General features: G+C 40.2%; 2 protein-coding genes across 3 annotated transcripts in view; both read left to right on the forward strand.

Moving 5' to 3' along the window:
* The first annotated feature begins 18,147 nt into the window (after nt 1-18,147).
* LOC311088958 (NACHT, LRR and PYD domains-containing protein 1 homolog) lies at nt 18,148-46,881 on the forward strand. The gene is made up of 15 exons (XM_084123355.1): nt 18,148-18,184; nt 18,566-18,703; nt 18,806-18,851; nt 19,188-19,252; nt 20,973-21,071; nt 31,158-31,229; nt 35,575-35,823; nt 37,537-37,581; nt 37,676-39,353; nt 39,474-39,557; nt 39,676-39,747; nt 40,144-40,404; nt 45,365-45,451; nt 45,821-45,940; nt 46,133-46,881. The coding sequence occupies exons 6-15, from the start codon at nt 31,211-31,213 to the stop codon at nt 46,173-46,175; spliced, it is 2,658 nt and encodes an 885-aa protein (XP_083979481.1). The 5' UTR covers nt 18,148-18,184; nt 18,566-18,703; nt 18,806-18,851; nt 19,188-19,252; nt 20,973-21,071; nt 31,158-31,210; the 3' UTR covers nt 46,176-46,881.
* A 22,604-nt stretch (nt 46,882-69,485) lies between these two features.
* LOC311088955 (NACHT, LRR and PYD domains-containing protein 1 homolog) overlaps nt 69,486-72,089 on the forward strand; it is a 13,032-nt gene continuing 10,428 nt past the window's right edge. Inside the window, exons 1-4 of one of the 2 annotated variants that reach the window (XM_084123351.1) lie at nt 69,486-69,646; nt 69,817-70,001; nt 71,220-71,291; nt 71,466-71,714. In XM_084123351.1, coding sequence (XP_083979477.1) covers nt 71,273-71,291; nt 71,466-71,714 — 268 coding nt within the window. In that variant the 5' untranslated portion in view covers nt 69,486-69,646; nt 69,817-70,001; nt 71,220-71,272. The remainder of the gene's footprint in view (nt 69,647-69,816; nt 70,002-71,219; nt 71,292-71,465; nt 71,715-72,089) is intronic. The other variant, XM_084123350.1, reaches the window with a different exon arrangement.

Raw genomic sequence — 72,089 nt, forward strand, 5'->3', positions numbered from 1 at the left:
GGACAACACCACTCTTCAGGCGACGAACGACGCAGCCACCACTGTAATCATCCGGAGCGAAGTGCCGGCTGCAGACATAGGTGCTATCTGTTTTTACATTAAAACTATGCCCTTCCTCTCTTCAGATCGCCTGTATCCATTTGGGTTTTAGGTTTGGATCCACAGGAAAAGAATGAAATGAAAGGTAGGGCTGTTTTTGGTTGGAAGACGAACAGCCTGGAACACAACAGAAACTGCGACTCTTCGACTCTGCCATTTTTCGTATCTGCCGCTATGATAACAGGAAGTTCTAATACACTTCATTGACGTATTTCCGTTTGAAAAATGCGGAAGTGCGTAAAAGGTCTATTGCGCTCGTTCCTGTTGCGTGTCCTTAAACTGGTAACTGACAACTGGCAACTTGCGTGTGCGTCGAGTCTGAGCCAGAGTTGCCAACTATTTTCAAAGGATAGTAGCCCCAAAAGTCGCTAAATGTTGCTAGATGACGTCATATGTCTTTAGCATATTCATGACGTCATCTAATTTGTTTTCTCTCCAAATTCATGCTCACACAATGTATTTTAATATAATATAATATAGTCGATTGTCCAGTGTTGGGTGTTACTGTAATAATATTACTTTTTTCAGTAACTGGTAGTGTAAGGCATTACTCGTCTGAAAATGGTAATATTATTACAGTTTTCCCGAGCTAGTAACTTGCGTTACATTTGCCAGTAGCACCTTCATCACACACAAGGCACACAACACAGAGAACAGAAGGGAAGGGGAGGAGGGCGTGAATGGAACAGTGATTGGTCTGGGTTTGGCACGAGGTATCATTTACCATCACCGATTGGTCGACACCCAGCAGCCAGCAGCAGAGCGGCACCCTCAAAGTCAGATGGGGAAAAATGGAAGCGTCAACAACGGCAAGCTCTTTTTCAGAGGAAGGTTCCCAGCAACAGAAAGCTAGTTTCGACGGGTGGAGATTCAGTAATTATTTTGAATATGTTCAACGGAAGGAAAATAACTTGACGGTGAAGTGCACACTCTGCCCGGGGAGAAAGCTGCTCTCCACCGCTTGTAACTCTACCTCCAACTTGAAGAAGCACCTCCAGCGACAGCACGGACACATCAAGCTCGTTGCGAAGCGACAGAGTGACATGAACGAGCAGCCCCACAAGCAGCAAAAACTTTCATTTGAACATAAAGTACTACCAACATCAAAATCCGAGATAAATAAGCTTGTTGCCTCGTACGTAGTAGAAGAAATGTTACCTCTTTCTACCGTCGAATCGCTGTCTTTTAGAAAGATACTCTGCAAAATACCGATAGCAGGGACAGACCAGCCGTTTTCCGACAGGAAAACCTTCGCAATGTACCTAGATAAATGTTACGCCATGATGGAAAGTGAGCTGAAGAAAACGTTTGAGAGCACTGAGCATGTGTCAACGACCGCTGACATCTGGACTTGTCACAACAAAAGCTACATAGGCATGACTGCCCATTGGATTGATCCAAGCAACTTCCATCGTGAAAAAGCAGCCCTTGCCTGCAAAAGAATCAAAGGACGACACACATATGACATTGTGGCCACTGAAATTGAGCAGGTTCACTCATCTTATGGACTGTCAGAGAAGGTCACAGCAACAGTCACAGACAATGGATCGAATTTTGTTAAGGCTTTCAGGTCAGTTGAATAATAGTTTACTTACTTGTACTTATTTGCAAATGTATAAGTTAATGAATTGTTTAATTTGATTGCATTAACCCTGTGATGGTCTTTATTTATGTCTACACTCGTGTTTTTTGGGGTCTCTCCAGAGACCCCAGACAATAACATTTAATTTTGTAACAAGATAATAGTTTTTTTTTTTACAAATGTAATTTTATTCTGTTTGTTAATGTTTTTACTCAACATCTGTGCAGTTTTTGGAGAATTCATGATATCTTTTAAATTTCTATAAATAAATAAATAAATATTTATTTAAATAAGCTTTTTACAAAAAAACAGCATTTGATGTAAAATTCACTTTATAAAAGACCCAGATTTCTAACTTTCATTCATGGAGATAACATGGATCATTTTAAATGGTTTAATGTAACATTTATGCCCATTTTTTGGAAAATGCAGTTTAAAAAAAAAAAAAAAAAAATCACTTTAACCACTAGATGGCTATAGAGCTCCACTATTTGCTATTTGCTATTTGACTACCTGAAAGATATCTTTTCACAAGTTGGATTCATATCTAAATATTATAAAATCACAATTATAACAAAAATTGCACTTCTCACATTCAGGGAGTATGAGCCCAAGCCAGCAGCAGCAGCAGCATCCGATTCAGAGGACGAGGGATCAGGGGAGGATGAAGAAGTGTCATTTCCCGATGTACAAGAAGTGCTCTCCACGGAACAAGAAGACCCAGGACACTTTACTCTCCCCCCTCATTTAAGATGTGCCTCGCACACACTTAATTTGATATCAACTGTTGATATTGAAAAATGGTTGACAGTGACAAACAAAACAATTTACAGAAGTGCCACTGCAAAGTGCTCTGCCCTCTGGACTAAGGCCAGCCGGTCTACAGTAGCTGCAGAGCTAGTGGAAAGCCTTTGTGGAAAAAAGCTCATGGTGCCTACAGTGACGAGATGGAACTCTTTCCACAATGCAGTTGCACGAATAACTGAGATATCCAGACCACAGTTGACAACTCTCTGCAGTCAGTTAGGTGTACGAGCCTTTTCCGAGCGAGAGTACAAATTCCTTGTAGAGTATTGCACAGTCACAAAACCGCTTACAAAAGCTTTGGACCGTTTACAAGGTGAGATAAAGTATAGGTTAATGTAAACCTGTGGCTTCTTGCCTTTCCTTTTTTTGAATGTTAAACATTTGAATTCATTCATTGATTCATATTCATTCATTCCAGGGGAAAATGATTGTTATTATGGCAATCTATTACCGACACTGGAGTCTCTGATGTCAAAGACCTTGGCATTGCGTCCCGGCCTCTCCGAGATGATGGCAAATCTGCCTGATGTCATAGTGCAGGTAGGCTGTGAGTGTGTATTTAAGACTTACTGACTGTAACTTTGTGTGATATGAGAGAAGCCTGTCATATGCACAATTGCACATCCCTCCACTATCACAGATGCTTCCATTATCACAGTCTTCTAAATTTCACACTGAAATAGGCTCTTAGAGAATGTAGGAATTGTATACTGTGTTTCTGAAGACCTGGTATAGTCAATATGCCTGTTGCATCATTTACATGTCAACTCCTTCCACAGGAAGGTATGTTTTTCCTCTTTAAGAGAAATATCTAATTTTAGAAATCTCTTTCTTACAGGCCATCAAAACCCGCTTTGCTTCTGTTTTGGACAGTAGGGAGGGTCTCCTGGCTGCTGTCACTCTGCCGAAGTTCAAGATGAGGTGGTTGAGGGAAGAGACCAGGAGAGAGGCCCTAAAGACTCTGCTGATAACAGAGTGTCATGCTTCACCCCTGGCTGCCCCCCACAATGAGGAGCATGAGGTCAGGCCTCCACAGATTAGTCCAGCATCCAGCAGTAGTGATGATGACTTTTTTGTGTTTGAGGAAGAGCAGGATTCAGGATCTTTTAGCCCAGACAGGGAGGTGATGGAGTACCTGAAGTCTGGGTCAGAGATTGGGGTCCTAGACAACTTCCCCAGAATTAAGAACTTATCTTTAAAATACAATACAGCACCAGCATCCAGTGCTCCAGTGGAGAGGCTATTCAGCCTGGGAAGCCTTGTTCTCACTCCAAGGAGGAACAGGTTAGGAGAAAAGCGCTTTGAGAGACTCCTCCTTATGAGGTATAACCACTACTTTGACAAATAAGCTGACACATTCAGAAGCTCATATTTTGCACCAGAAAAATGCATTACAGTAAATGCCAACTGTATTTTTCCTTTTATTTACTTTGAGTCTTCTGTATTTGCTTTAACTCATTTCAACAACCTACCTCTCCTCTGCACTGTGTTTTGCTTTTTAACAATTTACCTCTCCTCTACACAGTGCTGGTAAGGCTTTTTTATTTATGGATATATTTTTTTGAGGAAGTTAATATTTTTTTTGGTTGTATTTCGACAATCAAATTGATTTTTTTTGCACTAGATGGTTTTTGTTAAACATTGAGGAAGTTAATATGTTCTTGTACTTGTTATAAATTGACAATCAAATTGATTGTTTGCACCAGACAGTGTTTGTTAAACATTGAGGAAGTTAATACTTGTTTGTACTTGATTGCACAAGTACAGTTGTTTGTAGTTATTTGTGCTAGACAGTGCCAGTCTGTTGTTGGCGTAATAAAGACCCTAAAGAACACTCCTCCTTTGTATGTTCTCCCTCCATCTGATGCATCTCAGGCAATTATAGAGTAATTAAGAAAAAAATGTAACTAGTAATATAACTAGTAATATAACTAGTTACTTTCTCCAGGGAGTAATAAAGTAAAGTAAGGCATTACTATTCAGAGATGGAAAGCGTCGTGACGTAGAACGAACGTTGAGTTTTGTTTTGCTCTGCTCTCTGGCTGCGCTGTCACGTTCGTTCTACGTCACGACGCTTCCTACGCTACGTCTTATGTCATACGCCAGCATCCATCTCTGTGAACGCGCACCGACCGCCACCGGAAGCCAGTTATTTTAGTTTATAAACTTTTAAATATGTATATTTTTACGACAAAACCGCACGGATTACCCTCAGAAGGCCTTCGTTTATCCCCCTGGAGCCGGATGGATTATTTTTGAGAAGGATGCATGTACATTTTCGAACGTGAATCAGCTGGACCCCATTGCCTCACATTATAACCACTGAAAGATCTAAGACATTTTCTAAAATAACTGAGTGTTCGTCTGAAAAAAGATTGGCATATGCATCTCGAACGGCTTGAGGGTGAGTAAATCATGGCTTAAATATCATTTTTGGGCGAACTATCCCTTTAAATTGAGCTTGCTGGTCAGACAGCAGGCCAACAGGGTTCACGATGGAACATATGTTGCGTTTAAGTCCTCCTGGGAAGTTTGCATACATTTTTTTTTTTTATGTTTTAAATAAATTTATGAAGCCACTGTAAACTTTATCATCACATATTATATTGTTATATTATAATGCTATCATATTTTGTGCAGGCATTAGCTTACTTCATTGTAAAAAAGCCTGACAATGTCACTGCTGAATACCTAAGTATTGTGGTATTCCACAATATTTCTCACTGACACACTCCTAACTCTTCAAGATCGGGGCTTAAAGAAAATCCTGAGCTTCCTACTCATATTCTCATCATTGTGGTGGTGTTCATGTGCGTTCAACTTGTCTATATGCACCAATAGCTCTATCACTGGCGCGATAGGCTCGCTTTTTTTCTCATCAGTGCAAAGACTCAAAATACTCTGTTGACTTTGATCTTACATACAAGTGCCATCAATCAATCGATCCTTTTTTGTATTAAGTGTATTAAGTGTGTTTTTTTGTGTATACTCACAATAAAAACAATTTGTTGTGCTTTTTGCCAAATAAAGAAAAATAAACGAGATGCGAGTTCTGCCTTCTCTCTGTCAGTGAAGTCCATTCTGAAACGCGTCCGAAAATGAACTATAACTCAGCGAATACTCAGTCAAACAGGCATACAGACACACAGGCATGAAGCTTGAATTCTCTTCTTTTAAACTAAGTAATTTATATAAAAAACAAATATTATCAGCTTATGTAATATGTATGAAAAGAGAGAGATGTCAGTCGTTCTCTTCTCAACTCATTATGTTTTAATGTGACCCCGCCCACAGAGAGGGTGCGCTATTCAAACGCAAATGATCAGAGGCGATACATGCAAACCTGTGAACGCCCACAATCAGCTGGATAACACACACCGCGAGTTATCAGAGTCATGTACTTTACGACGCTGTGAGGAATTATACTATCTTAATAGTAATCCTGGAAAATTTACCTCAGAAGTGCTGGAATTTCGAGGAGCAACGGGGAGCTCATTATGCAGCCCCATTATGCGGGCCATTGTCTCCTCAGGTGTGAACCACTCAATATTCATGATGGTGTTGGATCGTTTACGCCCCTGCGCATATTGCCTTTCCAAACAAAAAGTGTCTTACAAAATTTAAATCAATTTACTGGTTTATGTGAATGATTAGGCAGGATGATTTTCACATCATTTTGAAGAAAAAACTCTAGGCAACAAAATGCATTATTCAGAAGTCTTGTGGACACATATTTAGTATGTGTTTTGTGGCCTTATTTCAGAAACTTTCATTTTTAGTTTTTTCAATAACCACGCATAAGCATTATTCTCTCAAAAATACAAACATGTACATGGGTGGGAGACATATAAGCCTGAAAAAAGTTTTTATTTTTTAATTAAAATATTAGGCAAAAAAAATATTGAGTTGTGTTGTACTGACTCTTGCATTTCCCACAATATATGTGGTCTTTTAGATTTTGTATTTGAAATTGGATGTATTCACCAATTTGTTGCATTCGTGCCTAAAATTGTCATATGGTGTGACATAAAAGTTATTCTATATAAAATGAAAATGGGATATACTCTCCCTAAGTAACTAACTTCAACATAAATTGTTTTCATTACTATCTTAAGATTTAACATTTCTTTTGTGCAGATTCATTAGATTTTGTATTGTTTTTCTAAACCATCATGCAAAGTAAGTCATCTCTCCTCAGCCTTTCCAGATATTTTAGATTAATTATGTTAAACCCGGTTATAAATCTCTGAAAATGCTTGTGACTCTTGCTGATACTATTTCTCTTGTGTTCCGTTGACTTTTTTATGATTTATAATTAAGAAAGTATTTTTACTGGCACAATTCTGAATGTCACACCAAATTATATAGTGTCACGCTATATGATTAACTGCACCACTCCACAATTTGTCAATGCAAAAAACTGTATTTTATTTGCATTCAACATTCAATTGATTAATGTTAACTGAATTTAATTAATTGAATGTTGAATACATTATTAGGAACACCTGTTCAATTTCTCATTAATGCAATTATCTAATCAACCAATCACATGGCAGTTGCTTCAATGCATTTAGGGATGTGGTCCTGGTCAAGACAATCTCCTGAACTCCAAACTGAATGTCAGAATGGGAAAGAAAGGTGATTTAAGCAATTTTGAGCGTGGCATGGTTGTTGGTGCCAGACGGGCCGGTCTGAGTATTTCACAATCTGCTCAGTTACTGGGATTTTCACGCACAACCATTTCTAGGGTTTACAAAGAATGGTGTGAAAAGGGAAAAACATCCAGTATGCGGCAGTCCTGTGGGCGAAAATGCCTTGTTGATGCTAGAGGTCAGAGGAGAATGGGCCGACTGATTCAAGCTGATAGAAGAGCAACTTTGACTGAAATAACCACTCGTTACAACCGAGGTATGCAGCAAAGCATTTGTGAAGCCACAACACGCACAACCTTGAGGCGGATGGGCTACAACAGCAGAAGACCCCACCGGGTACCACTCATCTCCACTACAAATAGGAAAAAGAGGCTACAATTTGCACAAGCTCATCAAAATTGGACAGTTGAAGACTGGAAAAATGTTGCCTGGTCTGATGAGTCTCGATTTCTGTTGAGACATTCAGATGGTAGAGTCAGAATTTGGCGTAAACTGAATGAGAACATGGATGCATCATGCCTTGTTACCACTGTGCAGGCTGGTGGTGGTGGTGTAATGGTGTGGGGGATGTTTTCTTGGCATACTTTAGGCCCCTTAGTGCCAATTGGGCATCGTTTAAATGCCACGGCCTACCTGAGCATTGTTTCTGACCGTGTCCATCCCTTTATGACCACCATGTACCCATCCTCTGATGGCTACTTCCAGCAGGATAATGCACCATGTCACAAAGCTCAAATCATTTCAAATTGGTTTCTTGAACATGACAATGAGTTCACTGTACTAAAATGGCCCCCACAGTCACCAGATCTCAACCCAATAGAGCATCTTTGGGATGTGGTGGAACGGGAGCTTCATGCCCTGGATGTGCATCCCACAAATCTCCATCAACTGCAAGATGCTATCCTATCAATATGGGCCAACATTTCTAAAGAATGCTTTCAGCACCTTGTTGATTCAATGCCACATAGAATTAAGGCAGTTCTGAAGGCGAAAGGGGGTCAAACACAGTATTAGTATGGTGTTCCTAATAATCCTTTAGGTGAGTGTATGAGTAAATCAAACACCATCTCACTTCAAGAACATTAAATTAAGTATAAAATTTAAAAGAAATACATTAATTGTATAGGTAATTTAATGTTCACTATTAAACATTCACTATTATCATTGAATATGTTTTGAATAGTTATTTATTTATCATTAAAAAAGGTGTATGTAATATTGTGTGACAAATATATCATATGGTGTGACTTAGAAAAACAGTCACACCATATGATACAGTGTCACACCATATGACGTTTTGTTCAGTTAAGATAATCTCTTGGTTAACTAAAAACAGCTAGCTTATACTTAGCATGTTAATTGCCACATGGCAGGAATGATTTTTAAGAATTAATAAGTAAAATTCGTATAAAAGTGTTTCATTTTTATGTAAATAATGTCACACCATAAGACACAAAACACTGACCACTAGTGAGCATATCAGATACAGAGCTTTTTAATTAAAAATTAAAAAGCCAGAACTCAACTCTTGACCTTGCAAACCACTCCAGAGATGGCACTGCAACTTCCAGGTTGAGTGTGGACCTCTTCATCATAATGATGTCCAAATTATTGCCCGTTCAAAATATAGATTGCAGTGTCACACCATATGACGCCCATTTTACGGACAAAATGTATTTGGCCAGAACTTGCTTTAAAATCATACACAGACATCAACACTTTCTGTGTCTGTTGAAATGGCCTAATTCTGTTACTTAAACTGTAAATCTATCAATTATTTATACTTTGCTGATATATATTGTCATATTAGTAAGGTCAAACATATCCCGGACAGTCACACCACATGACAATTTTGATGTTTAGATAAAAATTTGAAGTAGAGGTCTTTATACACCAACTACAGCTATGGTATGCTGTAATAATATATTGTCAGAGGAACAACATGAAGATATATATTTTTAACAAATACTCATTTTTATTAGGTTATGACATCATGGACGGGTAGAATTGCATGTCATGTCTCCCACCCACATACATGTTGCTCACATATTATGGTAGCCCTGTTTGTGTTAAATAGAGTGTAATGACATCTTTGCCATTAATATGTTTATAAGCAACTGAAAAAAGTAGTGATGTCCGGTTCGTGAACGAATCGTTCTTTTGAACCGGTTCTTTTTAGTGAACTGATCGAACCAGTACACTAAATCGGACTGAATCGTTCGAAACAGTTCGCGTCTTGCGTCAGCTCTAATCCACAAGTTACTAAAGTTAGGCTACTCACTTTCGGGCATCAGGGGCGATTCCAGGATTTTATAAATGGGGGGGCACAAGGGGGACCAAGAACCAGTGAGGGGGGCCATGGGAAATCAGAAAATTCAACTGGAAATAAATACCCCCCCCCCCACCACCACCACCACCACCACCACCACCCCAAAAATAAATAAAAAACCATTAAGTATCGAAATTACACAGAGTTGCATGTAGTTATGGTGTTGGCTAACGTTCTCACATTTTAATGTTTACCATGCCATGGCTTTTTTGGACAAATATTATTGTGTCTTTAGTCTTTATAACAACATAAAGTTCAGGGCTCCAGACTACCTTTTCCACTGGTGCTACTAACTTTCTCAGTTGGTCGCACCAGCATATGATTTGGTCGCACCTTTTTTTTTTCTTTTTTTTTTTGCTACATGCCATGGGATTAATCAATGCATGCTGATGAATAGTGGTCTTAATCTGCATACCCTAGTTTTGCACTGATGTAAAAAGGCTGACAGTGACACAAGTTAGCAAAATGTTTTAATCTTTTAACTCTCAAAAAAACTATTAAAAAAACATGCATGTTCTTTAATGTTAGATTATAATTTTACTGTCTTCACATAGGGATGGGAATTGATAAGATTTTATCAATAATAACGCCACTGACGATTCTGATTATCGATCCGATTCTTTAACGATTCTCTTATCGATTCTTGATAGCACTGTGTGGAAAAATGTAGTCATATGCTTTTCAAAAAAACAAGTGGTTTTATTTATTTTAAAGCCTAAGCTTGAGTAAGAAAACTGTACTTTTTATGTAATTTATGTAATAAATAGAACCTTATTGTAAAGTGTTGCTGATTAGTTATAGGCTACAACGATTCAGACGTCTCCTGAGTTCACTGTTGGAAAGATCAGTTGTTTTAACCATTCATTAAAATTAATCGGTTCAAAGGAGTCATTAGTTTGCGAATTGGACGTGTCATGCACCTTGTGTGATTATCCCAGCAGTTAGGACATGGACATCCAAGATTTGTGTCAACACAGAAAACATTTCATCACTGGATAGTTTTTTTTTTTCGTTTAATTAAAGTGTTTTATGTCAGCTGAATGCCCGGAACGCTTTTCAGAGAAGATAAGGCAACTTATTTAGCACAATTCACACCCAGCGGTAATTCAGGAAAAGAAATCTCCGAAAGCTCCACATGAAACTTTGGTCTTCAGATCTTTTACCACTGTGTCGATTTATTTTGATTAATATGTGCGAGGGAGAGAGAGCAAGACAGCGCTTAGTTTGGAGACGGTGAAGTCTTGTTTACACTTTCGCCTGGCTCCGAAGAGAGAGAGAGAGTGCGCGCGCGCGACCGGGGCTCTCTGCTTCAGTTAAACATGCGCCCTGTCACAATTGCAGCAGTTCATCTAATACATTACTCACCGATCAAATAAGACTTTGGCGGGACAAAATTTCACAGAAACAGAGGTGTCTCTCTATCCTGTTTGAAAAACGCGGACCAGTGATTCTGCTTTGCAAATTGCAAATCAAGCAGAGGGACGAAATGCATGTTTCTTAAGTATTTTGTTGAACATCAATAACTGTAACAAAATAAAACATGTTAGAAACATGTTAATCACATAGGCTGATCTCTTTTCACAGTATTATTTTAAAGATTGTAAACACAATGAATGGATTGTAAAACTAAACATGTATTATTATTCTAAAACATTATTTTCAGGAACAGATCATTTCATTTCTAAGTTGATATACATTTTTTATGTAAACTCTTGCCAAGGTTTTAAGGGTGCAAAGTAAATGTTTATAATGTATTAATCAAAACAAAACGTATTAAACATACTGGAGACATGCATCGACTTTTTAGTTTTGTCGACTGTAGGCTATATAGGTTTCAGCAGTTCTCAGCTCAGCACACACAGGCCTATGCTACGGTTCTCGAGTCAAGAACTGGTTGTTGCAGCAGTTCTCGGATCACCAGTACAGAACCGAGAACTGTTTCTTTCGGACACGTTCGATACAGAGAACCGACGAGCTGGAGAGACTGCGCATGCGTGATCGCACCGTCTCTAAACCGAACTTTCTTTTGGCCAACTGATGCTGTGTTTACATACTGTCTGATGTGCTGATACATGAGCACGGGTGAACCAAGGACTTGAATGAGGGGCAGAATGCGGCGAAATGTACGTTTATTTAATTGCAAATAAAATAAAAATGATGAAGACCAGTTTATTCACTTTAAGACATAAAGTAAAACATCTGTGTTTGCGCAGAACGTAAACGTAAGATATTTTCCAAACGTAAACGTAAGAAACCTATCCAAGATGATTATGACAATGAGTACTGTTATTTAACTGAAGTCATGATTACAAATGCCTTTAGTTGAATGTATTTTACCCGCGGGGTTGATAGAATTGACATCATCACGTGATGACGTAAAAGAACTGGTGAACCGGTTTTTTTAACTGGTTCATTGAAACGAACTGTTAGAAAGAACCGGTTCGCGGAAGAGAACCGGACTTCCCATCACTAAAATAAAGCACAAATGTCAGGGCATGTCTAGGCCTGTGGCGATAATTAAATAACCGTCTGATCGCGATTATTTGATCTAACCGCGATTGTTTCAGACAACCGCGATTATTGCGCTCTTTTATAGGCCTACAGCACAAGGGGGAGTCATGGACCAAAATAAATAGACAAGCACTAATTACGTTTTCCAGCAACATATTCAAAGTCATCTGAAGCCATTTCATAGCTTAATGTGAGGGACAGTAGTATATTTACATTGTTAAATTAAAGTTCACAAACTCGTCTGCAGCTGTCAATCATTCCGTTCAGCATTCAAACTCTGCAGCTGTCAATCATTCCGTTCAGCATTCAAACAGCGCGCGTCGTCCGGTTACGACAGGATACACGGTAAAACTTTCTCCATTGTGACATTGACGTTATAATGCTTGATCTGTAGATAAAGGGCTGTGGAGTTTTTTGCTGTTTCTAAATGACTCGCTTGCTACCGTGTGCCTACACAGCACAAGGACTATGAATTGGCATCAGACGCACAATAACTGGAGTTTAAAACTGTGAAGAAACAAATGATCAATAAACTGTTGGACTGATATACACTAGGATTTGTGCCCTCGACATTTCTTCGCTTTGTGCCGTGAACTTTTAAATGCGCACTTGTGCAGCGCTGCGCACTGTGACTTCATGTTGCATTAAGCACATCATTCTGCACCCGCGATGCGCATACGCGCTTTGTTCCGCTCTGTTTTGAAGCGTATCATATTATCATGGTTTGTGCATATTTGTTTTTATTAACATGTTTAGATTTTATTAAATTACTGTGCAGATGTTTTCAAAAATTACTTTTTGCTGCTGATTTATACACTCACTAAGTTTAATAAACAAATTGTCATAGCTATTGAATATATTTATTTAATATTTAAAGGTGTTAACTGTAATCTTACACTGCAAAATGATAACTTACAAAGGATTAAATTTATCACAATTATTTAATGAATGAAGCACAAAGCCCTAAAACAGACAATTAATCTGCATAATCGCCAAAGCCCTAACACAGACAATTAATCGGCATAATCGCCAAAGCCCTAACACAGACAATTAATCGTCAAAGCCCTAAAACTGACAATTAATCGCCATAACCGCAATTATTTTTTAGACAATTAATCGTCAGCCAAATTTCATAATCGTGACAGGCCTAGGCATGTCAGAACATCTCAAGGACCCCCAAAACACCTTAGACCCCAGAGGGTTAATTAGGGACAATCCATACAAACACTCTTTGCTAAAATACATTACAGACTGTCACAGTGAGAAGTTATTCATCCTGTATCAATGCTTAAGGCCTAACCACTGCAGTCTACACCTTGTAGTCTATTCACCTTATTTTTAACGGAAATACGGACGCAGCCAGTTGACGGTATTTTGTGCGAGACTTCCGGTCAGGCACTTCCGGTCACTGGCGAGCTAACTCACTTTTCACCGTAGCGGTTAATCAAACAAGTGTTCATAACAACTAACTCATCGTTAAGGCTTCGAGGAAGACCAGGATTGTTTGTGCAGTTAGAGGTTGTCATAATAACTGGTACAAAAGAAAGATTTACTTGGAGCAGGAGTGTTTTAATAATCGAAATCATTGACATTTTAATCATCAGGCGCCCTACGACCGGTGTAGCAGTCGATTCTGTTCCCTCCCGGAATTCCTGTTCCCCCTGAACGAGCCGTGTCTGCTGACAGCGCATGCGCAAAAGCCTTAATAAACCTTAATAAATCAAAGCATTAAAACATTAAATTATAATCTGTAATAACGTTTTAAATTTGAAAAGAAATACTCTGGATTGAATTGACAGATGGGGTAAAACTCGCTTCTAATAAAAAAAAAAAATAAAAACAATAAAAAACGCTTAAATTTCGGGAAAAAAATACAATCCTTTTTTAACCTTTTGGCTTCCCGTACATCCATTTGTGCTTCTTGCTCGTATTCAGTTCTGATGGTACGCATGGTAACTCGACAACTATGCATGATTTGTATTATGATTGCGTAAAGGGAACAGGAATTCCGATAGGGAACAGAATCGACTGCTACACCGGCGACACACTGGCTGCGTGGCGTGAGCGTGGCGTTTCTGTTGCGTGGCGTTTTCCATGTCTTTGCACAACAGAAACGTGTCTGACGCGGTGCTGCTGCTAGGTGACATATGATAAGCCTCATTGGTGATATATTCGACATATGGGGAGAGAGTTGTGGAAGGCCTATACTACATGTTAAACATAAATATATAAACATATAGCAGCAAAGACAATGTCGGCAGTGTTGACGGCAAAATAGGCTACAGAATATTTCGTTCTGTATTGACAGGTGTAATATTTGAAAATCGATAATATATATTTTTTAATTACATTTATATCTGCATTTATGTCAAAACCTAAACTTTCAAACATCAAAATGTCATTTATTAATATGTATTCATGTCAAAATGACATACAAACATATTTTCCTATTCTATTTTGCCTGGAAACGCTTCCAAAACGCTTGCGTGTCCACCCGATACCAGAAAAGTGTCTGGGCTACGAAAGTCTCAATAAAAACTCCAAGGAGAAACAAAATCATTAACCCCTGTATAAAATCTAGTCATCATCATGGCATGATCATGGCATTTATTTTGTATGATTTACAATTATTTATAACCAGCCATCTACTTATTGCTATCCTGTGCTTTGGTTGCATTCTGATGGCATTATTAATACATTTGACGTGACAAAATACCTCCATATATATTAGTCCAGCGTTGGCTCGACCGTGTTTAGGGCGGGGCTGAAGGCGCCGGCGAAGTTTTGGCAGTCTGCCAGCTTGATGCATGGGTGTTTCAACCAGGTCCGGTACCCGAACTGGGTGAGGCGGGGCTTTAGCTCTTTGTTGTATTCATCTGTTACGGCATGTGTAAAATTTTTCTGTCAACTCTGCATAATCCTTCGCGATCGATATCATTAGTTAGCCCAGGGAAGCGAGGAAACGGAAGTGCCGCACAAAAACCGGAAATTGGACCCATGTTTACTTCCGCGTTCAAAAATAAGGTGAATACATGCTGTTAAATAAAAGTCTGTAGACAAGGCTTAGGTTAGAGTTAGCCTGGGTTTCCCCATGCTGCCTTGAGCGCAGCGCAATTTTATTCACGCTGCTAGGCAGCCTGGATACCATGGACAAGATTTTCGCCTCAGCTAGGGAACCAATCACAGAACGGGGAGGGAGCAGCAAGACGATGACGACATCTATGCGACACACCGAAGCAGTTTGTTTATATCTATGGATCCAACATGATGGATCATGACAGACGTAAAAATATATGCATATTTTTACTAGGAACACATCTACAAAAATATGCCTGCATTTCAAGTTGATAAAATAATTTAAAATCCACATCAGTTTATTTGTGCTGACGCGCCACGCCCTCCCAGGATCTATAACGTTACCTTGGCTACTTTCACTTTTAAAAATTCATCATAACCGCGCGTGCGCGATCTGCTTGCAGTCGTCGAGATGGGTGCTGAGGAGTTGAAGAAAAGAATAGCTAGTGGAGATTGTAAAGTTGTCGACAATACGTCATCAAAAATCAAGTCCAGTGTGTGGGAGAAATTTGGAGTTATCTGAAGAAAATATTGTGAAAGGCTTTGCTGCAAACATGTTCGTGTTGGATAGTCGCAAATGTGGAACTTCATCCCTGAGGAATCACGCAGAAACTGTGGTAAGAATTTTTAAGAATATTTTTCAGATTTAACACTGCTAAGTACAGTATGTGTGGTGTGCAGGGCGTGTTTGAACCCAAAATGGTCAGATGTAGGCTAGACGAAATTGCGTGGCATATAGTGTTGTAGCCGCATCTGTTCGATTGGTAAAATGTGATAAGGCTACTCAGTTTTGTGGTAACGTTAGCCATGTTCTTCATGCATCGGCCTTTTGACAGCTTCGGCTGAAGTTGTCCTTGTGTTAATTGTCGTGTAATAACTTCTGTATGACCTGGCAATAAACATTTTTGTAAGTGTGTAGATAATGTGATTGGCTAAACTGATTTTATTTCGGGTGCGGGTCGAGTGTCGGTTCTATTTTAAGCGGGTCGGGTGCAGATTTTTATTAGTGCTGTTGTCGGAAAACGGGGCGGGTGCGGATTTACAAAATCGGACCCGTGCAGGACTCTGGTGTACACATAAATCTCTGACCCATCGTCTTCTTCGTTGAATATCTGTCACTCTATATACGTCATCTGGTATAATTGAAACGTTTGGCTATGAGCTAGTACAGGCGCATTTGATAGACATTTGTAGTGCCCAATAAACGGCTCTGGGCATATTTTTTAAGATATGTCAGTGCTTTCAGGTAAAACAGCTCAAACGTGCATTTTAGTCTGGGACTACAGGCGTAAGCTTTGCCTGTGAAACCCGGGGTATATGTTGCAACTTGTATAGAATTATGCCAATGTTAGTTGTGTTGGACAGAGGATTAACCCTAAACCAACAGGTTGTGTAACAGTGCCACACAGGGTGAAAAGTAAGTTGACATTATTAGGCATAAGAGTATTTCTAAAGGAAAGGTCAATAATTTGTTAGAGTGCAAAAGGATCATTATGGGTCACATGAATGTAACTCTAATGTCTCTCCATGATGACAATCCATTAGTTTTTCATGTAGGTAGGTATACAGAATTTTATATGAATACATATGCAATGTTTGCTCTGTTTAATATATAATATGTTTGCTCTTTTAAATTGCTGTTTGGTAGAGCAGTGGTAAATATATGTTGTTATATATGGTATATAAGTTATTGTAAGTTTAATTTTTAATCATGCACTGCAATGAAAACACCATTTAACCAATTGATTAAATATAACGCAGCTTACAAATACAACTAAATAAATAGCACGTGTCATTTTTTTTCATATTCTTTCTTTTAAAACATGTCATCTTTTCCTGTAATTACAATGTTACCACACTATTGACTGTCTCTTCGAGTTGTTTTGAGCATGATTGGTTATTCAGACTGTCATCCATCTGGCCAATGACAGCTATGCACGCCTTTACAGGTCAAGTTTGAACCATAGACTGTAAAAAAAGATGGACGACGCCCCTTCGCTCTCTTCCATTGATGAGAACTGAAGCCGCCAGAGTCCCGATATGGCGCTGACATATTGGAACTTGAGTCTGCGCAGTAGCGATTTCGGGACCAGACCTGCGCAGTAGTGAGCAGGAAGTAAAGCCGTGAAATCAACGCTCCGCCCTCACTCTCGCAGGGAGAGTGGATTCTGCACACTTTTTTAAAAATTGATTGCAGTACGACAAGAGGCTTGTTAAAATAAAGTATACAATCTCCTCAGTCCTCCGAAGATCCCGAAAAAAATGTCCGTTGGTGCTTCAGTGACTACTTCGCTCAGAGAACCTGTCAATCACAGCTGTCAATCATGACGTTACACCACCGCATCACGTAACTAACTAAAAACCAACTTATTTTTGAAACAGACACTTGAACTTACATCAGCATGATAAAAACGACAGCAAATGAAAGAAACCACCTTTGGAAAAAAGATATTTGAAGTGTAATTTAATTGTTTAGTTGGTCTCACGTCCCATTGAATAACACGGGGAGGCGGGACTTATGACCTATACTAGGACCAGTCACCGGGGGGCGATCGAGACGTTTTGGCTTCACTTTTCATGGCTTGTGCGGCACGCTTGGTTTGAACAGTGTTGCCAGATGTACGATAATTTTGACATCTGTATGATGTACGATCAATAATGTAAAAAATCCTATAATGTACGATCATTTCAGAACTGTGTGACACTTCAAATGATGGTCGTTGTAATAGGGCTTCTCATTGATCTAGCTGTGGATTCTACGTCTACCGGTGGAAGAACGTGTAGAGAGAGAGGGAGCGAGAGACCTTGCGTGTGTGCTAGTGTGCCTCACGAAGCGCATGTAAGGACCCAACCAATCAAATGTAAGTGCGGGCGGGCTTTTATCTACTCCCTAACCGAATCAGAACCGAACTAGTTTAATTTTTTGACTCCCAGAAATGACTTTGTGCAGGTTGGGATGTCTGTCATTTTCATGTCGTTGACTCGTGTACGATATTTTTTTCCAAATACGATAATTTTGAGCTTCTGGTACGATACTTGGACATTTCCAATCTGGCAACACTGAGTTTGAATATCCGTCTGTTGGAGTGAGTGAGTGTGTGTGTGTGCTGCTGCTGCTCAGGATCTCAGGTACTAGCCTCCTTTGGTTCTGTGGCTTTTACATTGTTTAAAACATGATTTATTTGTTACATTTTTTATTTTGAGCGAGTTGCGGGATGTAAATGGACAACGAATTTTAACAACGTATGTGTAACGGACATATTGCAATCTGCGGAAATAACTTTATTTTATTAAAAAAAAACTGCTACATCAAAATATAGTGTGTTAAATTGAGAAACGCGATTAGAGCAATATCGATATTAGTACATATTTCAATGTGTTAGGCTAATGTTTTGTGTTGCTAGCATGTGTAAATATTGTCAGCTAACTTAGTTTTTGATAAAAAATAAAATAAAACTCAGCATCGGAGCTTTACAATGAGTGAACTGAGAATATTGTGTCTTTATACAGAGAGGAACTCGAACCACACTCCTTGACTCTAGAAGAATATGCAAAATAGGCTTTTGAAAATTGTTGATCGCGGGATATAGTAGCAGCTAGGCCTACCGATCAGTCAAAATGATGAATCGTCATAATATGTTTGAGCTGGTGAGTAAAATTTTGCAAGCTTTTGCAAATGTCTCTTTTAGTAAGTAACTACAAATAGCTAATTATATTGCTGTGTATGTGTGTGTTTCCCTCATTATCCAGGAATTTTGGTAATAAATATTATCCAGCCACACGATCTTCAGTTGAGGTGAGTATATGGCAGGATTCCCAGGGTCCTTGAGTAAATATTGATGGAAACCCTATTTTTTGGATGAGCTGTTCTTTTAAGGACATGTTCCCAGGGTCCTTTGCTAAATTAACCATGGTTTTTAAAGTAAAAGTGTAGAAACCATGTTTTTATGGTGGATTGATTACAATAATTTATTACCATTTAGTTAGTGTAGCAAAACCATGGTTAATGTTAGTAAGGGTTCTCCAGATTTATTTAACACGTAAGGAATACATTAAAAAAATGGTCCTATGTCACCCAGATCAATAATAGTCTGTTAACACACATTAACACACTTTTTAACTTTTTTTTAAGATCAAGCTTTGGAACAATTATTACGGAGCAGAACAGGCACCAACAGAGAAACAAGTCCATCACTAGTAAGTATCCACTGCAGTATATAAAACCAATTGTAAAGGCACAATGCACTCCAAAATAAAAATGATCTCTTTTTCTCTCTCGTGCCATCCCAGATCTATATCTGACTTCCTTTCCACAGAGATTTTTAGAAAAATTATCCATTATTGTAAGCCAATATAATGCAAGTGCATGCTCCAGAAATTATATACAGCCTACAAACAGCCTGCTGTGTTTTTAATAAAGGCCTTCTGAAGTGAAGCGATGCATTTTTGTAAGAAATATATACATATTTAAAACTTTAGCGACTAAATAACTAGCTTCTGAAGGACGGCCGTACTCATCGATTTACAGCGAAAGTGAGAAACTGACCAGGGGCCGTATTCACAAAGAATTTTAAGGCTAAAAGTAGCTCCTAACTGGCGAATTTAGGAGCAACTCCTAAAAATAATGGGCGTGTCACTCGTAACTTTAGGACTCCTCATTTTTTTGAGTAATTCACGAAGCATTTTAGCCCTAAAAGTAGCACCTAAGCCTGGGACAGCTTAAAAGAAGTCGAGAGGACTCCTAACTCACTAAGACCTATTCACAAACCGCTTTTTGTGGCATTTCACGTTGCGATGTTTTGAAATGCTTATGCGGCGGCTACAGGAGCTTCCAATCGTGAGGGAACAATTTTGCATTGTATGCATAACTAGGGATGCAATAACGCCACCAACAACAACCAAAACTAGGCTACTCATTGCATGTAAAATAATTGTAACGTTTCATTGTGAATCAAATTAAAATGTTCAAACGTAGGCAGAGGCATATAGTGACAGATTAATTCAATAATGTTGCAAAGATATTGCATCAATCCATATGTTTCAGTAGGCTACTAGGCTATTTGTTTGGCCTTACTCTTTATTCATTTAGGCAATTTATTCAGTTATTCATCATCTTCCGTCCTTCGCACTACTTGTGTAGCGCACGCATTCTCAGACCTGTCACCTGTCACTCATCATCGTAGGGGAGGTGTTTGGAATCATTCCCGCGTTACAATCATCAGCCAATAAAGGTGGTCACTTCAGTCAAGCTCGTGCATGAGTAATGACGTCATCCATAGCAACGAAGACTCACTCTTAGTTTAGGAGTTGTCATTTTTCTTTACTAAGAGTAGGTCTGAAAGGCGTTGTGAATAACTTTTAAGAGAAAACTCCTAACTAAAATCTTTTAGCGCGATTTATGAGTACTCCTAGTGGTAAGATAAAATGCTTTGTGAATACGGCCCCTGACGCACAGCGTATTGAAGAACGCGGAAGTGCAGAGGATGGAGAAAAACAAAACACCAGTCATGAATTAGAAGTCTAAAACGAGAATTTTTAAAGAGAAATGTGGGAGGAGCTTGAATTTATTGCCTAGCCCTGTTTGTTTGAACCGCGAGAGCAGTCAAAGCTTACGCTACTCCTACGTCATACATCGTCAAGAGTTACTCTTTGGGCGTAATCCGACTTGCATATATGGCTGTCTGCCGGAAGCTAGTTATTTTAGTCGATAAAGTTATAAATATGGATATGTTTCTTACACGAACGCATCACTTCACTTTACCTTTCGCCTTTATTAACCCCCCAGAGCCGTGTGGATACTTTTATCATGGAATTATCATTAAAATCCCACAGGGAGCTACAGAATAAGAAATCTTTGAAGTCCACTTTTTTACTGTCTGTTTCCATCAGTAAAATGACAGTTTTTTTTCCTTTTCAGAATTGTGAGGCAGAAGCACACAACTGCAAGAAAATATCAAAATTGTGAGCTGGCTTTTTTTACTCCCCTCAGAATTCACCCTTTGAGGGAGTTTGACAGGTGTTTATTTTTTACATTTCTTTAAAAAAATTACACAATTTAAACATTGAGACTTTGTTTAATATCAAAAGTAACCTGCTCTGTCTTGTCTCTGCGCGTTGACCATTTTTTCTTTGATCCACAATGTATTTTTCATTGCGTGACAACGTGATGTGTGGCGTGAGAGCGCCATGGCTTGTTGGACATAGCAACTGTAACTAAAGGGGGCGGGTCTTTGCAAATGGTCAATTGGACTTGATAACTTGCAATTGTAACTTTATATCTCACAATTCTGAGAAAAAACTGTCACGGTTGATGAATTCATTGACTCTTCCTTGCGCTGTGTTTATGTGTGTGTGCAGGAGTGTGTGTGTCGGCATGGTCGCTGATGATCCTCCGGGAGAATCAGCGCCAGCTGATTCGAATTACTAGTGCCCAGAGCCATACAGAGAAAGAGTTGCGACACTCCCATAGACCTCCGTTGTAAAAAATGGTGGCGCTTTTAACCGCCTACTTCTGGGATTTGAAGATCGGATTAGTTCCAAACACTGTCATTTGGGCGTTGGACCCCATTCACTTACATTGCTGCGCGTCGAGTAGTTCCAGAGTTAAGTTGCTGAAATATCGACCTCTTTTGAATTGTCAACTGTCTATATTGTATCAGAGGACCTTTGCGATGCTTATACTGGTCTTCATTTGTATATGCACAGCGTAATTATTTATATTTTATCTTGGTTGTTTCAACCAATTTTCCAGCATTGCCTGCTAGCTAGTTAGCTAGTGCGACTTCGCCAGCTGTGAAGGTAGCATCTAATTAGTTCGGTAATGAATCGCTACCACCTTTATAGCAACTTTTATTTAATTGAATTTTTGGGATATACTAACTTTGCATTATGTGACGTGTTGGCTGTACTTAATTTGTATCAGAGCCCATCTCAGATACTCATTTACTTTGAGGAAACTTTGTATTGTAATATCCACACTAGTTTAATGATTGTTCTTCAAAAGTATATTCAGTAGTCTTAAAACAAATAGTAGACTACTTGACAGGCTACTCTACAGCAGTGAATCAAGGATGAGCCTAAAACGTGGTCATGCATCCAAAATGGTAAGAAGATTTTTTTAACAAGAATTTTAACAAAATAAACACTGCAATATAATGTTCTCAGAACATTTTTAGAACAAAAAAATTCTAGCTGGGAAGTCGCTAAAGGGGTCTGAAAAGTCGCTAAATCTAGCGATATAGGCGCCAAGTTAGCAGCACTGGTCTGAGCAGCAGGAGGCAGGGGAAACAACGATCTCTGAGATTTTGAATTTGGACTGCAGTATCTATTTCAACCACTAGCTGTCATTCTTACAGACCGCACCTTTAATGTCTTCTTTTATCTTCAGTTGATCTTGTCTATGCCTGTTGCTGGAAGTCAGTTGTATGTTTGGAGAACGTTTTTATAATGAAAATCTGTTAGCTGGGTGTGCCTCATACTGTGAGCTCACCATGAGACACCACTGTGATAGTGTTGAGAAACAGGAAGTAGAATCTCCCCCCAGTAAACGTTATTCGAATCACCTCCTCTCAGCCTGCTCAACATTTTGAATTCACAATGAGCTCACATATTACTATTGTCACTGTGATCATCGTATGATCTCACGTGTTGACTGGGTACGCACCACTCATCACGCTGAGTTACGCAAACCTCACCACAGGCTTCTACATGCCACATATTTGGACTGCCTTCAAATTCAGTTTCAACCTGTTTTGTCATGTTTTCAGAACTTAGAGTGTTACAGTTCCTGCAGTTTCAACTCTACATTGAGCTCCTTCCAGTGAAGCGAAGTTATAGCACTGTCTGCCCGAAGAAAAGCAGAAGTAGAGGAGAAACCTTCAACATTGATGTTAGTTGTATTATTTTTCGGGTCATTGAGAAGAGCTGGCTAAAAAAAAAGAAGATTTCCACTATCAGGCCTATGAGCAGTGGTGTAGTCTACGTGATACGCAGGTATACGCCGTATACCCACTAGAAAAGGCCAAGGATTTGCGTATACCCACTTAAAAAAAGCGTGAGGATACGTATCAACTTCGTTTTGTGTCAGAACTTTCACACTTTCATTCATAAATTCATCCCGTCTGTGTTTGCGAAGCGACGGATCGAATCGCGGAATCCAGTCACAAATGGAACTTGCTATATAAAGCAGAACGTCACGGAATTTGGCTATTTTTGAATGAATAAATCAAAAGTAGCTGCTGTACAATGAATCAAATCTTGATATGGACTAGTGTCTATGAATATTAAAGCTAAAAGAGACTGCAATTGTTCTACGCGTCTCTGGGAATGAGCGCTCAGTGTGTGCTCCACTACACACACACACACAGAAGCACGCGTGACTCACGCTCGTGGTGTTTTCAGCATTTTACTGTATTGAGACATGATGTAAGCTACACATGTGCATTTCATCGCAGAGCTGCTATGAGAGTCACTTGATGAGAATTTCACCATTTCATTTGATAAAACTATCGTCATTCATTCGTTTCATATACACACAGAAACTGTTATGTCTTTACGACAGCCTGTCAAAATAAAAGTTCTGTATAACTTGAAGAAATTATAACAGAAATATATTACTATTGCACAGAGTATACTTCAGGCCTAATAATAATAATAATAATAATAATAATAATAATAGTTTATTAAAACACACAGAAACTCAAATGTCTACAACCCACCAAAATAAAAGTTCGGTCTAACTCAAATTAATTAGATAGAAATTGCACAGTAAAATGTATTTTAAAATAACATTTTTTTTCAAAAACACCATTTCTAAAAGTAAATTTGTATTTGTGCCTATAATGTTTTTTTTTTTTTAAATTGTTGAAAATTGTCAACTGATAAAACCTGTGCTTCAGGGACCATATTCATATAACATCTAAGGCTAAAGGTAGCTCTTAACCAGTGTTGGGTAAGTTACTTTAAAATTACATCATTACAAAAGTAACTAATTACCAGGGAAAGTAACTATTGCGTTACTTAAAAAATTTTTTTTTAAAAAGTTTAAATATAAGAAATTTCTTGGATACCCCCAATATGAAATGTTAAATGAATTAAATGGACACTAAATAGAACATGCTTCTTAAGAAATGTACCAAAAATAAATAAATAGTAATAGAAAATATAGCCTACATACACATACACTAGTGCATATCATTAAAATGATAAAACACACACCTTTACAACAGGTAGACTGTATTGCCTACTTGAAGTATTTTCTTCCTCACAATATAAGTTTAACAAAAGCAAGCTCTCAATATAATACTGAACAATGTACCAACATAAATAATAATAATAAAATATAATCTTTATAATCTTTTGGGGCTTTATTTTTATAACCTACAGAGAACGTCATCATCAGAGGTTAGCCAAATTCTAGTCGTGTTTGCCGCACAACAACCGTTCAAACAAATAGCCATGTTTGAACGTTCCCTGCAGGTTATTTTGGAGTTTATGGTAGGCTATATAAACTAATTAAAACATTGCATATGATACCAATATGCTACAGAGATTATTCTAATGCTGAAATGTGTAATTTATTTATAAATAAAGTATTTATGCTCGTTGCGCTCGGACACATTCGGTCTCTGTCGCGCACTGTCGAGCGCGCTGGCTCGCGGCATTCGCCTCGCTTTTGTCCAGTCCGGCGCCTCATAAACACACACACACACACACACACACACACAGAGAGAGCCCACTCGGATGAAAACCGCTTCAGTGAGCTCAATTATAGTAACGCCGCATTTTTATTGACAGTAACGGCAACGGCGTTGTAACGGAGGAAACAGTAATTAGTTTGATTACTCTTAACTGACAAAAATAACGCCGTTAGTAACGCCGTTTATTTATAACGCCGTTATTCCCATCACTGCTCTTAACTGACTGAGTTAGATGGTGATTAACACTAAACAGTAGAAAATCAGTCCAGTCTCCCCAGCTGTAAATGTCATTGGCTGTTAAAGTCTTGTGTTGCTTATAATAAATTGACATGTTGATAACACTTAGTATTTCATAATGCTCTCAATTGCATATCGATGCATACTGTATGCATTAGTGAGTGTGGTGGTGCTTATGGGGTGACGCTCTGGGATGGGTGAGTATGCGACGGCGGCGACGGCGGCGGCGGCGGGGGGGGTTGGGTTTGTTATATTAGAGTATACTCACTACAAAAAACTAGACTACACCACTGCCTATGAGGGATTCTCAAAGTTACCCATTACACTTTGAAATGTTTGGAAGTAAAACTGTCCTAAAATTAAAGTCTGTAGAACAGATGTCATATTAGTCATTGTTTTATGTACATTTCAAATGGTTATATTTATTTATTTATTTATTTAATCAGGGACAGTACACATTAATAGTACATAACAATATGTAAAATGTGCCAGATACCCAACACTGGCTAATTTTCATCCATTGTCGCTGTTAATCTTCAAGCACCTCCTGAATCAGTCAACAATTATCAACAATTCCTAAAAAAAAATTTAATTTCTTAATGCTTTGTAATGTTTGGAAGTAAAACTAAAATTAAAACAGTGTACAACATATACTGTAAATACTTAGACACAGTGCTCACAGGCAGTGGCGGCTGGTGCTAAAAAAAATTGGGGGGGGCGCAACAAACTGAATTATTAATCCAGGACTGAATGTAGGCTAATTGTTAAATAACAATTTAACAGTGATAATAATGTAGCTATCATTAGCCTAAAGTTTAGCTAACACTTCAGCCGGTAGGGTTGGGAAATAGCCAATTGCCAAATAAATCTGAATTTTTGGGCTAAATGGCGATGTATGGTTTAATCTGAGTTAAATTTAATTATTATTTTTCTATTTGAATAAAAAAAAACTGTAGGCCTATTTAATTTAAAAAAAAATATTTAATATCCTGATCAATATTGTCCTACAAACAATGTTCATATTGAAGGTTATAAAAACAAACATAGTTTTTTGCCCTTGCTGTCTATCTGCAGTCTATCCAAAAAAGGGGTCAAATCACATTACATTCTAACATTGCAACATTACAATCTAAAAACAAAATAGTGCTTTTTAAAGAAGTAGTTCAATTTACTAAACTTAAAATAAAAAACAAAACAAAGCTAATATCATAAAAATACAGATGTAGGTTTGAAATTCTCTAGCACATTTATGTTCACCAACAACAACAAATATTCAACAACAAATATTTTAGCTAAATATATTTATAATTTACTAATGTAGGCTATATTTTAGTCAGAATAATTGCGCTCCTATTCTGTTGCGCTCCGTCTGTTCGGCACGCATGCACGCGGCGGCGCTCGTTCACGGAAGTTTAGCTTGCAGAAAGCTCGCCCACTCATGACAGCAAACTGGAAAATATTGACTTTCTAACATTTACAGATGGAGAATATGTCCGTGAAATTTAGGTTATGCACTGAGGAAATTATTGGATGTCACTTCAGCTTATGGCTAAATATTATTAGAGGTATATTTGTTTCCACCAATCGCTGCACAAGTGAAGTTTACGTATGATGACGAAAGCACGTTTGTGCGAGCCCTCCCGGAACCCATAGAGAATGCATTGCAGTGCCTGCAGTTCGAAAAAAAAAATCTTTGAATGTAAGTCTATGGGAACATAGTGAAATCGCCCATCACAGAATGTGACTTGGCGCTGATTGGACTATATCCAGAGGCAGAACAACAGTGAGTGACTGCTAGTGTAACTGTGGTTGAATGAGATTGTGATTGAAAAAGTCCCTTTCACAATTTGGTGGTGCGTCGCCCGATCGCCCTAATGAAGAAACCGCCACTGCTCACAGGGTATTTTATAAGGTACACCTTGCTAACACTAGGTAGTCACCGTCAGAAGATGGTACACTGTGGTCATAAAGGGATGGACATGGTCAGCGACAATACTCAGGTAGACTGAGGTGTTTAAACAATGCTCAATAAGTACTAAAGGGCCCAAAGTGTGCCAAGAAAATATCCTCCACACCATTAAAACCACCAGCAGCCTGAACCGCTGATACAAGGCAGGATAGATTCATGATTTCATGTTGTTTACGCCAAATTTTGAACCGACCATCTGAATTTTGCAGCAGAAATCCAGACTCATCAGACCAGGCAACGTCTTTCCAACCTTCTATTGTCCGTGTGAATTGTAGCCTCAGTTTGCTGCTCTTATCTGACAGGAGAGGCACAGGTGTGTTTCAGGTGTGGCACAGGTGTGCTTCAAGTCAATCAGTCAGTCATTGAGCAGTGAAAAGTCAGTTTCAAGAAGAAGGCAAACCTTAAAAATGGGTCTCGTCAAGCAAGTGATCTTGGTTTTGATCCTTTACTTGTAAACTCTTCAAACTAGATCGGTGATATATTGGACCTGTCGCCACCTTCGTTGTGAATATAACCATCCTTCCAGTTTTTCATAGCCTCCTGCAGTTCTCGTTAGACACCAACAAAGTTAGTACCATTGTCTGAACAGATTTTAACAGCTTGTCCTCGACGTGCATTAAATTGTCTTAATGCGTGGATGAATGAGTCAGTTTCAAGTGTAAGACCCAACATCTAGCTACAGTACATGAGTGCCTCAGGGCTCAGTGCTTGGACCACTTCTCTTCTCCATCTACATGACATCACTAGGATCTGTGATTCAGAAACATGGCTTTTCCTATCACTGCTACGCTGATGACACACAACTCTACCTCTCATTCCAGCCTGACGATCCGATGGTAGCTGATCGTATCTCAGCCTGCCTGACAGACATTTCTGGCTGGATGAAGGACCACTACCTTCAACTAAACCTTGCGAAGACAGAGTTACTCGTGGTCCCGGCCAACCCAACACTTCAACACAACTTTACCATTCAGCTAGACTCGTCATCCATAACTCCATCTAGGTCAGCCAGGAACCTTGGTGTAGTAATTGATGATCAATTGAACTTCACAGACCACATTGCTAGAACTGCCCGGTCATGTAGATTTGCCTTGTACAACATTAGGAGGATCAGGGCCACCTACGCTACTCAACTCCTTGTCCAAGCGCTTGTTTTATCCAGACTTGACTATTGTAACGCTCTCCTGGCTGGTCTTCCAGCTTGCAAAGTCAAACCTCTGCAACTGATCCAGAACGCCGCAGCTAGAGTGGTCTTTAATGAGCCGAAAAGGGCACACGTCACTCCTCTCCTCACAAAATTGCACTGGTTGCCAGCTGCCGCTCGCATCAAATTCAAGTCACTGACGTTTGCCTACAGAACAACCACTGGTTCTGCTCCCTTTTACTTTAACTCTTTACTTCAGACTTGCGTGCCATCCAGGAACTTGCGCTCTACAAGTGAACGACGTCTTGTGGTGCCATCTCAAAGAGGCACAAAATCTCTTTCTCTGACCTTTACCATGACTGTTCCTTGCTGGTGGAATGATCTGCCTAACTCAACCAGAGCTGCTGAGTCCGTAGCCATTTTCAAGAAACGGCTGAAGACGCACTTGATCCAGTAATACTAACACTTTCTCTACTACTCTATTCTATTCTGTTCTAAAAAAAAAAAAAAAAAAAATTCTGCGTTAGATTAAACTGAGAAGGGTCATAGCACTTGCATATTGTTGTCCTACTGTTAGTTAAACTGCTTCTATTGTTCTCATTTGTAAGTCGATTTGGATAAAAGCATCTGCTAAATGAATAAATGTATGAAGCTGCAACTTCAAGGTCAATATCCCTTACAGTCAAACATGTGAACATTACTTCATAACGTTTTACAGCGCTTTTCGTTTTACTTCAAAGAGAACGAAGCAGTCCACTCCAACGGGTGAATGGCAGTTTGTCAGGAGTAACTCTGTCTTGCGGCAAATCTGCTGATGACCCGTGATTCCATGAAGACGTCTGCAGACTACAAGACTACACACTTGGACAAAAGTCTTCTCATAGCCGTGCTAGCACTAGGGATCCAATATATCTATCACAGATTAGCCAGCATATAATTTCATCCACAATGTCCAACATCATGATGAATTTGCTGCAGAATTAAATCTGAAATATGTAGATCATTGACCACTATTACTGTATGTTTAACTTCTTCAGGCATCATTGCATTTTCAAGATGTCCAACAACTCCAACATGATATCTGAGTGAAGAACTGGGTTAAGTCTATTGAGTTCACTACTATATCTCTTCTTCTGGCAAAAACAAATAATTTCCAATTCAGCCTTTAAAAGTTCTAGGTTCTAGAACTGATCGTTCTAGGCTGATCCCTGGAGCATATGATCACAACGGTGTTATTAGAATGTGCATTGTGTGACCAACTGCTAAAATTCAAAAGCGTTTTTGGCGCAATTGCTGGCGCTGAGCCTGACGGTACTGATCCACTTGTCCGTGCGACACTTCTGTCGTGCTGCACTCCACTATATTCCTATGGGTGACGTCAAGCGACTTTGATGCACCCGCAAAGCATTCCGGGAAGGTGGCACTTCATTTGGAAAAATGCTGCGCGTCAAAAAGCTGGCCGATGCCCATCTTTATGCAAATGAATTCCATTGAACGCGACTATCCAATAGAAGTAGAGCATATGGAGACGGGGGGAAGTCTCTCGCAGGTCCTCTGTTCTAATATGCAACATTTCCCGCTCTGTCAAAACCACGCCCATAGAGGTGAATGCCCATCAAAGTACAAATGTGGGGAGGCGTCGCGACACCATGCGACAATCGTGTTGCAAAAGTGGATCAGTACCGTCAGACAGACGCGCCGCGTCCTGTGCTTGTCATATATCACAACTATGCAGTGCTTTCAACCACATAATGTTTATTTTAGATTTCAGTCATTTAAACCCATATAAGCAGCAGCAAAACGATACTATAGAGTTTGTGAAATACACACTGATGTTTATGGAAGCGGCAATAATAATCCTTTTCATTATTATTAATAATGGATATATTTCATTATTCATCTTGCGAATCTCTGATCCCTTCCTAACAAAAAGGACAAACTTCTTCTCCTCACCTCTTCATCTCACAAGGATTTTTTTTAAACTCTACTGCTTTGTGCTTCACTGAAACCTGGCTGAGTGAAGCCATACCGGACAACGCATTACATTTGCCGGACTTCCAGCTGTTCCGAGCGGACCGCTTCACGGAGCTAATGGGGAAAACGAGAGGTGGTGGATTGTGTTTCTACATAAACGAAAGTTTGTGTTTAGATGCTTCAGATGTAACAACACTGAAGAAGATGTATGTCAAAATGTAAATGTAAATGTAAGATGTGCTCTCCTAATTTAGAGGCCCATTTCATAAAGTGTAAACCTGTCTACTCACCGCGGGAGTTTTCCTTTTTCATTCTCGTGAATGTGTACATACCTCCAGACGTGTGTGTGAGCGCGGCGCTACAGCAGCTGGCTGAACAAATAGCTGAAACGAAACAAAGGTACCCAGACTCTCTTTTAAACATTCTTGGGGATTTTAACAAAGCAAATCTCTCCTGTGAACTGCCAAAATACAGACAGCAGTGGTCCATGTTACGTCCCACCAGAGACAGTAATATACTGGACCACTGTTAAACCACAATAAAGAATGCATATCTCTCCGTTCCACGGGCAGCTTTGGGGCTCGCTGATCACTGTTTGGTTCATCTAATACGACCTACCTTTACAGAAACTGAAATCAGCTAAACCTGTAATAAGGACTGTAAAAAGATGGACTAATGAAGCAGAGCAGAATCTACAGGCCTGCAATATACTCTGGTCAGGAGCTGAAGCCTGCACTGGGTTCTGGTCAGGGGCTGAAGCATGCACTGGACTTTGGTGACATATCCATTATCATGCCAATCTCTCCAGAGTTGTCATGACAGAACTATACAATATGAAATTTGACAATACTGAGTCAAAAGCAGACGTTGACTGATATATTTATTTATCAGAGAAAATGAATCAACCTCTTATGTCTGTACCATTTTGTTTTGTGACTGTACTGTATATGCCAAATTTGGGTTGTGCATGTTTTCTACATGCCACTTAATTTACTGCATACCAATAGTGTAATCTTTAACCATGGGTCACAAAAGCTCTCTTCAACCATCTCACACTACGTGCATTGTTTCATTTCCTAGAGGACAACTTAAGACAGCTCTCTACAACACGTCATAGACACTTATGAAACACCATGGACCAAGACTCAGAGCGTAAGTAGTTACCACAGTAAAAGCAGAGATATTCATATGAAAAAAAGTCTGCATTACACTGGTTAAAAGTGAAGGGCCCAAATAAGTAGTTGCTACACTATAGAATATAACGTTCTCTTTCGTGGTCACTACGAGTTACGTCAGTGACGACGAATGGGGTTTCGCTTAGAAAGCCTCTCATCTTCGAGTATATAAAACGAGCCAATGGCAAGAAAATGCCATGGGACTGCGGAATTTGCATAGCGTAAGTCCGCCCCACGTCATGGGTATATAAGGAAGTACGCTGGCAACATGCAGATATGTTTTTCGCTTCAGAGCCAAGAGTTCTCTTCACTCCTGCAAGCCATTGTGAATCATTTTCACTCTTCAGTGTGTTGGTGTGCGAGATCGTATTGCCTACTGCTGATCTGTGCAGTGATCTGCCGACAGTGTGTGTGTTTCTCTCGGGGCGCTTTAGCACTCTGATGAGCTTTTTCCTCTCTCTGAAAGAGCTGCACGCGGCATGTCTTTTTCAAGATGGCTCGCCCGTGTATTTTCTGGATGTGGGTGCGTGACTCATCTGTCTAACGGTCACGAGCGCTGTTTCGCGTGTTGGGCTTAATCACGCTCGGCATCGCTCGTGGATGAGTCATGTTGAGGTTGAGGACTGCGCCCAACAGTCTTCGACCCTCCCCTGAAGCGGACTGAGGCCTTCTGCACCAACGGTCATCCGTCTGTGCAGTCTCCTTAGTCTACTTCCCGCCAAGGCCGCCTCCCTGCGGCTCCTCCCCTCGAGCCTTCACCGGCCCCGAGCAGGAGGAGGATGCAGGAGGGTGGCTTTGCCCGTCTCCGCCCCTTAGCTGGCCAAACGCCGGGATAAGCAGCACTCTCGAGACGGGCAGCTTGGAGTTATGGCTCAGATCTTCTTAGGAGCTGGTAGCAGGGCCACTCCTTCCCACGGTGGAGGGCCGGGGGAGAATCTCTTGTTTTAAGAACTGATGCCCCTTCCTCCGAGCCCCAAGAGGCTGTGAATGACAGTGCGTGCCGCTCACTGGCTGCTCGCCAGAGCACGCCCATGTGGAACGCTGACCGTTCCCCCGCACTGGGCCGCTATGCCACCCACGCCTGTGCTGGTCATTCTGCCTCGCTGCACCACTGAGGGTACGTCTGTAGTCCGCATGATCCCGCCGGTACAGTTTTTGGGAGCCTGGCTAGTGCTTCCCAGACTGTCCCGCTGGGTCGCGAGGATCATCAGGCTCGGCTACGCGATTTAGTTTGCACGATCTCCTCCCCGCTTTGGGGAGTCCGCTTCTCTATGGTCGGTGGCAATGCCCCTGTCATGAGAGTGGAGGTCGCCACCCTACTGGCGAAGGGTGCGATCGAGACTGTCCCTCCAGCCGAAATGAAGTCCAGCTTCTCAGCCCCTACTTCATTGTACTGAAGAAATCCGGTGGGATACGACCAATCCTGTACCTGCGCGTCTTTAACTGCTACCTTCACAGGCTGCCGTTCAAGATGCTCACGGCCAAACGCATCCTCCAGTGTGTGCGGCCGCAGGATTGTTTTTTTGCCTTCGGGTCAACTGGGAGAAGAGCAACTCTGCCCCGTGCAGAGGATCTCTTCTCTTGTTATGGAGATTGACTCTGTCGCCATGTGCGCACAGCTTACGAGCGAGCGCTCGCAGTCATTGCTGACTTGCCTTCGTAATGTCGAGGGCAAGAGTGCAGTTCCACTGAAACTATTTCAGAGGCTCCTGGGACATATGACATCCGCAGCCGCAGTAACACCGCTAGGATTGCTTCATATGAGACCGCTTCAGCTTTGGCTTCGCGATCGAGTCCCGAGGTGGGCATGGCATCACGGCATGCTCTGAGTCCCGGTGACTCCGGCCTGCCATCAGACCTCCACCCCATGGATGAACCTCAGTTTTCTACGGGCCGGAGTGCCCTTAGAACAAGTTTCCTGGCATGCTGTTATATCAACAGATTCCCCCACCATGGGCTGGGGCGCCATGTGCAATGGACATGCTGCCGTGGGCTCCTGGACAGAACCCCAGCACCTTTGGCATGTCAATTGGCTCGAGTTGCTGGCTGTATGTCTCGCCCTGTACCACTTCCGTCCTTTGCTCAGGGGTCAGCACATATTAGTCCGATCAGACAATACTGCGACAGTAGCGTACATCAGCCAACAAGGTGGTCTGCGCTCCCGCCGTATGTCACAACTCGCCCGCCACCACCTCATATGGAGTCAGAAGCATCTGAGGTCGCTTCGAGCCATTTATATCCTGGGAGACCTGAACCATGTGGCCGACAAGCTCTCTCGGCTTCGGCCTCTCCCTGGAGAATGGAGACTCCATCCCGGACGGTTCAGCTGATTTGGGATCAGTTCGGGGACGCACAGGTAGATCTGTTTGCCTCCCATGACTCGTCCCACTGCAACCTGTTTTATTGACTGACCGAGGGCACGCTCAGCACGGATGTACTGGCGCACAGCTGGCCGTGGGGCCTACGCAAGTATGCATTTCCCCCAGTGAGCCTTCTTGCGCAGACCTTGCGCAAGATCAGGGAGGACGAGGAGCAGGTCATTTTGGTTGCCTCGTATTGGCACAACCGGACATGGTTCCCAGAACTAGTACTCCTCGCGACAGCACCTCCCTGGCCAATCCCTCTGAGGAAGGACCTGCTTTCTCAGGGAAGGGGCACCCTATGGCACTCACGTTCCCGATCTTGGAACCTCCACGTGTGGCTCGGACGGGACGAGGCAGGTTTGAGTAGTTGGTGGCTACCATCACTTCCGCTAGAGCATCGTCCACGTGACATGCCTATGCATTGAAGTGGAACCTCTTCGTCAACTGGTGTTCTTCTAAACAGGAAGGGTTGAAACGAAGACTGTCTCCCTCCACCCTGAAAGTGTTGCCGCTATTGCCGCACATCACGACGCAGTTGATGGTGAGTCTCTGGGAAAGCACGACCTGATCATCAGGTTCCTGAGAGGAACGAGGAGACTGAATCCTCCTCACCCTCCTCATTCCTTCTTGGGACCTCTCAGTGGTTTTAACTGCCCTGCATAGTGCTCCCTTTGAGCCTCTGCAATCAGTGGAGCTTAAGTTCCAGTCAATGAAGACAGCGCTCCTGGTTGCATTGGCCTCCATCAAGAGGGTAGGGGACCTGCAGGCATTTTTACCAGCAGCAAGGTCGACCATGCCCCCTTGGTGTGACAGCCCACTCCACTCGGAGTGTGGTTTCCTCTCGGGCTCTAGCGCATGGTGCCTCGCTAACAGACATCTGTAGAGCTGCAGGCTGGGCGACACCTAACACATTCGCGAGATTCTATAATCTCCGAGTGGAGCCAGTTTTTTCCCATGTACTCGCTTCAACTAGCCGGTACTAGATTTCTGCTCAGGTGTCTTCGCTTGCTCGCCATTCCTCTCCACCGACGGGATACGTGCGATATTCTCCTCAGGTGAGCCTCTCCGCAGGCCCTAAGTTCATCCAGCACTGTCGACGTTAACGCCAGAGTTTTGCCACTGGCAGCTTCGCGCTTGGCTAGGTGCCTCCATGTGCATGGTTCCCCCACTGGGCAACCCCCACATGTGTTTTTCCACTGTAAGCCTCTCTGAGCATGTGTCTTTCCCTTGGTAAGCCACCTTGCCACCCCTGGGGTTGAAATATTCCACCTGCGGCTGGATACCCCAGTGATACTCCATATACAGCCGCTCGGGGTCATATGTGTATTCCAAATCCACCACCTTCGGGTTGTGCATGATTGCATATTTACGCTGAGATATGCTTCCCAGTGTACCTTGGTATTCCTGTGTTAAGTAGGACTCCTTCGTCCGTGCCAGTCTCACGACAGGGAGCTCAGACTTATGCAGGGCACTGGAAGACAGCCGAGTTGGCGTGATTACACTGGGAACCCCATTCGTCGTCACTGACGTAACTCGTAGTGACCACAAAAGGGTACGTCTTGGTTACGTATGTAACCCTTGTTCCCTGAGTAGGGAACGGAGACGTTACGTCTCCCTGCCACTTCCGCTGTACCGCTGGAATGCTGGAGTTCAGTCTCGGCTCTTCAGCAAAGAAACATATCTGCATGTTGCTTGTGTACTTTCTTATATACCTGTGACATGGGGTGGACTTACGCTATGCAAATTCCACAGACCCATGGCATTTTCTTGCCATTGGCTCATTTTGTATACTCGAAGGTGAGAGGCTTTCTAAGCGAAACCCCATTCGTCGTCACTGATGTAACGTCTCCGTTCCCTACTCAGGGAACAAGGGTTACGTACGTAAACGAGACGTTCTTGAATCTTGTGAAATCATGTTCTTCCTTGTGAGCAGTTATCATGTTATTATCTCTCTACCAGGTGCTCGGTTTGTAAACGCCCACTGGGCGAATCTTGTCCAGAGAGTACAGATGGTGATGCCGATAGTGGATGAGCTGCGGTCCGGAGGCATGCTAGAATGGGAGCCGTACTGTAAGATCAGAGCAGCAGATACTAACCAGGAGAAAATGAGAGAGTTTTATAAAGTGTTGCACTCTGGAGGAGACAAGGTTAAATCTGCCTTTTATTCTAGCCTGGAAAAGCATGAGCCATCTCTGTTTAGAGACTTGGGTAAGAGCACACTAATTTTGGCTATTATACCACTAGGTGTCTAGACCTACAGTATGTACTGAGACATGTACTGTTAAAATATGTACTTTTACAGGCATTGCACAAATTGCAGAAGCTCTTGTAGAAACCTTAAATATTTTGTCTTAACTTTCCATCTTGTTAACTTATTTCTGTCAGGACCACTATCGTCAAATTCGATTGACAGTTAGCATATGTTTTGGATTGGAGGTATGGTTTAGAGCTCTGCGCGGGACTGTTTTCTTCATCCCGCTCCCGCCCGCGCACGCCGAATTTCTGACCATTACCGCCCGCTCCCGCAACGTATGTGTTACACTCCCGCCCGCTCCCGCAATATGTATGTCCACTCCCGCCCGCACCCGCAAAACTCTGAGAATTTATTCCCGCACAATAATAGAGATGCATTGATTTTGTGTCTTCTCCCGTCCCGCAGGAAAAAACACATATTTGTATTGCTATTATTAAAGAGATTCATGGGGTTGTTTGTTTCGTTTCCCTGGCCGGCATGTATTCTGGACACATACACACAAGGACAATGGAGGAAATCGAGTGTATGCTGTTTTTGGATGGTTTTGTTTTCGTTTTTGCTGTTTTTTATTCAGGATACTCTGTCTGGCGCGTGCAATGATGACAGTGAATAGTGATGATTCTCTCTGAACAATCAGCAGTCTGCCGTGTTTTCACGTCACATTTTAGTATCGCCTCAGCTTGCCCAGAACTTCGCCGGAGGTGGTACGAAAAAAAGTTCCTGGAAGCAGATACAGACAGTTACAACTTTTACACAGTGGAAAACCAAACAAAGGCGAGTCGAGCTGAGCCGAGCCGAGGCGAGCTGGTACTGTGTAGTGGAAAAGCGCCATTATTGACATCTCCAACATGTTGCTAGGCTATCTCCCGATCCTGCAGTGTTTTTTTTTAGCCGCCCATTCCCGCCCGCAGCAAAGTTCAAACCGCCCGCTCCCGCAAGATTTGCGTTGGGTCCCGCGGGACCCGGCGGGACTCAATCCCAATGCAGCCCTCTAGTATGGTTCTGTTCTTTGCAGCCTAGCATGGATAAGAGCAGGGAGAGCATCAATAACCCCCTTTAGGGTAAACAGAATAGAACCAACATGAATGTATTGCAGATGTCATTAATGTCAATATTTTAATGTACAACATAATTCGAGAATTTAGTCTGATTCAAAGAGGATTCAGAATGCCAAATCCTGACTGGATGAGAGGTGGAGCTGCGGATGGAGGAGGGTAATTTGCTCCTGAGAAACACAATAGTTGTTGATAATACTGGAGGAACTGATATATGATTGGCGTCTATTCCTATAGGTAGACGTGGATCAGCTGAGAGTCTTTGCTTTTCAAACCAGAAGTAGAAAATTGCTCTAAAAAATGCAAAAAATATCTAATTTCCACTTATGGATATATTTTATGAGTAATTTTAGTGTTTTCAATGATGTGCAGTCTGAACTTATTTGTTCCCGTCTCAAAAAATGTGTATAACTAATACTGTTAGTTTAGGGCAGTTGTGGCACAAACCTTACATTGGGTGGTGGTCTAATAAATTTGTTCAGCGATAGATAGATAGACAGAGAGTCAGCGAGATAGATAGATTGATGTAAAATGTTTAAAAATATATGTGAAAAACTTTAATCAATATATCAATTAATAAATAATGTATCAAGTGTGTCTAATGTTCTACAGGCTCCACAGGACATCACACACACTCTGAAAAAACACATTCCTCAGGTGACTGATGAATTTTATAGTAATATGTTTTAAATATTGCATTCCATCGACCTCGTAATTTAAAAAACTCTTTGAACATTGATCTTTTCTACAGAAATCAGCCCAGTGATTCATAAATATATGAAGCGGATCTTCAGCGAGTATCAGTATGTGACTGAGTATAACTCACTACCTGGTGAACATGTGCTGCTGTCTGAGCGCTTCACACAACCTCTGATCCTTCAGAAACATAGAGATCGAAAAGAGCGAGAAGAAGAGATCCGCTCCAGTGGAGAGAGCTTCCAGCAGGTCCTCAGCTCCAGGAGCAGTGGAGACTCTGTCCATCTCAACTCTCTGTTCGACCCAGATGTCAAAGGGATCAGTCCTAGTTCTGTGATACTGCAGGGAAATTCTGGAAATGGGAAATCTTTCACTGTGCAGAAGATCATGATGGACTGGGCATCTGGTGACCTCTACAAAGGGCGGTTTGATATTGTGTTCCACTTAAAGTGTAAAGAAATAAATTGCTTTCGTGACGAGAAGAGTTTGGTGGAGATCTTGAGGTGCAGTTGTAGTTTATCATCACATGAGATCTCACAGATTTTACAGCAGTCACCAGAGAAGGTGCTTGTGGTCATTGATGGATTCGATGAGCTGAAACTCACACAGGACATTAATGACACGTCGGCACACACTGATCTGCTTCAGAAAGCCCGACCTGTGGACACTCTTTGTGCCCTGCTGAGGGGTCGAATCCTGCCAGAGTCTTTCCTGCTGGTCTCCTCCAGATCTACAGCTACGGACACACTCAGTAAACTGCTCAAAGCACCTCAGCGTTTCTCTGAGATTGTGGGATTTTCAGAAAAGGGGGTGGAGGAGTACTTCCAGAAGTTTTTTCAAAATGAGAAACTTTCCAGGGAGGCTTATACATATGTGAAGGCAAATGAAACCCTCATCACTGCCTGCTCAATCCCTGTCGTCTGCTGGATCATCTGCACAACTATCCAGGAAAGATTCAAATATGGTGCTGGTGCGACAAGCGAACAGGAAACCACCACCTCCATCTACGTGGACTTTGTGTGCACTCTTCTGGAGCATCACTGCCAGGGTTTGAGTCAGTCCGTCCCGACCCTGCTGAGTAGTCTGGGTCAGCTGGCAGAGAGAGGGATGCTGGAACAGCAAGTCCTGCTGGATGAGAAAAGTGTGAATGAAACCATTTCAGACCCTGCTGGAAATCCATTATTGTGCAAGTTCCTGTTTAAGAGACGAATCTACCAGGAGACGATGTTCAGTTTCATGCATCTCAGCTTTCAGGAGTTCTTCACTGCTCTGTACTATGTCCTTTTGGATGAAGAAGAGTCCCAGAGGAAACTTAAAAGGTTTTTCGATGATATTTTCTCAAAACCAGCTGTGGTGGAATTTGCATTTGGTTTGTTGAATAAGGATGTGAGACTGACACTTGAAAAACATGGTCTGTTAATTTGTCCAAAAACACAGGCTCATCTGAAAGAATGGATTTTCAAAGAGGTTAAAGATTGTTCCTTGTCCTCGGAAAGAGTATTTTTTGTTCTTCACTGTCTCTATGAACTTCATGAAGAAGACTTTGTGAAAGAAGCAATTGAATCCTGGGAAATGATTCAGCTAGATGGTAAATTGCTCAGAAGAACAGACTGCTGTGCCCTGCTGTACTGCTCTCAGTGCTGTCAGAGTATTGAACAAATTTCTCGTTTACATTTAACATCGGAAGATTTGTCTATGATTTTGCCTGTACTTCACAAGTTTAAAAAAGCAAGGTAAATGCGTTGGTCTAAAACAGATATTTGGTTGATGTAATTAATATCTAATCTCTAATTTGCTATTGCAAGTTAAACTTAATTAATCTGTACAGTGATGTTCTGTATTTAATTTTGAAGATTGACTATAAGAGGTCCATCAGTCTCTGATCTCATTGAACTGATCTACGCTCTCGCGAGAGGACAGACCCTGAGCTCACGGCGGTAATGTTTTAAATATATTTATACATTTAATTTCTTTTATGCATATGTGCATAATCCTTTAATGTGCTTTTGTTTAACTTTTAGTTCATGTATATTTTTTCTGTGCTTTGATTTGCAGTGTTTGTGTAGACACCTACCAAATGAATCCTGTCCACTTCCATGATCTGTCAATCATCAAAGAGCTTTCCAGGTGAAGAACACGTGAATTTGTTATTCTTTTCATAAAATTGTTTTTTAATGATAACCAGAAATAATTCTATAATTAATATGTTTTGTTTAACCAATTATATCATCATCTTGTTCTCCCGTTTATCTGGCATACTTAGTCTCCGCAATCTAATAGATTATAATTCTAGTAGTAATAATGCAACTAAATTGGTCACCCAAAACAATTTAAAAAATAAGATACACACTTTTATCTTTTTTGACTATTGCTAATAATGCAAATATTGTCTGGTGCCCAACAAACCACCAATTAATCATAATTTTAAAAATAAAACAAATCACAAAAATATATTCTGAGCAATAAGTTATTGATTTATAGACACAACAACAACTTGAATCTTTTTTAATTCTATTTTTATAGTATCTACATAGAGATTTTCCTGCGTCACCATTTGGATTTGCAATCATTCAGTCTCACCTTTCCACACTCAGAGATAATCAACATCGACTGGACCAGACTTTTTCAGATAATTCACCAAAGGGATTCAGAAGCATTACTGTCATTTCTCTGTTCCTTCTCCAACCTGAAAAAGATGGAAATGACCATGAGGTGTCTAACTGAGATGTGGTCTGTTTGGACCCTCCAGATGACCCAGAACTGCCCCAGTCTAACCGAAATCACGTGAGTAACATCTGGAATCACCTCTGTCCTGTTTCTATGTGAATTTGTCTGTTGATAAAAACTGAGTATCCCATATTCAAAGGGATAGGGAAAAATTGGATTTTTTCTATCCAAAAAGGAAAATTCTGTCATCATTTACTCACCCTCATGTTTTTCCCAACCTGTTTTCCTCTGCGGAACGCAAAATAAGTTATTTTAAAGAATGCTTGTGTAACACACAGTTTCAGATCCCATGGACTTACATTGTTTGGACAAGAAATGCAATGAATCAAAACTGTTTTATTACCAGCATTATTCAAAATATCTTCTTCTGTGTTCTGCAGATGAAAGAAAGACACACAGGTTTTGAATGACATGGCAGAGTTTAATTTTCTTAGTGAACTAAAACATTATAAGGCTATGAATTAAATACACTGATCACACAGTCACTCACCTTTGAGGAATTGTCTTAGAAACCTTAGAAACACAAAATTGTTTAGTAAACAAAGGAATTATTGTATTTTTTATTATTATATTAATTTATTTTTATTATATTAATTTGTTTTATTTTATTATTTATATGTATTTTATTTATTTATTTAAATCAAGATGCTGATTAGACAGCATGATTATTGCACAGGTGTGCCTTAGGCTGGCCACAATAAAAGTCCACTCTAAAATGTGCAGTTTTATTGTAAAAAAGGTTTTAAAAAAGGCTGTTGATTGTGGCCTGTGGAATGTTGGTCCACTCCTCTATAATGGCTGTGCGAAGTTGCTGGATATTGGCAGGACTTGGAACACGCTGTCGTATACGCCGATCCAGAGCATCCCAAACACATTCGTTCATGCTGACTGCTGGAATGTTCACCGGAGCTGTTGTCCGTGATTTGAATGTTTATTTCTCTACCATAAGCGATCTCCAAAGGCGTTTCAGAGAATTTGGCAGTACATCCAACAGGCCTCACAACCACAGACCACATGTAACCACACCAGCCATGACCTCCACATCCAGCATCTTCACCTCCAAGATCGTCTGAGACCAGCCACCCGGACAGCTGCTGCAACAATCGGTTAGCATAACCAAAGGATTTCTGCACAAACTTTCAGAAACCGTCTCAGGGAAGCTCATCTGCATGCTTGTCGTCCTCATCGGGGTCTCGACCTGACTGCAGTTCAGTAACCGACTTGAGTGGGTAAATGCTCACATTCAATGGCGTCTGGCACTTTGGAGGGGTATTCTCTTGACGGATGAATCCCGGTTTTCACTGTACAGGGCAGACAGCGTTTTGCTGATGTCAATGTTGTGGATTGAGTGGCCCCATGCGGTGGGGTTATGGTATGGGCATGCACATGTTATGGACAACGAACAGAGGTGCATTTTAAAGGCGGGCATACAATGTGTGATGTCTGTGCGATTTCAGCAAGGTACCTACTCACACTGAACAAGTAGATCGCATGCGATGTAAAGCCAAAGCTCAGGATTTATGTGCTCACACTATACGATCCGAACGTCGAGCAGCGAATTCACTGCTCACACTATACGTGTGAAATATGCGCGAATCAGCTCGATAAACCCCCATGCCGGGTTGCGCCTATATCATGGATTCCCGCTAATTGTCAAAACAAGCATCAGCTATCAATATCAAGATTATTTTGCATTTCCAATTTATGTATTCAATTATTATTATTATTATTATTATTATTATTATTATTATTAGGGAAGGCCTAAGCTACTTTTATTATTAAATTGATAGGCTATTATAATTAATTTGCCACGCAATAATTTCATTGCGCGTCACCGCATAACCAATGCGCTGTGAGTATAATAAAATATTACATAGAAGCTTCCTCCTCATTTAAAATTGTCTAAAACATTTAGGTCGATTACAATGAATTATTAGAATATAATGAATTAGTAACACTTTATAATATGTCCGAACACTGCAATAATTAGTTATCAATGAAATTATTTATTTTAAAAAATTGTTTAACAAATTAATAATAGAGGCACGGTGATACATCGCAGGTGGCTTGGAAGACGTGGGTAATGGTAATGGTAACACAAACTAGAGGTAAGCAACAGGAATTTGTATCTAGTTTGAACTACAGAACTTAAAGATCTCCCTCTTTTCGTTGAAATGGTTAAATTTCTGTTTTCGCGCAGGCACAGTGAGGGAAAAAACACTGAGTTTAGGGCAATCGGTTCGTAGCTCTGCTTCAACTGTGCGATATAGTCAAGAGGAGCGACCAAAATTTCTAACATGCCAGAAATTAATCCGACCATCCGATTTCCGGTAGGGAGAGGTTAATCACCTCTCGTTTCCCACTGTACACTCCACGACAAACGATGCACGATAAGCTGAAAATCGCCCCGACCTGAAAAAGAGTCGCACGAGTCAGAATTCGGCTCAAAATTGGGCGAAAATCGCACAGTGTATGCCCGCCCTTACTGATGGCATTTTGAATGGACAGAGATACCATGACAAGAGCCTGAGGGCCATTGTTGTGCCATTCATCCACGACCATCACCTCATTTTGCAGCATGATAATGCACGGCCCCATGTTGCAAGGATCTGTACACAATTCCTGGAAGCTGAAAACATCCCAGTTCTTGCATGGCCAGCATACTCACCGGACATGTCAACCATTGAGCATGTTTGGGATGCTCTGGATCGGCGTATACGACAGTGTGTTCCAGGTCCTGCCATTATCCAGCAACTTCGCACAGCCATTGAAGAGGAGTGGACCAACATTCCACAGGCCACAATCGACAAAACATTTTTTTACAGTAAAACTGCTCATTTTAGATTGGCCCTAGTGCAGATTGAGGCTTCGTGAAACAATGAAACAGTTTAAGCAAATGTGCTATATTGTGTCGAGGCTTCAAAACAATCCGACACCTGTCTCAACGGTGACACATAGTGGTCACTTGCAGGTGTTGATCTGAAACAACCTTGACAAAGAGCCATTCATTTTTAGGGCCCGAGCACCGATGGTGAGAGGACCCTATTGTTTTTGCTCCGTTTATTATTATTATTCTTCTCCAAAGTGAATCACTTTTTAGAGGGCCTAAACATGCTCGAAAACTCATGAAACTTTGCACACGCTTCAGAAGTGGTGAAAATTTACGTGTGATATGGTTTTCAAAATTGGGTGGGGCAAAATCGGTAAATTATTGCCCCCACATTTTGCCCCGGCTCTACGTTTCACGTACAGGTATGAAATTTGGAAATTTTGAACTTCCTCCTAGATTTTGTTCATTTTTCGTAATTCCCTGATGTTGTACTTTAACAACTCCTCCTACAGTTTTGATCTGATCTTCTTCAAATTTGGTGAGTGTAATCTTAAGGCCTTTGCGACGTGAAATTGCAAAGATCTTGAGTTTTCGTCGAAGGGTGTGCCCTCGGCGGCCTGACAAATGTTCACCCAATTTCGGCCTTCTGGTGATATATGCATGATCAGATAAGTTCAATATTAATGTTGCTTGCGGTTCCGATGTTGCTAGGCAACCACAGACAGCCTGCAGTAACTTAGGCATACAATTTCCAATCTGCCCCAAACTTCACATGTTTGATAAGAGTCCTGTCCTGAACACATGACCATGCTCATATTTGGTTATAGCATTAGCGCCACCTGCTGGTAGCAGGAAGTGTGGCAAATACAAAACGTGCTCGAAAAATCATGAAACTTTGCAAACGCTTTAGAAGTGGTGAAAATTTACGTGTGATGTGGTTTTCAAAATTGGGTGGGGCAAAATGGCTTAATTATTGCCCCTACATTTTGTCCTGGCTCTACGTTTCACGTACAAGTATGAAATTTGGTACATACATGTAATGACCCAATACCTACAAAAAAGTCTCTTGGAGCATAGCCCTAAACACAACAGGAAGTCAGCTATTTTGAACTTCTTCTCAGATTTTGTGCAGTTTTTGACATTTCCTGATGTTGTACTTCAACGAACTCCTCCTACAGTTTTGATCTGATCCTCTTCAAATTTGGTGAGTGTAATCTTAAGGCCTTTCCTAAAGGCGTCAGGTGGCGGTGGCAGGGGTACGAGGGCCCTTTTCATCGCTGCTTGCAGCTTTAATTTTTATTTTATTTTTTTATTATTGTATTTTTCTAATATGTGAAGCTTGTAACCTGTAGGTTCCTCACTGTGCATAATGTTATTTTGGTCATGAAAAAATAATATTAATAAAAGAAATCAAGACACAATGTCTCACCTTTTTTATAGATTTTTTGTTCAAAAATATTAATTTCTCTGCTGTGGAAGGACTAATTTCTGCAGCCTTTGAAAAAATCTATCTGTATCTATCTATCTATCTATCTATCTATCTATCTATCTATCTATCTATCTGTCTATCTGTCTATATGTATTTCTATCTATGCATCTACTAATGTGTCACTATATGAAATGAATGAATGAAATCTTTATTTTGAACAATTAAAAAATATAATTAAACAAAATTTATTAGTCAGACAGCAACACATGAAATATCATCAATAAAATAAAACAAAACAAGAAAAACAAAACAACAAAAATGTATGTTATTTATATGTATATAATGTATATGTATACTCTGTCTGTCTCTAGCCTATATATAACTAAACTATATATAACAAAATATAACTAAACAAATCGCACTATAAATGTCACTATATCACCAAAAATCCGCTATCTCAAAATCAAACTCCTCTCACAAAAAAACACGAGGTCAAGATGCGTTGACTTCAGTTTTATACAGATATGTGATTGTGTGGTCTGTTCCCGACCCTGTCAATCAAACGATGAAAAATAATGAAAAATAACTTTAAGATAACCTATATCAGATAACTTTGCAAAGCAAATGAAACCACCCATCTGTAGTACATGGCCCTCAACTGTTATGGAATTGTTTAAATGAATGTGCAAGAAGCAAATGTGAAGAATGCCATTATCCATCTTGTACATTTTATCTGTATAATGTGTTTCCACATCTAGGGTAAATGCTGGCTTATTACTGGAGGATGGAATCAAGATCTTGCAGAGGTCAAACACAAGACCAAGGTGTATGATGGCATTTAACGGGTTTGTATTGGTTTATCATTATATAGATTTTGCATGCAATTTCATTGGAGAGTACAGCTTACAAGCTTTAAAAAGCATATTCCATGTTTTCTGAAGTCATATAATACCTTTTCGGAAGGAACATATTCAAAAGTATGAGAACTGTTATTCATAAATTCCATATTCATATTCATATTCATATTCATAAAGTTTTATTTTACATCCACCCTAGATCTCGTAGTTCATTAACAATTCAATAACAACTTAAATGTTGGTCTGTTTCTCACAAAAATTATTGATATAAAAATAATTACATTCAATTAAAAGCAAATATCAGGTTTGTTAAAGACCCTGTACTGATGCTGTGCTTTGTGCTTTCTGGTTATGAAGGTTCATTTGCAATAAACAGTCTCAAAAATGCAGAGATTATTGTGACCGTCGGTCTCACTGCAACCAGAAGGTGAAGATTCATCTGAATCACCAGGGCCTTTCTATGGAGACTTTTAGAAAGTAAGTTAAGACTAAGAAAGCACCAATAAAAAATGAGAACTGTAATATGACACGAGCCAGTAACGCAAACGTTTTCTTATGATTTATACAATATCATTTGAACATTGCATACTAAATGTTGATCCTATTCTAAAGGGTCAGCTTGTTCATATTTCTCTGTCAAGATTTATCTGTTGTCTCTCCATTTCTAAGGCCCTCGTTTTTGGAACTAATGAGGAGAAAACTGCAAAAGTAGCATCTTTACCTGGATTTGTGGAAAGGAATAAAGACACCAAACAACTCTGTAAAACTGAAAATACTGGTTGGGGCCTGGTCTAAGGGACAAAATGGCCCTGCTGGCTAATTAACATTCGACCTCCCCCATACAGCCTTTCTTCCCCTCAGAAACAAAGAACTCACACAAGAACATGGTTTCATGTGAATGTTTATCATTGACTTATGTTTTTGGTGTCATTTGAAATGTCTCAGTGCGCCTTGTAAAATGGTCTCATTCTCCCAACCATAAGGAAAAGCTAAAAGAAGTTATAAAATATGAGAAAAGTGATGTATCCTCTAAAGGTGTTTCCCTCCCCCAGATCCTCCATTCAGACTGTACCTCCTGTATGTAAAACAAGAACCTATTCAAGTACAAATTCTGATCTCCCAGTGTGAATCCCTGAATAGGGAACCAAAATCTAATTATAATGATAGACGGCCATTTGGTAAGAATATTGAATTATCTGGGTATATAAGGAAAAGGGGCAGAAAGTTCGAGGAGTCTGTAGGTTGACTGCCCACACAAACGCTGTGTGTAATTTTCGTTGCCAGGTAATAATCTTTACAAATTCTTCGATTCTTGAATTGTTGTTATGTTATGATTAACTGATGATTTTATTCTTGCGAATTGGATTTTGAACTATTGCTTCATTACCTGGTCAATAAATTGTAAACGTTTGATTTTATTCTGACTGACTCTGAGATTGTTTTTACTCTTATAGATTATAGAATCCGTATATTTCCACAAGGCTGCGCTAGACATTAGTGACGACTAATACTGATATCAGATTCAAGTGTACTTGAATGAGGGGAGCGAGTTATTTCCGTCCAGAATCAGCGAATGCTATTTTGATCAGCCTGGATTCGGGTGCGTTCCATAACCTCTGTTCTCATTTAAATGTTCCTTTAGATACGTGTACGTGGTGATACCACGGGCTTGACTAAATCAAAGCCATTTTAAGAAAAGTAAGTTGATCGACTAACGTCTTTTATGGTGGTCATGACCTCTACTAAAGTTAGAAACCTCTACTAAACTTTAAACAATTTAATTAAGTTCCTGAGGTGGCATTCAAGGGGGCTATGTAAGTGTCTGTTATTTTGTACGTGTGAATACGGCAAATATCAGATGTTTAGCCAATTACCTCTGTTTTGAGAATCAGACTGGCGAGATTTTGTCGTGCATCCGAAGGACTGCTGAGCGATATAGTTTCCAAATCTAGATGGGTAAACTATAATCAGAGTTAAAAGAATAATCAGATATTCGTTCACGTTTAATGATGCACAGATATCATTAAAACCTTTTTCATTTATGGAGTCAGATGAAACGAGCTATTGCATGTGAGAAAATATATTGCATTTAACTGAAAATACTGGTTGGGGCCTGGTCTAAGGGACAAAATGGCCCTGCTGGCTAATTAACATTCGACCTCCCCCATACAGCCTTTCTTCCCCTCAGAAACAAAGAACTCACACAAGAACATGGTTTAATGTGAATGTTTATCATTGACTTATGTTTTTGGTGTCATTTGAAATGTCTCAAAGTGAGTGGTACAGATATCTCATATCCAGATAGATAAAATAAAAGGAAATAAGGTTTATAGAAGTTTAGAGAAAACTGGTCCAGATAATGTCACCCCCCTTTTGTTGAATAAGAAGCCATTTTGAGGGTGGCCTCCCCCATCCCCCATGTCACCTGGTCAAGGGGATAAAGGAAGGTGTGCTCTGGCTCTAAGAGGCTCTTCTTTGCTGGTCACGAATTGGAATAGGTGGTCTCTTTCTCTCTCTCTCTCTCTCTCTCTCTCTCTCTCTCTCTCTCTCTCTCTCTCTCTCTCTCTCTCTCTCTGTCTCTCTCTCTTTCCCTTTCTCTCTCTCTATCAGGTACAAGCTGGGTAAGATTATTTGGTGTAACCAATGTATAACCATGTTCTAGATATTTGAATTGATTGTGAAATTAATCTCTGATATCTGAAACATTAAAATGTTACATTTGATTATTCTAACTGATCTTGACATTGTTCATTTAATGGTCAAAAGAAATAGTCAAACATTCGCTCACTTTTAGTGAGGCACAGATATTATTAAACCTTTCATTTATGGAGTCTTATGGAGATGAATTAACGAGAGAATACATAACTAAATGTATTGTAAATTTAACCAACCAATACTTTGCACGAGTAAGAACAGAACACGTGATAACCTTCCCTGTGTATTGGCAGACCGGCATATTGGACCAATTTCACGGGCCTTACAACTCTTAGGGGCCCTATTTTAACGATCTGAAACGCAAGTATCAAACACGAAACGCAAGTAACTTTGTGGGCGGGTCTGGCATATAATAATTTGGGTAAATGTGTAAGCTAGATTTATGCCTATTTTTTCACATCTTCATGGACACCACAATGATTTCCCTCATGTGGAATATTTTTCCTTGTAAATGATGTTTTATTAACAATAAATAACAAGTTCGGGAGGAACACGTTCAAATAATTGATCCAATTATCACATCATTCCAACCAGCTGTCAACAATCAGTAATAAACATGTCTATCCAATCAGCATGAGTGGAGACCTATATATATACTCTGTAACGACTACGAGAATGAACCAAACACAATGGAAGCTTTTAGGTGGTTGTTCAAACATAATCCCACAAAGAGTCTTCACATTCCAGACTCAAATCACCAAAACCCAGAGCCATAAATCACCCACAGGCTCCAGAGAGTCTGGTAACCAAAGACTTTTATTGGTTAAGTAAAGGAAGAACGTGTCAACGTTTGATAATTTTGCAAGACAGATCGGTTCTGCTCAGGGCCCTACCAAGAGGTCACCTGACCTCTGCGAGCAAAACAGACCCCATCTTTGTTGGGGACCTCTGAATCACCAAACCAGAGTTCTGGTCTCTTCAAACCACGAGAGATGAGCAAAACAGATTTCAGCAGGAACTATCCATGACCTCAATTGGAATGTCTTAAACCCCGTCAACTTTACACACCAACACACTTTACATATCAAAATCCATAAAACTCATCCCAGAACAATTCTTGACCGACCTATAATCAAACATCGTTCAACTACATAATTCTTTGTTGTTTACAACCCATATGTGTCTATACTTGCTTTGACTACATTACAAGTCATTTAATGGTTATAACTGTTAGATGTGTGAATGAAAGTGTGTTGTGTTTAATATCAATATGACTGTATGCTCTTAACTCAAGAGATGGTTTGATTGAAATCTGTGTAAAATGTTTCGTATTCTTATAATACGAATGATGTCTAAACTGTTGCATCTGGTCTCCCCTTTAAAGCTAGAGATCCGACCCCCCCAGGGAAGACATGATTTACGACTTTGCAAACAGAGCAGCATTCAGACCTTCCAAATCCTTTTCAGACAAAAAACGCCACCTCCTAAATTAAGCCAGTCTAACTGGCCAAACTCATCCTGGAGGCTGGACAAACTTTGAGCTTAAAATCTTAGACCCGAACAAAGACGACATTAGTTAGTAACCATGTTAACGAGCAGGCGAAAGAACCCAAATTAAGATCAGAACGGGTTCAACAGCTTCATTCAAACCATCATCTACTCTCGTCTCCATCTTCTTTCTTTCGTAAGTTTTCTTTTATTTTCCGTTGTGAGTCTCGGTTCTAAGTTAAGTTAAGTTTTGCGGCAAAGTTTCAGTCCACGTTTCTTCTACAAAGCCAGCTTCAACAAAGACTTATAGCATCAACCCGCCAGCAAACCACGTGACTGGCCGCTCCAGACATCAGGGCTGCGTTCAGCCCCGATAAAACGTTGCACAACATTTTTTAAACAGAAACGGTGATGCGTTGAACACACTGTTCTGATGACGCAAGAGTTGCAACTATGGCAGCTGAGAAGGCCATTCTTTGTGTTCTTTGTGAAGAATTTTCGGAGCCTGATGAAGTCGGTATAAATATGCGTTTAATACTACAAAATATGCCCGATGTTACAGTTACTACACTTGCCGCCCAGAACAAAAGAGAACATCCCAATCGAGTGAAGGGATTGCTGAAACTGAAATGGAAGCACACATCTTACCTAATTCAGACTAAAACACATCTATTTAGCCTCACATACTGACTTTATTTGTAGTTCATACTGTTTTAATACCCTGCATTTTCTTTCTCATTTTTAGGAAAATCACTTAATTACCATTGTTTATTTCTATACCAAATGTCATACACTTGCAATGAAGCTAAAAATATAAACAACTACATCATTATGTTGATATCCTATATTTTTACAATAAAACTTACGACAAACATGTCTTCTAATATCCTCAGTTGTTGCGTATACCGAGCTGCATCGAACACATTTGTAAATTACTTTCCTTGAACCCATTGTGCGAGTTCACTTTAATACTGCGTGCTTTATATACATGTTGCTGCTGATTGGACTGCAGTTCTGACACACCCACCAAACAAGAGAAAACGTACTCGGTTACTAACGTAACCTCGGTTCTCTCTAGAAGAGGGAACGAGTACTGCGTTTTAACCAAAACGCTACGGGAAAAGTCTCTTTTCACGAAACACTGAAGCAAAAAATTATCCTTTAATTTTCATATATGTAAACCGCGTTGCGGCAGCAGTCAGCTATGGCGAGACGGCTTGCTCGCTCATTGGCTGCTCTGCGGCAACTGCATAAGCCTATCGAGCGAGGCCTGAGGTGACTCGCCACTTCCCGCCGAGACGGGCGTGGCTTACCTCTATAAAAGGAGCTCGAGAAGGCTGATTCACTTGATTTTGATCGCCGAAGCGAACCAGAGTGAACCAGACGCACGGCAGAGAACGCAGTACTCGTTCCCTCTTCTAGAGAGAACCGAGGTTACGTTAGTAACCGAGTACGTTCTCTTACGAGAGTTCTCTCGTACTGCGTTTTAACCAAAACGCTACGGGAACCCCTTGTAAAACGCCGTGCGTGCTGGGATAAAAACACTGATCACCGGAAGCTATTTCAGGCATACAGTGCATAATCACCAGATAGACTCACACAGAGTCAGGGAATAAGGGAGGGGAGCCTTAATTCCCTATACTGTAGCGTCCGCAGGCTTAACGTGACCTCACAGGGAGAGTCTAAAGACAGGAGGGGTTTCCCTCCGTCCTTATATAGACATGTCCACAGACGCGAATATGACATCACATAGACAGGGTAGGGAGCCTGAACTAATGTGGGAAATGTGGGTCTTACACAGTTCTGCCCAAGATAGTCGGTAGCGCATTGCGCCTGCGATTTCAGAGGTCTGGCTAGACAGCTGAATAGATTACACCGACAAAAGCTTAGCCTGTAAGGCAGGAACCTCTAGGTTATAAAACCTGATAAATGTAGACGGAGAGGCCCAGCCTGCCGCCGTACATATATCCTGTAGGGAAATCCCGCTGGACCAAGCCCACGAGGAGGCAACGCCTCTCGTAGAATGCGCTCTAACTCCCAACGGGCATTGAATGCCCTTGACAGTATAAGCCAGCGCTATGGCGTCAACTATCCATCTGGCTAGACTTTGTTTCGAAACAGCCATTCCTTTGGAACGTCCGCTGAACGAGACAAAGAGCTGCTCTGTCTGTCTGAAGGCAGCAGAGCGGGACATATAAGCTCTTAAAGCCCTAACAGGGCAAAGAAAACTCGAGTCCCCCTCCTCACTCGATGCCGGCAGGGCAGACAGGGAAATAACCTGAGCCCGAAAAGGCGTGTTGAGGGATTTCGGCACATAGCCGTGCTTAGGTTTGAGTATGACTTTAGAGTCATAGGACCAAACTCCAAGCACGCCGGGCTCACAGAGAGCGCGTGCAGATCGCCTATGCGCTTCACTGAAGCGAGAGCCATCAAAAACACTGTTTTGAAAGACAAATGTTTGAGGCTAATAGACTGGATAGGCTCGAAAGGGGCACCTTTCATGGCCGCCAAGACCGTAGAAAGGTCCCACATAGGGACTGAAGGAGGTCTGGGTGGATTCAGTCTCCTAGCTCCCCTGAGGAAGCGGATGACTAAATCGTTCCTTCCCAGTGACTGACCCAGCGTTGAACCGGAGAACGCTGAAATAGCCGCCACATACACTTTGAGTGTGGAAGGGGATCTGCCCTTATCCAACAGCTCTTGTAGGAAGGAGAGAACCTCCGTTACCTCGCATTCGAGGGGTGAAAGGCTCCGAGCTGCACACCAGCCGGAGAAAACCGACCACTTCGAAGCATAAAGCCGCCGAGTCGACGGTGCTCTAGCCTGAGTGATGGTATTCATGACTCCCTCTGCGAGACCAACGGGTATCCGTTGAGCGCCCACACATGAAGGGACCACAGTTCCGGGTGTGGGTGCCAAATTGAGCCCCCGGCCTGCGAGAGGAGATCTCTCCTCAACGGCACTGGCCATGGAGCGATGTCTGCTAACTGCATCAGGACTGGGAACCATGCTTGGTTCTCCCAGAACGGTGCTACAAGCAGCACTGGGCATTTTGTTTCCCTGACCCATTCCAACACCTGTGGCAGGAGGGAGACGGGGGGAAAAGCGTATAGCGGGCAGCGCGGCCACCTTCGGGACAGCGCGCTGTCGCTCTTTGAAAAGAACGCGGGGCAGTGAGCGTTTTCGTGGGACGCGAATAGGTCCACCTCCGCTCTGCTGAATCTCTCCCACAACAGCCGGACTGTTTGTGGGTGTAGAGACCATTCGCCCGGGGGAACGTTGTTCCTGGACAGTCTGTCTGGGCCCACATTCTGACGCCCAGGTACATGCACTGCTCTCAGCGAGCGTAAGTTGTGCTGAGCCCATATTAGGAGGCGTTTCGCCAGCCTGTACAGGGATGTGGATTTCAGACCGCCTTGGCGATTTATGTAGGACACCACAGCCATGTTGTCCGAACGGACTATGACGTGTTGGTCCTTGATGTGGGGACAAAAACGCGTCAGCGCGTTGTGCACTGCCAGCATTTCTAGGCAGTTTATGTGTTGGAGCTTTTCTCGTTCCGACCACAGGCCGAAGAACGGTCTGCCCTCGAGCAGCGCTCCCCATCCCGAGGTGGATGCGTCTGTCGACACCATCCTCACTCCCGAGGAAGTCCCCAGGCTTACACCTGATCGGTACCAGTCGTCCGCCATCCAAGGCACCAGGGCTGTAACACAGTTCTGATCGACCTTGAGGCGCAATCGACCGGGTACCCGCGCTTTCAACCAGAACTGCAGCGGGCGCATGCGGAGCAAGCCCAGCCGGAGAACTGACGATGCTGAGGCCATGAGACCCAGCATCCTTTGAAACTTCCTGAGCGGGGTGAAAGCGCCGCGGCGGAAAGACTTCGCCGCGCGTTGAATGTGCAGCACGCGCTGTGGCAACAGCCGCGCTGTCATAGACTGCGAGTCCAGAACGATACCCAGAAACGAAATCGTTTGACTGGGGTTCAGTGAACTCTTCGCCCAATTGGCCGTGATACCAAGATTCTCGAGGTGATCGAGTAAAATGGTTCTGTGCTCCACGAGCTGAGATCGTGATTGGGCTAGGATCAACCAGTCGTCCAAATAGTTCAGCACTCGCATGCCTCTGAGTCTGAGAGGAGCGAGCGCTGCGTCCATGCATTTCGTAAATGTACGAGGTGCCAGGGACAAACCGAACGGCAGGACTGTATACTGGTATGTCTGACCCTCGAAGGCGAATCTCAAGTATCGCCTGTGATGTGACGCTATCTGTATTTGAAAATACGCGTCCTTCAGATCTATTGACATAAACCAGTCTCCTCGGCGAACATGCGCGAGGATTTTCCTGGTCGTGAGCATTTTGAAACTGCGTTTCACTAATGCTTTGTTCAGCTGTCTTAGATCCAGTATGGGTCTGATACCACCGTCCTTTTGGGGACTAGAAAGTATCTGCTGTATAGCCCCCCTTCGCTTTGAGCTTGGGGCACACGCTCTATCGCCCCTTTGCTTACCAGTTTTGATATTTCGGCGCGAAGTAGGTGTGCTACTTCTGAAACCACCGTAGTTTGGACGCGCGCTGTGAAGCGGGGAGGGCGTCGACAAAACTGTAGCGAGAAGCCTCTCTTATAATGCCTAGCACCCAGTCCGAAACCCCTGGAAGCGCTGCCCATGCTTCTGCATGGTTGGCTAAGGGCTGGATGCGAAGCGCGCTCTGTTCGCCGTGCGACAGAGGCGCTTCGGGGCGCAATAACGTAGGCGTTATACCTGTGGCATTCGAGGCGGGGGGCGCGCTTATTACAGCTGGCAGAGCGCTCGTCCTCGACCTTACTACAGCGCTTGACTGAGTGAGGGAGGGCTGAGCGGGTCCCGCGGGACTCATGTCTGCGAGTAGATGTGGGCGGGAAGCGGGCACATTCACTGCTTTGGGCGCGCTGTCTGACTGAGCAGAGCGAGCGCGCACAGATCTCGTTTTTACAGAGAGCCTGTGGTCTGTGAGACATAGTGTTTGTGCGGGCACTTTCACTATGTTGGAAGCGCAATCGACCTGAGTCGATTTTATGTGCGCGAGCCCTAAGTGTAGGGCTGTGCTTGTGTGTAGAGATGGGCACTGAGGAGTGGGCATCGACACTACACTTATAGCACCAGAGTGAGCAGAGTGAATGCACACAGGTTTCGTCTTTACAGAAACCACAAGGCATGCAGAACATAGTGTTTGTGTGCACTAGGCAGTGGGCACGTTCACTATGTTGTGTGCGTGATCGACCCGAGTCGAATATATGAGCGCGGGCCCTGTGTGAAGGGCTGTGCTAGTGTGTAGGGATGGGCACTAGCAGTGGGCATCTTCTCTACACATATAGCATCATCGGCCGTGGCCGGGACTTCGGTAGAAGTCCGGCCATGTACCACGTGCTCGTGGGCTGCAAAAAACACGTCTGCAGTTGCCTCTCGGGGAACAAACAGAGTGATTTGCATTCGGCGGCATAAATATTTTCTGCCGGCAGGCCTGGGGTTCGAACCTGCGCGCAAGTCTAAGAATCATGGACTACTTTGATGATGTCTTTATACACAAAATAAATATATTTTTGGAATATATTTTGAAATATATTTTTGGAATATATGCAAATATTTGAAATTGGCCCAATAAATATATTTTAGTTAAATATATTTTTTATTTTTTTGAAAATATGTTTTAGTTAAATATGTGAATATATTTATCCACACTATTCCTACGCCCCATGACGCTTTGCGCGAATTATAGGTGTAACTTCCGTTAAACTGTAAACAATCAGTGAAACCAGAGCCCATCTACGGAGAGCCTTGGCACTTCCTATTAAAGCTACACTGTGTAACTTTTTTAGTTGATTCTTAGCAAAAAACACTTAGTTCTTTCAAAAATATATGTGCTCATTAATGTATATTTACTTCTTTCAAGTAATAAAGTATTCTCATAAGTTTATAATCTGACATTGAAAGTACATACGGGTGAGGGGTTCAAATGCCGGTCGCCATGTTGCCCCTCCATCTTGAAACTTCATTAGCCAAAGAGGGACATACAAGCTTTGCCTTTCGCGTTTTTACACGCAGTGGCACCGTGACGAATGTGAGAGGGAGATTACTCGCGACTGCCGGCAGATTTGAATTAATACGGCCACCGTAGGAGTTAAAACGCATTCGGAATGGGAGGAGCTTGAAAGTAATATTCAGTTGGTAGTCATATACAATTTCACCTCTAGATGGGAGTAAATCTCACACAGTGTAGCTTTAAGTCCTATTGTACCGAATTGTGATTGTAATTCCACCAGAGTTCCACTGGGGGCGCTCGCAGGCGAGTGCAAAATGAATGGGAGTCAATGGGGCTAGACGGCTAAATTTGTCTCTTTCACCCTATTGGCGTTGAGAAATCTCAGATTTTTTTATTTTTTTTTGCAAGTTCAACATGGGTTATAGGTCGAAAGTTGAATGAACGAGTACTTATGTCCTTTCGATTTCTTACAGGTTGAGTTGTTGTTGCCCATAACACGCTAGCATTCTGCTAATGAATGCTGATTGGTCAGTGAAGGACTGATTACGACCAGAGATACAGCTTGATGGCATCGTGGCATCTGAAGCGGGACCAGAAACAAACAAAGGTAACACTTTACGATAAGGGTACATGAATTATCATGAATTCATGTATAAATTCATGCATGAAATATGCATTCATTCATGCATTAATATCTCATGAATCATCAGGAACTAACACGAGTTCAATGTTTTTCATTCATGACTTCATGGATGAACAACACCTTAATTAAAACATTAACTAAGATGAGTAGCCTACATCATCATGAATTATGATTTATTACGCATGATCATGATGTTTTCTTTGTTCACACAAAAAATTGGTCTTTACCACCCATTGTGGATACAGCTATGGTTATGGTACATGAATCATCATGAATTCATGCATTAAAAAGTATTAATTCATGCAAGCAAGACTACTCTTCGAATTATTAAAGGAATGTACAAAAATCCACATTATCTAATGCATGCATACAGGCTAGAACAGTATATCAATTAATGTGAGAACTTTTTTTCTGAATTATGATCTGAGTTTCCAAGTTTCCAAGTCTATAATAGTTTTGTATGAGGTAACGTTACAGAGCAGAATTTAAATTATTAATCCATGAAAATGTTAATCCGGTTTCGATTCGCAGTATATGGTTCGCTCTGTGAAGGCGCGCGCGCTTCTCCATTTCAAATGTAGTACACAACTTAAACACGGCATGTCGCAATCTGTGACGAAGCATGCGAGAGCCAATGAGCGTTTGATATCACTGCCGTAAAACATGTCGTAACGCTTCGAGCGCAATTTTTGATTTTTTTTTTATTAGACATTAGACATAACATACATTAAAAAAAAAACACAATAACATGACATCCAAAAAGATAACAATCTAAAAACAAAATTTTAACACAGAAATTTCAGAATAGAAAAAAATAATAATAATAAATGAAAGGGGATAAAACCAATGTGTTATATATAGAAACCAATAATTAGTACTACTTAAAGAAAACAACAACATATATTAATTCAATTTTCAATTAACTTCAATTCTTTGGGAAATATAATTGTATCAGTACATTTTTTGTTATCAATACATTTGAGAGACTCAATATACAATTCAAAATCACTCAAAAAAACCTTCAGACACGGTTTAGAATTACTCAATTTACTCTTATGAATATGAAATTTACCTAACAGTATTATAAGATTCATCATAAAATTAACAGAAGCAATTTTCGAATCAAAATAAATAATAACATCTTTGGAAGTAAGTTCACAATTATGACCAGACTTCTGTTGAAAGTGACTAGAAAGATCATCCCAAAATTTTTTATAATGATAACATTCAAAGAAAAGATGTAGAATTTGTTCTGGCTGATCCAAACAAAAAGTAAAATTTTCATCAATATCCATACATTTTGATAAAGTATAATTGCTAACATAAATATTGTGAAGAATTTTCAAATGTACTTCTCGAAGTTTGTTAAATATACAAAACCGGAAGGGAAGCAATCTATTTTAAATCTATTTTTATAAAATATATTTCTAATGAATTTATTTGAGCACTTTTTACTGGTAATGTCCACACCATTTAAATAAAGAATAGGATCAATTCTACAAATGTTAAGGGATATCATATGACTTCTCATTAACATCATTAAACCAGTAGGAATGGCTTTTATTACAGAATAATACTCTTTATATTTAATAGGAAATGCCCACTTATTCATGAAATTTTCATAAGAAAGAAACTGAGCTGACTGATCTAAAAGGTCATATAAGAAGTAAATTCCTTTGTCTTTCCAACTCTGTAAATAAAGAGATTTCCGGTTTACTGTAATATAAGCATTATTCCACAAGATTGCTTTATGTGGGGAAAAGTTATGTACATAACATAACTTCCCGGCCTTAAGAGCTTGTTGGTAGAAATTGGATAAAGTCACAGGCGGTTTGCTAATAGAGTAATCACATACTAACAAAAAATTTAAACCTCCAATCTTTTTAAAAATATTATATGGAATAAAAAACCATATTGAGTCTGATTTAAGGAGACAGTTTCTGAGCCATTTTACTTTGAAAGTATAATTTAAATCGAAAAAATCCAAAAGCTCAAAACCACCTTCATTTCTTGGACCATGAAGAACCTCCTTTCTTAAATGATGATGTTTATTTCTCCAAACAAATTTTGTAAATAACTCATTGATTTTTTTACAAATCAAATCTTGAACAGCAAGAGATAAAGATGGATAAACAAATCTAGAAACCCCTTCTGCTTTGGTTAATAGGACTCTGCCTATGATAGTCAAGTCTCTTTGAAGCCAATTATTAAAGATGTTTTGAGTTTTTTTAAGTTTGGGGGAAAAATTTAATTCTTGTCTTTCCGCTATATCTTTTGTTACATTTATTCCTAAATACTTAACCTTGTTTTTTACTGGGATATTACATATATTTTTTTCTTTTGAGTCATAGAGACACATTATTTCACATTTATTTACATTTAGCTTTAATCCCGAGGCATCAGAAAATGTACCTACTAGCTGCTATACTGCGGGCAACTGTACTTTATCTTTCAAAAAAAGAACAGTATCATCCGCAAGCTGAGTTAGTCTAAGCTGTTTATTGAAGATGGTAAGTCCTTGAATATTTGGAGAATTCAAGTTTTTTATGGAAAGAAACTCAACTACAATGAGGAACAAGAAAGGGGCTATAGGACAACCTTGGCGCACTCCTCTAAAGATGGGGAAACGTTTAGAGGTGTTTGGATATAAATTAATTGAGCTATTAATACCTTTATGGAACATTTTGATTATAGAAATAAATCTTTCCCCAAAACCAAAGGATTCAAAAGCCCTATACATAAACTGATGCTCAATCGTATCAAACGCTTTGTGGAAGTCTAAAAAACAATTAAAGCCTCTGATTCTACTAAATTTGAGTAGTCTAATAAGTCCAAAATTAGCCTAATGTTCCAACTTATGTGCCGTCCAGCCATAAATCCAGTTTGACACTCATTAATTATTTCGTCTAGACCTTTTTTCAAACGAACTGCATAAACAAGAGATAACAATTTATAATCTATATTTAATAATGTTATAGGGCGCCAATTATCCAAGATCAATTGATCTTTATCGGGTTCCGGAAGGAGGGTTATTAATCCCTGTTTCATCGTAGTCGATAATTCATTTGATTCAATACATTATCGAGTAAGGGGTTTTCAATAATATCCCAGAAGCAGAGATAAAATTCAACTGAAAGACCATCTGTGCCTGGCGATTTTTTCTTCTTCATTGAATGAATAGCTGTAAACAACTCTTGTTTCCTTAGTTCTTCATCACAAAGGTCTCGAAATTGAATAGAAATAGATGAGACAGATTGCTTAACTGACACAAAAAAGTCGGAACATTTATCAGTTTCAAAAACGGATTCATATAACTTAGAGTAGAAAGATTCCACATAATTTGTAATCAATTTTGGATTTGAAGTTAGTACATCATTAATTTTAAGAGAGGAGATCATTTGTCTTTTATAATTTCGTTTTTCTAGAGAAAAAAAATAACTAGTATTCTTTTCCCCCTTTTCTAGCCACCTGGCTCTAGAACGAATGAATGCCCCTTTTGCTATATTAATATATATATATGATCAATTTGAGATTTTATTGTCTCCAATGTGACTTTTTCTACTTCTGTAAGATTAACTTTTTTCAAAAGGAAGTCTAATTCTGTCATAAGAGCCTTTTCCATATTCAAATTTTTATTTTTAACTTTCTTACTAAAATAAACAGCTGACTGTCTAACTTTAAACTTAAATAATTCCCATTTTTTAACGCGAGACATTTTCTTATTTCCAAAAATGAGTTGAGCTACTTCTCGAACCTGGGTAACAAACCTTTCATTGCTTAGCAAGTTGTTATTTAATTTCCAATAGCCTCGTATAGCCTACTATTATTTTTACTATCAAATCCAGAAAGAGTCAAAACAATCATTTTATGATCCGAAAGCGGTGCATGACAGTATGTAACATCAATAACGTATTGGACAGATTCTGGGTTAATTAACCATAGATCAATCCTTGATTGTAAAGACTTCGATGAATTACTCCAAGAAAAACATTTTTCATTAAAATTCAAGAATCTCCAAACATCCACTAAAGAAAGATTGGTACATAATGCAGTAGTAAACTTAAATTTTGAAGTAGAAAACATATGAGGTGGGAAACGATCTAAAGAATCATCTGGGGCGTCATTAAAATCACCACCCATTATCAAAAAGGCACCTTGATATTTCCCCAACAGAACTGAAATAGAATGAATAACCTCCGTAGACATATTTTTGGCTTGAACTGAAGAATTATGACCATAAAAATTCCCTAAAACAAAAACAGAATTATCCAATTTAACAACCATAAGTAACCATCTACCTTCTTTAGTAGAGTAGCGACACCTGCCGAATGATGAGAACCATGAGAAAAGAAGATTTGATCGCCCCACTGAGAACGCCACCATTTAACATCAGATTCTCATGAATGAGTCTCTTGTAAAAAAATTATATTTGCATTTGCACGCCTAACAAAAATAAACATGGACTTCCTTTTAGTGCTGTCACGTAAACCCCTAACATTAAGAGAAACAACTTTAAGCAACTAAAAACAAAATCAGACATAAAAAAAAATCTTATTTGGATGTCAGAACAGTGTTATATAAAGAACCCTGAAACAAACAAAAAAAAAATCACAAACCAGTTGGTATTGATCCACTCCAAATTACGAGGAGTCACATCACCTGGACGAACGCAAATGGCCTGAAGACCGCGCAAGATTTCAGTTCGAATGTCTACACAGCATAGTCCTTTCTCAGCTAATACTCATCTTGAAAGTCATTCACAGACAATTTTTCTCCATCAATAAAAGCATCTGCTCCACGAAAGTAAGCTCTCTTCCCCTCTTCTCTCGCCGCCTTTACCTTTGGCCATAGCAGCTTCCTCTGTTGTCTTTCTGCAAATGTCAGGTCCTCAGCCAGGCGAACCCCTCTTTCCTTAAGTGAAGGATGATCCCGTGCAGCTTTCCAGACTTTCTCTCTGTAGGTCCTGAGCGCGAACTGGATGATGACCGGCCTAGGACGGTTACTTCCAGAACCAGGACGTCCAATCCTATGGATTGTGTCGACAAAAAACCGGATGTCATCTACCTCGTCCGGAGTCAACATTTTCAGGATTTCGAGCGCTTTGATTCTTATATTTTCTCCATCCGTTTCTCTCAGATTATTTAGCCTCAAATTCCATCTCCTACTGTAGATCTCGGCTTGATCGCACTTGCCTTGAACCAACCGGACCACCTGTTCAATCTGCGCTACCTTGTTCTCATTAGACTTGACCCTTGCAGAAAAAGATTTCATCGCCTCGGCCACAAAGTCAGTCGTCTTTGCTAGATTAACTATAGCGACCGAGTTCTGGGCAATTTGTTGTTCCACCGATGAAAAGCGATCATCAAGAGCGTTAACAGCACGAAGTATATCGGCATTAGATACTTTGAGGTCTTCTTCCTGACATGCTTTTTTTGAAAGAGGACTACCTGTTGGAGTATTTGGGGATGAATCAGCTCCAGATGATGCTTCGAAAAGCGAAGAGAGTAACTTTCTGTCCTTGTTCTTTGGCATTTTGGAAAATCCACACGTGGACTTGCAGAGTGATAGCTAGTCAATATAGGCTTGCGTGACAGTCTGATGAGATTTCTATTAAGTAAATTTAAAGCATTCTACCTTAAAAATAGTTATCACGCCATGTCTTGTAATTAAAGTGTACAGATTCGGCCAGAAAATGCAACTCCTCAAAACGCCTCAGAGCTCGAACCAACACAACTGTTCGGTCGCCATCTTGCGCCACCCATAATTTTTTACTACTTGCGTGAGAACTTCTTCATCTGAGGTAAGTTTTTTACTATTTATGATAATTTTAGCTAGCACCATTGATCATTTTTCATGAAAACGTTAGGCTAGATATGGGCGGGGCATATGATTTGATTGTTTTAGTGTAAAATATAAACACACACAGACGATATGGGCGGGGCATATGATTTGATTGTTTTAGTGTAAAATATAAACACACACAATTATGCCAAAATGTCCGTTTTGTCGAGTGTCCCCATAAGATCAGTCTTAAATGAATTAAATAAAGTATCAAATGAGCGTAAAGAGTGTGAGGCGTGTGAGATCCGCGTATATCTGCGGCAGGTCTTAAAGTGACAGCAGTTTTCATTCATAAATATAGGCCATTAAACAAATATTGAAAATATACTCTGTTGTTTCTGCATTCATTTGGAGATCGACTGTGAAATTATTACATTATAAAATATATTAAATTTAACTTTAATGTTTGTAATTACGATTAATCACATAAAAAATGCCCCATTGATTTACAGCACTATATCTATTTGTGCTTTTTTTTTTTTTTTTTTTCTTTCTTGCATTTTTTGACAGCTATGGAAGATAATTGGGAAGCATTGTATAATCTTCTGTCAGTGGGATCGTACCCATCAGGGTATGATAAGTCCAAAAGGCAGAACATTCGAAGATATGCACTCAAATTCAACTTAAAGGGTAGTTATTTTAACTTTAAATTTCAATTATGTTTATTTTATTATTCATTTGTTGCCATCTTGATTTTCTTTTCCAACAATGCCAATTGTCCTTTTAATCTACTTTGGTCATAGTCATGTTTTCTCTTTAATGTAGATGGAATGCTTTTTTATGGAGGGAAAAGAGTGATCAAAACCAAAGAGGAAGCCAGGATGCTCTTTGAAGAATTCCATTCCTCTCCCATTGGTGGGCACACAGGGATTGGTAAAACACGTGCTGCCATCTGTGCCAGATTTTACTGGCATGGCATGTCAGTTGACATTGAAAATTGGGTATGTGTTATTTATATTAAATAGTTATTTTAATATATATATATATATATATATATATATATATATATATATATATATATATATATATATATATTTATATATTTATTTCTTTTTTATATATATATACAACAATTTCTGAAAGGTATTGGAATGTGATCAGTGTCAAAAAGTGGGAAAGCCTTTGACTGCTGTGCAGACCTTACAGTGCATTGAGGTAAATAACTGCAGTAACATACAGCATACATATACTAAACCTACTTTATACACGCTAAACTTACTTTACATTTTATTTTACTTGATAGGTTTCTGCTGTTTGGGAGCTTGTTGGCACTGATCTAACTGGACCATTACCCGAAACTGCAGATGGCTTTAAATACATCCTCACAGCCACAGACTATTTCTCTAAGTGGGTTGAGGCTTTTCCTTTAAAAACCAAGACAGCAGCTGAAGTTGGAAGACATCTCTGTTCAGGGCTGGACTGGGACAAAAAATCGGCCCAGGCATTTTGGCCCAGACCGGCCCACTATATGATCATAAACACCACCCATCTTTTCACGCCCTTATGCATACCAACTCCTATTCATTAAAACCACTAATGCCATGTAATGAGTGAATATAGGAACGAGTGAGGGTTAACAGATGAAATAAGTAAAAATCTGACATTTATTAATACAGTTGAACTATACTACACAGTGGTGAATCCTGAAACAAGCTATAAGCTGCATTGGCATATAGAAGTGTTTCTTACAGGATTTTTGTTAAAACTATGGTGGTGGGTGTACCTCGGTCCTTCTAGGGGGGTTCGGGGGCATGCCCCCCCCCGTGAGAAAATTTTGTGCATTTTAATGTTAAATTCATCAATCTGGTGCACTTTGAGAGTTCAAAATTAAAAGCTCCAACCCATATTCAGTGTGCCAATTAAACAAAGAAAAATTCAAACCTCTTTTAGTTACAGTGTCTATTTACATTACACCTACAACATAATAATAGTTATAATATTAATCCAATGACAGTAATAGCCATATTTTGTAAAACAAATGCACTAAAAAATAAAGGAAACTTTCATAATTAGTGTTGTACCAATTTCTATACTTGAAAGAGATAAGCACATGATGATCTTTCATTTTGATGCAAACTGCATCAAGCTTTTATTTTGGCGGAGAACATGGTTTACAAACGCCTCTCATTATATTTTTAGTGAATTGCGGTAATCGTCAACTATGCAGATGTGGAAATAATCTGTAACTGGGTTATGGGTTCCTACACTCATAGCCTAAGTGTTTTGAAAGTAGTTCTGCTTACCGCAGGCTCTACACTTTCTCGTCTCTCTCCTGATCCTCCTCACTATCATCATCTGCCGCTGGAGCTGATGAAGGTCAGAAAACATATATTTTGACACAGTTTAGTGTCTGCTTTAAGGGCCTGGTTCTATTTTTTCACGCTATTTCTCTGCACATTCCTTGCGTTTCTTCTCCATCTCGCTGACTATTTTGACAGATCACACTGACACTGCTGCACGCTCGCTCACTCGTTTAAAGTTGTGATTGGGCCAGCCCAGTGTCAATCAAGAAAAGAGCCAATGGGCCGCTGATCTACGTGTTTCATGGGCTGGTCTGTCAGAAAAAAAAAACTTACACTGACTTTTTTTGACCAATGCATTACACCGGCACAAACCCAGCGCCGCCAATTAAGCAAAACAAAACAAAACGAATGGGCCGCCAATGTACACATTTTATGGGCCGTTAAAAAAAATGAAAATAAAAAGTATGTATGAGTATGAGATGTATCGGCCCAAAAAGCACGTCGGCCCACCGGGAAAATGCCCTGTATGCCCAATAAATGGCCAGTCCAGCCATGTCTCTGTTCCATCATTTATAGACATGGCTGTCCCCAGAGAATTCTCTCAGATCAGGGAAGGGAATTTGTAAATGATGTAAGTGTATTTAAAATTATCAGTATTAAAGTGATATAGGTTTAGCCTCAATGTCTTTGTTTTTAGATTTTCAAGAGTTGTTATATTTTCCTTTGCACATACAGTACCTGTATTCAACTACTGTTTTAAGGAGCTTTTCACCAATTCACTCACAGTGATTTTTTTTCCTTTATTTTTTAAGCTTAACCACAGGCTTTGTGAAATGTTGTGCATCAAAAGAAGTGTGACAGCAGCCTATCATCCTCAAACTAATGGCCTGGATGAAAAGACCAACGACAACATTAAACGGTAAGTTTTATTATTGTATGTACCTAGGTCAGGTTAAGTACCAAGTTAAGGCACCCCCACCCCCCATGATATTTTCACCCATCTTCCGCTTCAAGGCACCAAATAAGTTATAAATGCGTTCCTAAAAAGGCTTTCATACGCCAAGTTTATAAGCCTTTAAAAAAAAAAAAACTTTCCCCCTTATGTTTCATTTTAGAGCCCTCAAGAAATTGGTTAACGACCAGCAGAATGACTGGGATGTCTATCTGGATGCCACCTTGTTTTCTTTAAGATCAAAAGTCCACACCACCACAAAACACTCCCCTTTTCTTTTAATGTATGGAAGAGAGGCAGTGTTCCCTGCAGAGATTCCTGTTGAAATGCCGGTGAGTGTGCTTATGGAGTCATTCATTTCAGCAATTTTGTCATACTAGCCTATGTCAGAAGAATTGTGCTTAAAGTAAATTTAGCCTTGAAATCATTTCCAATGGGTACTGTAGTAGATGATGCAAAACTTTTATTATTATTTTTACAAAACTAATCATATAGTAAATATCGTTTTTATTATTGGTACGCTGTATTGATTAACTGTATTCAATTTTAACATCTGTTATAAAACCTTTGATCTTAAACTGGTAATGATCATAATTTTTCGACCTTGTTCCACAACAGACAATAAGGGTCATTAATATTCCTAACAGTTTGTTATAATAGTAAACAACCATGTTTTTAGCAAAGGACCTCTTCTCATGCTACCATGGGCTTTTCATTACATACATGCACATGTGAAATTTTAAATAGTTAAAAATTTAATTTATATTGCTTCAATTATATTGCCTTGTTTTTTAGCTTTCCACCATCAGTCTCCCTGTGGAATCAAGTTTTAGTGATTATGTAGTTTCCGATAAAAAAAAGAGAGATGAGGCCAAAAAACAGGCAGAAGAAAACATTGGTAAATCACAGGAGAAACAGAAGGAAGCTTATGCTAAAAAGGTCCAGAAGAAGTACAAAGACTTGATTTACAATGTTGGTGATGAGGTTCTTCTGGTGAATATGAGGAAGCGTGGAAGAAAAGGAGGAAGGATTGAACCTGACTTCTCAGGACCCTACATCATTGAGAGACTCAGTGGCAAACTTGTCACTTTAATCAAACCTGGAGGGATTACTTTAAAAACTAAATATAGCATTAGTCACATTAAACCCTACAGAAGAAGCCAAACTGGAAAGGTGCCTGATGACTGTTCTGGTATCTCAGTCTCCAGTGGGTCTACTGAGAGTAACAGTTCTTGCAAGATGCCTCCTTGCACTGTTGCACCTACACTCAGCCCTCAGCATTCCATGACCAAGGTAAATGATTCTGAGAAGCTCCAAGAAGATTCAGCGTTACAAAGACCTTCTGTTATTCAAGTTGCCCCTAAAATGCTTGACCAAACAAATGGGTACATCAAGGAGGTAAAATTAACCCCAACAGATGAAGAGGCAGCAATAAAGTTCCCATCAGATGTAAACCAAATCTCAGAGGAACAAGTTTTTATATTTACAGTGATCTCAGTTCACCCTTAGTTGCCAGTTTGGCCTACCTGACCAGTTTGGTCTTGTTGTTATGGTTGCTTGCAGTGCTTAAATCATGGTGGCCATTTTGACCTGTTGGTCACAGGTCACCGTTATTTATAGGAAGTGGACATAATAACCAATAGATCATTAAAAAGACACAGCCCCATTAAAAAAAAAAAAAAAATTATATATATATATATATATGCCTAAAAAATTTAAAATGCATGCCGCCAAAATATAAAAATTTTCTTATTTAATATAGATACTATAAATTGTTTTTAAGTTATATCCACTTCCTCTAGCTGTCCTGTACACTTTTGATATGATGACTGTTTGCAAGGGCGTAGGTTTGCATATGCATAGTAGGGACATGTTACCAATATTTTGGGAGAACAGAATTGTCCTTCCTAGTACTTCAGTGAACTCGATCACATTATGTTTCATATTATATACTACCAATGTGGGGGTAGGGGGTGGATTGTTGTCTCTTCTAACGTAAAGACCAAACCTACGGCCTTGACTGTTTGGCACGTTCATTTTGCCAAGTTCATTTTATGTTGGCTCGTTGGCCCTGTAAAGTTGATTAATTAGAAAAATTATTGACAACACTAACTTTGTCTTTCTTTTTCAGTAATGAAGGTCTGGGCTGCAAATGTCACTGGTCAGGTTGAAGCAGTTGTTGGGCCATATAAGCTCTATGACTCTTCTTTTCACTCACTGCAAGGGACCGAGTGGCTTTCTGATGAAGTAAGTTATTTATTCTTATGCTATGGGTGGCCTTTCTTTCCAATCGGCCAGTTGTCTAAACGTGTCCCTGCTTGATATACAACCACTGATAAACATAATCGGTTTTGATGAGGGGAAAAAAACTACGAAAGAAAAAAAAAAAAAACCTATACGAGTGCGGATTTAAACTCAGAACCTCTGAGACGGTTGACGAAAGTTCTACCACTGGACCATTAGTATAAGTTGTTCAAATAGGCGAATCTATGTATTTAGTACACAAAAATTTTCGCCACTTACCACATATATTAGGCTACATCTCATTAAACGACAAATTAAACCCCATGTAGCCTACTATTTAAATCGATTGCTGGACATCGTAATGTTATTGTAAATAATCTGATTTATCAAAGTTACGCCACTGGGCGTGTATATAAGCTTAAAAAAACGAGGCCCCTCCATATATTCACCAGGCCCACCCTTTAATTACGTTCTGTATCCGCCACTGCTCTGATGCAGGCACAACGTGGTTTCTCTCGCTCTCGCTTTGCTGTGTTGACTTCAGTTACGGGTGCACGATGCTGCCACCACCAGTCTCAGTCACACTTACACTTGTTACGTTTTTATAGGGAAACATATTCACCGCTCCACCCCCAATCCCATCACTTATTAGTTCATTGAATTATCAAAAATAGAGGTGTGGCTATGGGAATACTGCCTGCAAAAAAAACAAAAAAAACAGCAATCAACACAAAAGAAACACAGCAACTCACACAAAAGAAAACATAGCAATTAAAGTCCGCGTGAACCGACTGCAAACGACTTTTCTCCAGTGTTGTGACGTATTTCCCAGTGAAAAGGAATATTGAACAGAGGGCAGGGTTTTACTCTAGCGCTCCTCCTCTCCATCTCTGCTCATAGCAGACTAACGGTTTGAGGGGAGTGGTTAAGCGTTTCCCAACCCAAGTCCTCAAACCTACGTCATCAGGGAAGGTCCTCCAATGCAGAGGGGAGGGGCATTTTCAGATTTTGATTAAAGATTACGAAGCCAAACAATTTTTTTGTGTGGATTGACTTGCATGGATGAATTGTTCACCACAAAACGATCAATTTAGGCAAACAAAGTAAATATGGTCAATTTTGATTTCATGTGGACTTTAAGTGATCATGCATATAGGCTACATCTATATAAAATACATTGTGCAACACCTTCACTCCACAACAAGCGCAAGGTGTACGTGTCAGATTCTGCAGTTGAGCGCAGTTGCACTCCACTGACTGCGCTGATCAAAAGCATGATGGGAAACTTCTTACTGACGACAGAGCTTAATGCTCATTGGCTTAAACAACCGTGATGTATTGTTCTCTTTTAAAATATATATATATATATATATATTTAAAACTCTGATATCATGTTTTATGTGTATACGTTATGTGTGAATATTCCCAAACTATCTGACAGTGTGATCTCTATGGGTTATACATTGTAATTTTTATTTAAAAAGAAAACACATATGTCTTTATTAAAGAAAAAATGATTGATAAACATGTATTTGGAATGGAATACTTGGAATATGGAAATACTTTGGGTGCCTTGTTCATTATATTTATTTTCATATAAAAGCAACAGAACTTAAATTACATTCAGTTTTTTTAGCAACAGTGTGCACGGGCGTGAATCCCGCGATATCCATCTTTGATCTCGCAGGTGTCAGATCCACTGCGAGAAGAGAGAACTGTCGGCTTGCCTGCACTTTTTTTCACTCCTCCTCTCACTGCAGCCGCCTACTCTCGCATACATTTCAGGCGAGGCAAGGCGCATCTCAAACAAGCCTATTATCTGGAGCACGGCTTTCAACATTGCGACGGCTTTTGCACATTGTAGGCTTGTGGAATATTATCAGACTTCCACGTTTTACACCAGTACTATTCTGGAGCGATGATACTTTGCCGTCTGTCTTTGAGGAGGAATATCGAAAACAAAACAAGGAAGTCCACAAGAGGCGTGTCCACAAACTACTTTCGATCTGTAGTCTAGAAATTAATGTTACAAATAAATATTCGTAAAAAGCATTGCTATCTTTACCGTGAATACTATGTCGACTTCACTGAAGGTAAGAACAAGACTGGACCGTAACTTATTGATTTATTTTCTGACATGAAGCCTCGCAGTCACGAGATGAGTTTTGCTCACTTACACGATCGATATTGTTATTGTTTTTCTAAATCGCGACTAGACGCGCAGCATAATGTGTTTTTTTTATTATTATTACTATTTTTTTAGACTGAGTATAGGCTAGAGGAGAGCCGGGACGATTGAAACGCGGGACGGATGAACCATTGAGATTTCCCTGAAAACCAACGTCAAATTCGTAAGCACGTACAGCACGCAATGCCTACCTAATAAAAAAGAAAAAAATTATGTCATGCTGTTTTGGAGTTAAAGCCGGAAAGCAGTTTTTGAGTGCGGTAAGTTCTTTCGTGCGGTACAAGTTGTATTATTGTTTCATGTGCCATTGTAATGATAATACAGGTGTATTAGTACTGCAACACAATCTTAAGTATGCAATATCAGAGTTTTTCTACATGGGGAGGCTGCAGACTTATAACCGTTGCGTAGCCTACACACAAAACATCCCCTGAAAGAGGCGTATGACACTTCCGACGCATAAGTTGTGATTTATAAAAACAAACTTGCAGTAGGATTGCAAACTTGCAATCTTCGCATTTGCACGCAAACTCTGGCCCATGCGTATTGGAGACGGAGCGGTTTGGCGACACCGATGGTGAGCTGCCTGGAGTAGCCTATGTCTTTTTGGTCACTTTTAGACATAATCTAAAGAAAATTATACATATACATTATACGCATATAGCTTATCTAACGGCAGATTAAGTAAAACCATAAAACTTCATTATGAGTCCTAATCATAAATACAATGTATGTAAACAATAACAGTTTAAAAAATAAAATAATGATTTAAACTACGTTTTACTTCTGATATAAAAATTTTGATTAAATATGCCATTCTCATTAATGGTGTTAAACATTTAAACTACATGAAATCATTATCGAGAAGTTACAACATTTTTATATTCAATAAATAGAAATATTTGTTGTGGATGCAATGCTTTTGAAAACATTTCCTGTGGCATGCTGTGTTTTAATGTTTTAATTACAGAGATAATTGCTTATCATGATAATAGCAGATTGTCTGAGAAAATAGTTTCGTGGAAATAATGGTCTATCTGTTTCCATTAAAAATATAAATCAATTAAAATACTATTTGGCCAGTGGAAAGGATTGAGAAACTTTCTCTGAAATGTATTTTACACTATTTGATTTATTTATTCAAAAACAAGGCAAGGATAGGCTACTAAATGATTTTTATTAATGAAATGTGACATCCATATCTCATACTTTCCTAATGTCTGGTACCGTTAAACACGGTATCACGTGGATGAATAATCATATGCAAATGATATGCAGATGAGGATATGCATAGTACAACTAGGTGTTGTATGCTCCATATATGGTTATTTCGAGGTGTACTTAAAGATATACTTTCGTTATTAATTTTTCTACATGCCACTTAATTTACTGCATACCAATAGTGTAATCTTTAACCATGGGTCACAAAAGCTCTCTTCAAACATCTCACACTATGTGCATTATGTTTCATTTCCCAGAGGACAACTTAAGACAGCTCTCTACAACACGTCATAGACACTTATGAGACACCATGGACCAAGACTCAGAGCGTAAGTAGTTACCACAGTAAAAGCAGAGATAGTCATATGAAAAAAAGTCTGCATTACACTTATTAAAAGTGAAGTGGCCAAATACTTGCTACACTATAGAATATCCCGTTCTTGAATCTTGTGAAATCACGTTCTTCCTTGTGAGCAGTTATCATGTTATTATCTCTCTACCAGGTGCTCGGTTTGTGGACGCCCACTGGGCGAATCTTGTCCAGAGAGTACAGATGGTGATGCCGATAGTGGATGAGCTGAAGTCCGGTGGCATGCTGGAATATGAGCCGTACTGTAAGATCAGAGCAGCAGATACTAACCAGGAGAAAATGAGAGAGTTTTATAAAGTGTTGCACTCTGGAGGAGACAAGGTTAAATCTGCCTTTTATTCTAGCCTGGAAAAGCATGAGCCATCTCTGTTTAGAGCCTTAGGTAAGAGCACACTAATTTTGGCTATTATACCACATGTGTCTAGACCTACAGTATGTACTGAGATATGTACTGTTAAAATATGTACTTTTACAGGCATTGCACAAATTGCAGAAGCTCTTGTAGAAACCTTAAATATTTTATCTTAATTTTCCATCTTGTTAGCTTATTTCTGTCAGGACCACTATCATCAAATACGATTGACAATTAGCATATGTTGTGGACTGGAGGTATGGTTCTGTTCTGGGCAAGAACTCCCAGTGCAGTGATGCAGCCTAGCATGGCAGGGCTCCCGCAGGGTCTTAAAGTAAAAAATTCTGAACTTTAAATTTAAGGCCTTAAAATGTCTTAAAAACGGACAGATTTTCATCCGAGGTC

The sequence above is a fragment of the Abramis brama genome (assembly GCF_963993115.1).
Source record: "Abramis brama genome assembly, chromosome: 8".
Classification (NCBI taxonomy): domain Eukaryota; kingdom Metazoa; phylum Chordata; class Actinopteri; order Cypriniformes; family Leuciscidae; genus Abramis; species Abramis brama.

Excerpts from the sequence above, each read along its gene's own strand:
- LOC311088958 (XM_084123355.1), top strand. Across the intron at positions 35,824-37,536 it reads ATCTCTGTTTAGAGACTTGG|GCTCCACAGGACATCACACA; the intron begins GTAAGAGCACAC and ends AATGTTCTACAG. Across the intron at positions 39,748-40,143 it reads ATCATCAAAGAGCTTTCCAG|TATCTACATAGAGATTTTCC; the intron begins GTGAAGAACACG and ends CTATTTTTATAG.